Source organism: Capra hircus, chromosome 22 (genome assembly GCF_001704415.2).
Source record: "Capra hircus breed San Clemente chromosome 22, ASM170441v1, whole genome shotgun sequence".
Lineage (NCBI taxonomy): Eukaryota > Metazoa > Chordata > Mammalia > Artiodactyla > Bovidae > Capra > Capra hircus.
Window position 1 is genome coordinate 29,755,090 of NC_030829.1, and position 72,089 is coordinate 29,827,178.

The 72,089-nt window shown below is 42.0% G+C and overlaps 2 protein-coding genes across 3 annotated transcripts; one reads left to right on the top strand and one right to left on the bottom strand.

The window, feature by feature from the left end:
* Nucleotides 21,773-35,571, top strand: PROK2 (prokineticin 2). 2 transcript variants are annotated; one of them, XM_018066688.1, is made up of 4 exons: nucleotides 21,773-21,868; nucleotides 25,228-25,353; nucleotides 32,325-32,384; nucleotides 34,008-34,320. In XM_018066688.1, the coding sequence occupies exons 1-4, from the start codon at nucleotides 21,773-21,775 to the stop codon at nucleotides 34,110-34,112; spliced, it is 387 nt and encodes a 128-aa protein (XP_017922177.1). In that variant the 3' UTR covers nucleotides 34,113-34,320. The 2 variants fall into 2 exon arrangements, with proteins under 2 accessions (XP_017922177.1, XP_017922178.1); XM_018066689.1 differs by lacking the exon at nucleotides 32,325-32,384 and having other exon boundaries at nucleotides 34,008-35,571.
* GPR27 (G protein-coupled receptor 27) lies at nucleotides 47,719-50,531 on the bottom strand. The gene has a single exon (XM_013973698.2). The coding sequence runs from the start codon at nucleotides 50,177-50,179 to the stop codon at nucleotides 49,037-49,039; it is 1,143 nt and encodes a 380-aa protein (XP_013829152.2). The 5' UTR covers nucleotides 50,180-50,531; the 3' UTR covers nucleotides 47,719-49,036.

Genomic DNA, 72,089 nt, shown 5'->3' on the forward strand with positions numbered 1-72,089 from the left:
CACCTAAATAATTTTGTAGTCCATTAAATAGGATGCTTCTGGCTAAAAAAGATACAAAGAAGTCCATCCTAAGTGACTTAAACAGTAAGGAAATATGTTATATGACATAACAGGAAGGGGTGAAACTATCAGCTGTTCAAAGATGCTATCACTATCACACACCTGACTCTACGTCTCTCTGCTCTGTCGTCCTCATGCTGTGTTGTGCTTAGTCACTCAGTCGTGTCCAGCTCTTTTCAACCCTTTGGATTGTAGCCCACCAGGCTTTCCTATCCCTGGGATTTCTTTCAGGCAAGAATACTAGAGCGGGTTGCCATTTCCTCCTCCAGGGGATCTCTCCAACCCAGGGATGGAACCCGCATTTCCTGTGTCTCCTGCACTGCAGGCGGATTCTTCACACATGGAGCCATTAGGGGAAGATTTAACCTTGATTCTGGAGTACCTTGTGATTGCCACCAGGCTGTCAGTGGCGAATGGAGCTGCCTGCTGCTTTATTCTCAACCATCTGATGAGAGGGAGAAGCCACACCTCCAAGCATGAAATGTAAATCTTCCCTTCATTCAGATTGGATCAATCTTACTTGTGAGACCAATCAGAATCCTGGAGCATGGGGGCGTGGGGCATGGGGACAGATGACTTGTGATTGACTCGGATTCACCCCCAGAGCCTCATCTTGGATTGCATCCCCCTAAGTCAGGAGACATGTACAGTGGTGAATACTTGACCAGAGTGTGGCTTCTATTAGGAATAAAAATAAGAGGAATAGAGACTAACTGGACAACCAGCACGTTTATGACATGTACCATTGCTGTCAGAAAACGTGGAAGTGAAGTGAAGTGAAGTCGCTCAGTCGTGTCCGACTCTTTGCGACCCCGTGGACTGTAGCCCACCAGGCTCCTCCATCCATGGGATTCTCCAGGCAAGAATACTGGAGTGGGTTGCCATTTCCTTCTCCAGGGGATCTTCCCAACCCAGGGATCGAACCCAGGTCTCCCGCATTGCAGGCAGACGCTTTAACCTCTGAGCCACCAGGGAAGCCCTATTAATCACGAGGATGAGCTCTAACATGTTGCATTGTGCCTAGAAACTATGTTTCCAGATGTAAAAAGCAAACATATATATATATTCACTACTATTGATTGAGAGATTATTTTGTGCCTGACACTATGTTAAGTTCTTTACATTTGCAATTTACTTCAAACTTCACAACCACCCTCACTCATTTATTTAATCAAGCAAATATTATTGAACACCAACCATATTTCAGGCACTCTCTAGTCACTAGAAACATTAGTCAAAGAAAGACCAACCCCCAGCCCTCAAATGCCCCACATTCTATAAATGGGAGGCTGCAGCCAAAAAGGACTGAATTTCCCTGAATCACAAAGCGTTAATGTGACAGGTCTGGGGGCTGAATATGGGGAGTTCAGCTCCAAAGCCAAGAGTGGACTGTGGCAGGAAAATGTCTACATGGCCCTAAGGGGAATAATATAAATTTGAGAAAAGATATTAACTGAAATTCAGACATAGTACTGAGCCAATCCTGGGCAGCTGAATTTAGTCCTAAGAGACTTTCAAGACTTGGTGGAGAGTAGACCTTAGAAAGGAGAAGTTCATTTCAGAGGAAGGAAGAAACAGAGGATAAATACAAAAGGGGGTTAGAAGGCTTCTCAGATACAAGGTTCCTGTGACACTTGGACACAGTGCCAGCAAAATTAGCCAAAGAACAGGGTTTGTTATCTTTGTGGGAGTCGTTACCTGCAGTACTGGGCTCATTTCAACCCGGGTTTCTCAGCCTCGGCATTACTGGCGTTTGGAACTGGATCGTTCTTTGCTGCGGCGGCTGTCCCGTGTGTTGTAGGGTGCTACCAGCATCCCTGTCCTCTACCAACTGGAGGCCAATTGTACCTCCCCCAAGTTATGGCAATAAAAGTATCTCCAGAGATTGCTGAATATCTCCTGGAGGACAAAATTTCCCTCGGTTGCAAGGCACTGCTTTAAGCCGTTACCTTTTTCGTTCAAAAAGCCCTGGATTGGGAAGACGCCCTGAAGGAGGAAATGGCAACCCACTCCGGTTCTCTTGCCTACAGAATTCCATGGACAGAGGAGCCTGGAGGGCTATAAGCCATACGGTTGCAAAGAGTTGGACATGACTGAAGCAATTTAGCACACACACATACATATACATATACACACTCACGTATATGTGTACATGTATATGTACAAATCACAGAAGAAACTCACTCTAAGTGTACATTAGATAAGTTCTTTCTCACTATATATCTGAGTTTCCAGATCTACGCATGGAGAAAGTTAAGAAATAAGACATATAAGGTATCTTACATAAGATAACTCAGAAGTTTTTTTTTTCTTTTAAAATTAGAAATAATCCATGATTCACTGAAAACTTTTTTGAGTTACCCTCCCCCTTAACCAATGATTCAGTTTATAAAAGTGGGATTTGCAATCAAATTTTGGAAAAATAGGTCTATAGAATGAAGCATACTCTTTTTCTTTCCAAAAATCTCATTGAGTAACATAATTATTTTAAGGTAGAAAATTGTCATTGATCTGTGTATTTTAAAATTCTACAAGGTGATTGTGCCATCACTGATTCACAGTGACATCATTATCTTCTGAAAGCATTCATGATCAAGTCCTCTATGTTTATTCTACAGTTGACATGGCCACAGTCAAAGAGAATATGCCAAGAAAAGGTCAGTCAATGCTGAGGTGAATCCATTTGCATAGAAGAGAAAAAGGAGGAGGCTGTTTCCATGGCTTCTAAGAGAAGCAAAGAGAGAAATGTAAAAAATGAAAACTAGTTTGCAGTGGCAAACAAAATGAACTGGTCTATAAATATTTCATAATTTTAGCCTCATGAAGTCTCATTGTTTGGTGGTTAGCTTTATGATGAGTAATCATGGGTTGCTTTATGTTTGTTTCTAGCTTTTTCTGCTGATCTCTGTACCATCCATATCTGAAATAGCACCCACTAATTTCTTTTTCATTTACCTCATTCTGATATAGAGAGAATATATGTAGTCATCAAGTAGGGAGTTAGAGATGTAGATGTACTATCCAATTTAAACATATAAAGTACCTTTTTAGAGTCAAAGTCTGTAAAAATGAAAAGTGAAAGATAAACACTTTGGTGATGCTTTTCATTAGAAATAGAATAATTTTGAAGATAGCTTCCGATTTCCCAAGAGGTTGAGAAGGTTCTCCTAGGAGCAGTCATGTTTCAGTTATCTTCTGTCTTGGGAAGACTGTATCACTCATTGGTAGCTGAGGTATGTACAGAGTAATCCTCTTGGCTCAGAAATGAAGTAACGCCCTGGGCTCAGAAGTGGGACACCCATCTCTTGCTTTTGCCTGTGCACCTCCGTCCTCTCTTCCTTTGTTACCATCACCTTTATCTTCTTCAGAGAACCACCTGTTTCTCACCTTAAGTTCAGTTGGTCTGGTAGGACTGCCCTCACATGTTTATCATCATCGTCACTCCTCCATATCACAAGCCTGTCCAACAACACAGCCCGTTGCTGTGGCTACAATGATGGGTTCAGAGACGAACATATAACCTCAAAGGGTCCACTGAAACCCAGTCTTAGGATCTCTGATAAAATTATTAGAGAGAAGGACTTGCCCTTGGTCCTTCAAATTTCCAGAGTACATAAATTCTTTCCCTTTGCTTGAGCCAGCTTGAATTCAATTTCATTAGTCTATCGCTGTTGCTGTTCAGCCGCTCAGTCATGTCCAGCCCTTTGCGACCCCATGGACGGCAGCATGCCGGGCTTCCCTGGCCTTCACCATCTCCCAGAGCTTGTTCAGACTCATGTCCATCGAGCTGGTGATGCCATCCAACCATCTCATCCTCTGTTGTTCTTTTCTCCTCCTGCCTTTAATCTTTCCCAGCATTAGGATTTTTGTAATGAGTTGGCTCTTCCTATCAGGTGGCCAAAGTATTGGAGTTTCAGCTTCAGCATCTCTCCTTTCAGTGACTATTCAGGACTGATTTCCTTTAGGATTGACTGGTTTGATCTCCTTGCTGTCCAAGGGACTCTCAAGAGTCTTCTCAAGCACTGCAGTTCAATAGCATCAATTCTTCGGTGCTCAGCCTTCTTTATGGTCCAACTCTCACATCTATACATGACTCCTGGAAAAACCATAGCTTTGACTAGACAGATCTTTGTTGGCAAAGTAATGTCTTTGCTTTTTAGTATGCTGTCTAGGTTGGTCATAGCTGTACTTCCAGGGAGCAAATGTCTTTTACTTTCATGGCTGCAGTCGCCATCTGCAGTGATTTTGAAGCCCAAGAAAATAAAGGCTGTCACTGTTTCCACTGATTCCCTGTCTATATGCTGAGAGGTGATGGGACTAGATACCATGATCTTTGCTTGGTGAATGTTGAGCTTTAAGCCAACTTTTTCACTCTCCTCTTTCACTTTCATCAAGAGGCTCTCGCTTTCTGCCATAAGTGTGGTGTCATCTGCATATCTGAGGTTATTGATATTTTTCCTGGCAATCTGGATTCCAGCTTGTGCTTCTTCCAGCCCAGCATTTTGCATGGTGTACTCTGCATACAAATTAAATAAGCAGGGTGACGATATACAGCCTTCACATACTCCTTTCCCAATTTGGAATCAGTCTGTTGTTCCATGTCAAGTTCTAACTGTTGCTTCTTGACCTGCATACAGACTTCTCAGGAGGCAGATTAGGTGGTCTGGTATTTCCATCTCTTTAAGAATTTTCCACAGTTTGTTTCATTAGCACTTGCAGTTTAAAGGTTCCTGAGGGATTCAGAAGTCAAGTTCTATAGAACCTGGAACAGACTATGGGATCATAGATGCTTGTGGAATGAAGTGGAAGAAGAACTCATGTTTGTTTAAGGATCTGTATGTTGCTGGCATAACTACAAAACACAAGCTAGGAAGTGATTAACAAAAAAATCAGTGAGTATTTGGAGGGGGACACATAAGGGCTTCAGAAGCACAGTGCAGTGTTTAAATGATGAACCTGGCTGATAGCCACAGGGACTTGGGTTTATAGAATTTTTAAATGTACATATGTATTTTATACTTTCATCTTTAGATTATATGTGTCCATTTTTCTGAAATTAAGAAACTTGTGCAAAACCACAGAGCTTGTAAATGGAGTGATATTAGTCCCTAGTTCACTGGGTTGGGAGGATTAAATGAGACAAAGCAAGTAAGGCTTTATGATCCTGCCAGACACATAGAAAGTACTTGAGGGATGTTAGATGTTGGTCTAATAATAACTGGGGATGTCTGGAGACTTATAGAAGATAATGCATTTTAAACATGTAGCATAATTTCTGGCATCTAGTAAGTGCTACTTTTAATATTTGTTGTTATCATTTTCATCAGAACTAGTTCCTGTGTTTTCCCGACTGGCATGTCTTCTGTAGAAGTGGGTCATCCATGGTGTTTGTGGGCTCAGTGTTTTTGTCCTATCATTCAGGCTCTTGTAGCCTAATACATTTTGTTCAAAAAGGATAAGGGTAGGGATAAGGGTCCATGCGTGCATGCTCAGTCGCTCAGTCATGTCAACTCTTTGCACCCCAATGGACTGTAGCCTGCCAGGCTCCTTTGTCTGTGGGATTTCTCAGGCAAGAATACCGGAGTGGATAGCCATTTCCTCATCTTTTGAATTCTTTTCCAGCCTTATGTTTCAAAGATCTTTACAGCAGTGTAGAAAATTTTAAATTTGTGTCAGTACTGTTCCATAAAGTAATTGCTAGCCATGTGTGGCTATGTAAATTTTAGTTAAATTGAAAATTTCCTTCCTCAGTTGTACCAGTCACATTTCAAGCGCTCTGTAAGCGTATGTGACTAGTCATACTGTCCTGGACCACATGGGTATGGAATTCTTCCATCACTGTGGAAAGTTCTATTGAATTGCACTGTGCTATATGGGGAGTGATTGAAACCAAAACTGGAAAAGCCTAAAACCCTCCATTTATAGAACTGAGAGGGAATGCACTTTGGGAGGAAGGCTTCCTGGCTGTGTCCCAAAAGAGGTCACAAGTGGATGCCTCATCTTGAGTCAGTAATGATCATACGAAGTCTCCCTGAACCTTGCAGACTCAGAGCCTGACCTGTCTGCTTCTGAAGAGAAAGAGCAGGGCACTTACGATAACCAAGCCTCCTTGGTGTGAGTCCTGAGATTAGAATACCAGTCTGTTGATACTGGATATAAACCCTCACTGCCCAAGACCTTAGCACTCAGGCCCTCTGGCTCCCACACCTTCTCCTCCCCTGTTTAAGGAGAGAGCTCCAGCAATCCAGAGTGAGAGCAAGAACAGTGGCTTGTGTGACTGAATGTGCTTTTCACCAAGTTCAAGGGAGACCGGCCCATCACTGGAGACAGACTGCTACATTCTCAGGCTGGGCACCCTCAGGCCTCCTGATGATGGTCAGCATTGCTGAATTATACTTTGAGGCTGTTCCTTCTCTTTCTTTCTTTCCTTCTTTATATCTTTCTTCTCTTAACACCGTATTTTGAAATAATTTCAGAGTCACAAGACATTGCAAAAATAATACATAGAGTTCCTGAGTCCCCTTTACCCACTTCCCCCAACAATAGCATCTTACATATTCAGAGTCCATTGTCAAGACAAGGGCATTGATGCTGGCACATTATCCTTTTCCTTGAACAACAGCAAATGTTTTATTGGGTCCTCACAGTGTATCAGGCATATTGCCATTCATTTCCTGTAACAACCCTCTGCTGTAAGTATTCTTATTATTAGCTCCATTTTATTGATAAGAGAACTGAAGCTCTGAGAACTTCAGTATGTTTCCCAAGGCTGGTCAGGTCATAAATGGCAGAGCTGGGACTAGACTCCATCAAGTCTGACTCCAGAGTAACATTCTTTAATACAAATCAATGTTAAAAAATTTTAACAAGCAGGCCTCAAAGGTCAGACTGGAAGGCCTTTCAGCCTTTCACAGCCTACATCTCCGAGCTGATTCAGTATCTGTCCAGTCTGCACTGCCCCAGTAGGGGGAGAGGGAGCTGTTGACTAGAGCCTCCAATTTTTTTTTTCAGTTTTTTAGAGTGTCTTTTTATTGTGGTAAAAGTCACGTAATATTAGAACATCCTATTTTACCCATATTTAACTGTACATTTCAGTTAGAGACCCAAAGTTTTGACAACAAATTACTAAACCCAGAATTTGCTCAAACTTTTAATAAATGTATAATAATATTTAATAAAAGTAAATAATAGCATTCAAAATATGAAGTGTACTGCAGGGTAGCTGTCTTTTTCAGACTCTTTAACTTCAAGAGCTTGTCAGTTGATATATCATGACTGATTTTAATTGGGGCAAACATTCAAAGTTTAAAAAAGAACCTCACTAGGTCTGATTTTGAAAAAAAAAAAACAGAAAAATTACAAACACATTTAGGAAGTAGGTAGATAATAATACAAAAGAATATGCAATGGTAATAGCTGACATTTCCAAAGATTCTTATATATGCCCTGTCCTGCGCTAGGCACATAGATACTTAGATATGTTACTTCCTTTCTTTCTTACTGTATGATAGCAGCATCATTATCATCTTTGTAATATAATAGCTAACAAGGAGAAAGAAATGGCACCATTATTCTTGCCTGGAGAATCCCATGGACACAGGAGCCTGGTGGGCTGCTGTCCATGGGGTCGCACAGAGTCAGACACAACTGAAGCAACTTTGCATGGATGCATTGGGGAAGGAAAGGACAACCCACTCCGGTGCTCTTGCCTGGAAAATCCCAGGGACGGGGGAGCCTGGTGGGCTGCCATCTCTGGGGTCGCAGAGTCAGACAAGACTGAAGTGACGCAGCAGCAGCAGCTAACAAACCAAGATTGGGTGTATACTGTATGCCTTGCGATCTGCTAAGCACTTTACATAGTCTCACTTAATACTTTCAATTCTTGTTATTACTACCTACCAGTCATTTTCTGCCTTTTAGGTGGGTATAAGGATGCCGATAGCTGACATTTATTTTGCTCTTGCAATGATGCAGTCAGTGGATCACATGTGTTCCTCGTTCCATTTACTTCTCATTGCAGCCCTCAGGTGGGAGGCATCATTATTCCCATTTTACAGATGAAGAGGCTGAGACTCAGAGCCACGAAGTAACCAAGAGCAGGTGAAGGAGCCCTGATTCATATGCAGATGTGTCTCTCAAGTGGCTGGGGTCTACACCCCACATGCCTTCAGGTTTTAGAAGAGAAAATTTAATGTGGACTGCAGCCCTTTGGAGGGGAGACCATGCACAGCTTTGACTTTGAAGAGTGAATAAGCAGTGAACCAGGTGAGCAACAACCCTGCCGAAGCAAATGCAGAAGGGATGCTGGTGGGTGCTGCTACTTGCGTAACCTCAGGAAAGAAACCTGCCTGGTTAGAATTCCAAGGTGAGACTGCTGGCCAGGAAGGCTGGGTTCAAGTCACAGGGAATCTTCCACACTTTTCAGAGGAGTGTGGACTTAATGAGATGAGCTCTTCATTTCAGAAATCAATTTAGGGCTTTGAACATGTTAATGGTAAAACTGTGGCTCTCCACAGAACCATCTGGAAGCAACATGCAGTGTTGGCTGATTCTCATTGCACTCTTCTCCCTACAGGGATACAACAGGGTTTCTGGCAAAGACAGTTGCCTTCTCTTTCCCATCACAGCTGCCACTGCCCTCTCTGCATGTAAAAGTAAGAAAATCAGGAAGAATTTTATATGGCAGGGTTCTGATCAAAAGTTGGCTATTCCGCTAGAAAAAAAAGTTTGAAATCTACTGTTTTACACCAACAGTGTATCTGAGTTCAGTTCAGTTCACTCACTCAGCCCTGTCTGACTCTCTGCAACCCCATGGACTACAGCATGCCACGCTTTTCTGTCCACCAACTCCTGGAGCTTGCTCAAACTCATGTCCATCAAGTCGGTGATGCCATCCAACCATCTCATCCTCTGTCGTCCCCTTCTCTTCCCGCCTTCAATCTTTCCCAGCATGAGGGTCTTTTCCAATGAGTCAGTTCTTTGCATCAGGTGGCCAAAGTATTGGAGTTTCAACTTTAGCATCAGTCCTTCCAGTGAATATTCCGGACTGATTTCTTTTAGGATTGACTGGTTTGATCTCCTTGCAGTCCAAGGGACTCTCAAGAGTCTTATCCAACCCCGCAGTTCAAAAGCATCAAACCTTTGGTGCTTGCTGCTGCTGCTGCTAAGTCACTTCAGTCATGTCCGACTCTGTGTGACCACATAGACGGCAGCCCACCAAGCTCCACCGTCCCTGGGATTCTCCAGGCAACAACACTGGAGTGGGTTGCCATTTCCTTCTCCAATGCATGAAAGTGAAAAGTCAAAGTGAAGTCTCTCAGTCGTGTCCGACTCTTAGAGACCTCATGGACTGCAGCCTACCAGGCTCCTCCATCCGTGGGATTTTCCAGGCAAGAGTACTGGAGTGGGGTGCCACTGCCTTCTCCATCTTTGGTGCTTAGCTTTCTTTATGGTCCAACTCTCACATCCATACATGACTACTGGAAAAACCATAGCTTTGACTAGACGGAGCTTTGTTGGCAAAGTAATGTCTCTGCTTTTTAATATGCTGTCTAGGTTTGTCATAGCTTTTCTTCCATGGAATAAGCATCTTTTTTAATTTAATGATTGTAGTCACCATCTGCAGTGATTTTAGAGTCCCCCAAAATAAAGTCTCTCACTGTTTCCATTGTTTCCCCATCTATTTGCTGTGAAGTGATGGGACCAGATGCCATGATCTTCGTTTTTTGAATGTTGAGTTTTAAGCCAGCTTTTTCACTCTCCTCTTTTGCTTTCAAGAGGCTCTTCGGTTCCTCTTCACTTTCTGCCGTAAGTGTGGTGCCATCTGCTTATCTGAGGCTATTGATATTTCTCCCGGCAGTCTTCATTCCAGCTTGTGCTCCATCCAGCCCGGCGTTTCTCATGATGAACTCTGCATATAGGGCTTCCCTGGTGGCTCAGATGGTAAAGCGTCTGCCTGCAACGCGGGAGACCTGGGTTCGATTCCTGGGTTGGGAAGATCCCCTGGAGAAGGAAATGGCAATCCACTCCAGCACTCTTGCCTGGAAAATCCCATGGACGGAGGAGCCTGATAGGCTATAGTCCCTGGGGTTGTGAAGAGTCGGACACGACTGAGCGACTTCACTTTCACTCTGAGTATAAGTTAAGTAAGCAGGGTGATAATACACAGCTTTGACATACTCCTTTCCCAATTTGGAACCAGTCTGTTATTCCATGTCTGGTTTTAACTGTTTCTTCTTAATCTGCATGCAGATTTCTCAAGAGACAGGTAAGGTTGTCTAGTATTCCCATCTCTTTAAGAATTTCCCACAGTTTATTGTGATCTACACAGTCAAAGGCTTTGGCATAATCAATAAAGCAGAAGTAGATGTTTTTCTGGATCTCTCTTGCTTTTTGATGATCCAGTAGATGTTGGCAATTTGATCTCTGGTTCCTCTGCCTTTTCTAAATCCAAGTTGAATATTTGGAATTTCACAGTTCACATATTGTTGAAGCCTGGCTTAGAGAATTTTGAGCATTACTTTACTAGTGTGTGAGATGAGTGCATTTGTGCAGTAGTTTGAACATTCTTTGGCATTGCCCTTCTTTGGGGCTGGAATTAAAACTGACCTTTTCCAGTCCTGTGGCCACTGTTGAGTTTTCCAAACTTGCTGGCATATTGCGGGCAGCACTTTCTCAGCATCATCTTTTAGAATTTGAAATAGCTCAACTGGAATTCCATCACCTCCACTAACTTTGTTTGTAGTGATGCTTCCTAAGGCCCACTTGACTTCACATTCCAGGATGTCTGGCTCTAGGTGAGTGATCATACCATCATGATTATCTCGGTCATGAAGATATTTTTTGTATAGTTCTTCTATGCATTCTTGCCACCTCTTCTTAATCTCTTCTGCTTCTGTTAGATCCATACCATTTCTGTCCTTTATTGTGCCCATCTTTGAATGAAATGTTCTCTTGGTATCTTTAATTTTCTTGAAGAGATCTCTAGTCTTTCCCCTTCTATTGTTTTCCTCTATTTCCTGTGTCTGAGATCAGTATACAAATCAGACTGGCTACTGATTAAAATAATATAACATCAAATCCGTGTACAAATCTCTGTATTCAAGATCAGTGTACAAATCAGACTGGCGATTGATTAATTTAAAAATAATGTGACAGCTGGAATCCCTGGGTGCTGGGATTAGATTTGGAAGTTTTCATCAGCTTTGAGGACTGTTGGACCCTCAGGAGAGGTGGGGTTCTAAAGCCCATCCCCTCTGCAATGCTTGGATGAACCATCCAAAACTCATCTGATCACACTCCCTTTCTGCTCCTGTATCTGCACCTATTAGAATGAGGGTCTGTTAAACAGCTGCCCAAGAGAAAATGGGAGAAAGATTGCTGTAGTAAGATCATAAAAGTGTCATTGCTGTGGATCATTGGCTAGGGCTCAGAAATACTTTCATTATGGTGAATTTCATCTATCAGCTCAAAACATTTTACAAGTAAACAAATGAGTTACCAGTTTACCTCCTAGGATTCTTCAAGTGAGAGTTTATCCCACCAAAAGTAGTTTTTCAACAACCACCCCCGCCCACCAGCCTATGCTATCCTTTTTGCTAATTCACAAGCCAAATGTTGATCATACTTTTATATACATTTAGCAAACCCCAATTCTGCCAAACTGTGTGAACAGCAATTGACCCCAGTAGACAGAGATCCAGGGTGCTTTAACATGATGCACAATTTCCTGATCCTCTCTCTTACTGTGGGAATGTAAGAACCAGCAACTGTCATGACTCAACATACATGGCATGAATATACATAACATAGTAACATAGTCTTCTATTTTTTGGAAATGTGTTTATAACTGTTTTGTGGATGGGTTCCCATACCTCAAACAGGTGTAAGTTTGATAAAAGAAACAAAGAAAAAACATCAACCAAAAAACCTGAACTAGGAGGCAGGAGAAGCATGACCTACTCCCAGCTCAGTCTCTCTCTTCCTATGAGATGGCATCTTTTTATTTCATCCATTTCCTCATCCATAAAGCAAGTTAGATGAATTAGAGTATCTGAGCATTTCTTTTATTTTTTAATGAGCTCATCTAAGACTGGCTACATGTTCAAAACACTTACTGTAAAGTTAGTGGATTTTTGGTTAAGGCTGTCTTGTGCTCAAGACAGGAGTTTAAATTTGCCTAAAACTTTACATCTAATATGTGCAAAAACTTGTTGTTCGGTCACTAAGTCATATCTAACTCTCTGTGACACCATGAACTATAGCACACCAGGCTCCCCTGGCCTCCACAATCTCCAGAGTTTTCTCAAATTCATGTTCATTGAGTCTGTGATGCTATCTAACCATCTTCTCCTCTGCTGTCCCCTTCTCCTATTGCCTTCAGTCTTTCCCAGCATCAGGGTCTTTTCCAATATGTCGGCTGTTCACATCAAGGGCCAAAATATTGGAGCTTCAGTTTTAGCATCAGTCCTCCCAATGAATACTCATGGTTGTACTCTACCCTAAATATTTTGTAAATGCTCTGTTGAACCAAGTTGGGCTGGTGTCTTCTTACAGGACTTCTCAGGGCTTTTAATGAGTCCTTACAAAGTCTTCAAAATAATTTGATTATAAAACTCAATATTTTTCTAGGAAAGAACATTCACTGGTTAATGCTGTGTTAGAGCCCTCAGCCTCCAACCTTCTCACTCTGCTGAACTTTCTGCTTAAAACTGCAAGCAGGATGCCTTTGACAGACTACTTATGAGATCAGAGGTACGAGTCTTACCTTAGACTTCTCATAGATAAAACTATAAAGCAGAAATGTTGACTGCCTCTTTCCTTTTTAAAAAAATTATTTATTTGTATTTATTCGTTTATTTGGCTGCACCAGGTCTGAGTTGCAGAAATGAGGTCTTTGGTCTTCGTTGCATCATGCAAGATGTTTTGGCTGCAGCATGAAAACTCTTAGTTGTGGCATGATGGATCTAGTTCCCTAACCAGGGATTGAACCCAGGCCCCCTGCATTGGGAGTGTGGAGTCTTAACCACTGGACCACCAGGGAGGTCCCTGATCACCTCTTTCCTTTACAAAAAAAAAAAAATATATATATATATATATATATATATATTAATCTGTTCTTTAGGGAACCCTCAAACAGAATGTCTAGAATTATACCTGTTTTCTGCCACTTTGTTTTTTAAGTCTTGATCTCCCAGTTGAGAGAGAGAAAAGGTTTTAAGATGAGTTTGAGAAAAATTCACAGCATAGTGACTAATTCTTCTGGTTGCTGGTACCTAAACTACTTATGCCAATATTTAATTAAAGCATATAATAAGGAAGAATAACATTGAAGTTTTGGGCATAAAACCAACTTGGGTTGAAACTCAGCTCTACTGCGTAGAAGTGATTGTAATTCTGTGTAACATGGTTAATCTCTCTGAATCTCACTTTTCTTATCTGTAAAACAGGGATTGTAAAATCTGCCCCATAGGGTAACTGAGGGTATGATAGAAGATGTGTTGAGATTTATTGAGCTCCAACCATAGGCAAAACATAAGAAAGCTAGCTTTGCATTTAGGAATGTAGACTGTTAACTGGTTTGTGCCTAAAATTCCTCTACCTGGATGCCTTATTGTTTCACATCATTTCCCTCAATAGAAAAATAAATACGATTCAAATTTAGAGGAGAAAAACAAATTGCTAAATAAAATTTAGCATAGGATAGCAAATAAATGTTGATCTAGAATAATAGGAAAGTAATTACCTAGCCCTGTTTTCTATCTTAAAAAAAAGTCTTTACTGTGTGAGACTTGCTCTTTCTCTCTGGAAAGTACCAGATATGCTACAGATTTGCATAACAATCCCTCCCTTTTAATGAAATATGTGATATATAAGCTTTAGCCTTAAGGCCCTTCTTCAATGCTAAAAATGAATATTAAAGACTTTCAGCATTATAATGAATAAAACTTAAATCTTTGAGAACCCAATGTTCATCCTGACCCCTCATATTATTTCAAATGTATTTTGTATTAATTGTTTTGGGAAAACTCTTTCTCCTAGATTAATATTTCAACTGTTTTAAAATAGGTAAACTTTATTGTACATTATCACTTGAATAGAACAAATAATTTTAGTGCCTCCATAGACAATTGGCTTTCAAGTTGAGGCATGGTGATTTATTTTTAAAAATAAAGAGAAATCATCAGCATTGAAATAGATTAAAATAGATGTCTTACTTAGAATTATAAAAGCAATTCCATTTTCATATGTCACATTTAAAGCACAGTTATTATTTTAAAAAGATATTTCAGACTGATATTATGGGTTTATTAACAAGAAAAGCCACTGTGTAATAATAGTACAGTGATAAAGGATAAGGGATAAAAAAACAAGCAGAATATCATCTATTTTACTTTTTTGAACCTGTCTCAATGAAAATCATTTACACAAAGACAAATGGGACCCAGTTATTAAGTTACCAGGCTCACCTATTATTCTGTAATACTTGGAAGTCTTAAGAATATGACACACAAAAAGTAAGTCATCAAGCAAGCTGTAATCACTTTTAAAACTGGAACTTCATATACAAGGGTCATGAAAGAGCTCTTCATGTATACATATATATATGAAAAGGTTTTAGACCCCCAGCTCAAGACAGCAGATTAAGCATGCATTTATTGCCCTGTGCCTCAAATTCTACTGACAAATATTTATTGAGCACCTACGATGTAATGGGCAATTGAACTGAAAATACGTCTAACAGGGTGAACACGGCAGTGGTCTATCAGGAAGCTAGCACCTGGGGCAAATTCCCAAACTCAGGAAGCAGAGAATTAAACTGAGAAACCAGAGAGAGTGTCAAAAGTACAGCCTGTAACAAGCTCAAGAAAATTTGGTGGTAATGAATTTGCCCTAAAATGAAAGAAAGCAATAGAGAAACTCCACACTCCTCCTTATTCCCTAAAGCAGGAATCAGCAAAATCTATAAAGGGCCAGATAATAAATGTTTTTAGCTTTGTGGGCCATACAATCTTTCTCTTGAAAGCACTCCAGTCTTCTCTTGCAGGGTAAAGCAATCATAGGCAACATTTAAGTGTGTTGTGTAGCTGTGTTCTAATAAAACTTTATTTATAAAAATAAGTAGTAGATCAGAGTTTGCCAAGCCCTGATCTAAATTTTTACCATAGTGTCTATATTATATACAAACGGACAAATAAAAAATAATTTAAAGGGGATATATATGGCCAGAATTTTATCTCTAGTCCAGCCTCTTCTCTGCATCCCAGGTCAGTCTGGCTGCCCTTTTCCACATCCAGGTAATTCCTGCACCCCAGCATATCCAGTGTTAATGAGTTATATGTAATGAATCCTTGTGATGAATCTTGCCCTTTCCTTTTCTGCTCTTTATCTCAATTAATAGTAGGCTCTGCCTGTTTCACTGCTTGAATGAATCAGTTCATTTCTCTCCTTCTTTCCTGTCAGCAACAGTAGCAGAAGTCCCCTAGACCACTACACTATCCTCCCATCAGGTCCGTGCTCATCCACCCATTTGTCTATCCTCTATCCATCTACCCATCCACCTATCCATTCATTCATCTATCCAATCTCTTCTCCATATTTTCAGTAATTTGTTCACCAAAAGTTTATTGATTGCCTTCTACATACCAGCCGCACTTCCAAATACTGGACTTAAACTGGTGAACAAAAGATTTTTTTTTTTAAATCCCATTTTGTGGAGCTTCTATTCTGGTCTATGTGTGAAGACGGTGGAGCAAGACAATAAATATAAGATACAAGCAAATAATGTAGTTCTAGAAGGTGTTAAGTGCTAGAGGAGAAGGCAAAATATGAAAAGGAGTAGAGTGAGGGCCATCTGGAGTGCTGGGGCAGTTCAGTTCCGTTTAGTTGCTCAGTCATGTCTGACTCTTTGCAACCCCATGGACTGCAGCCCGCCAGGCTTCCCTGTCCATCACCAACTCCTGGAGCTTGCTCAAACATATGTCCATTGAGTCAGTGATGTCATCCAACCTTCTCATCCTCTGTCGTCCCCTTCTCCTCCTGTCTTCCATCTTTCTCAGCATCAGGGTCTTTTTCAATGAGTCAGTTCTTCACATCAGGTGGCCAAAGTATTAGAGCTTCAGCTTCATCATCAGTCTTTCCAAGGAATATTCAGGACTGATTTCCTTTAGGATGGACTGGTTGGATCTCCTTGTAGTCCAAGGGACTCTCAAGAGTCTTCTTCAACACCACAGTTCAAAAGCATCAATTCTTCAGTGCTCAACTTTATGGTCCAACTCTCACATCCACACATGACTCCTGGAAAAACCATAGCTCTGACTAGACAGACCTTTGCCAGCAAAGTGAGGTCTCTGCTTTACTGTGCCAGGGCAGCTGTGCACTTATCAAGGTGGTTGGAAGAAGCCTCTTTGAGGTGAGGATTGAGCCAACGCTTGAAGGACTGAGTCAGTTGTGTTCCTGTCTGCCACGAGGAAGGGCAGCCCTGACAAAGAGAAGTTTCAGACAAAGTTCCCAGAGTGGGAACCTACCTGTTGTTCTTGGAACCTCCAGGAGGCCAGTGTGGCTGGAGCAAAGGTGGCAGGAAGACACTCAGTCATCGTATCATTGTAGTAGATGAGGCAAAGACCTAAACTCTGTGAAGGGGCCCAGAAAACACTATCGGTTTTGATCAAAAGGTCTGTCTTAAAAGAAGAGTTGAGGCAGCTGGCAGGATGATGGGATGTAGAGGGCAAGAGTGAGACCAGGAGGCTAGTCAGAAGGCAATGCCAGTCATCCAGGCTGGAGATGATGATGGCTGCAAACAAGAAGGGTGGTCATGACAGAGGGCAAAGGGGTCAGATTCCAGATGGAATGGACATGGTGTGTGGGAGAAAGAGAAGCTCAAGTATGCACCAAGGTCATCCTCGGGAGGGCAGAGTTGCCATCGATAAAAGAGGTTCGGGGTGGGGACCACAAGGAGATTGGTCCTAGACAAGTGTCTTCTTTTCAAAAGCAACTTTTCACGCCTGGTCACCCTTATATTTTCCCTCTTCCCTGGTCTTATTCCCTTCCCTTCCTTATATGAAGAGTAAGATCCTCAGTGTTCCCTACATAAGGCTCTGTACTGGGGCCCTACTCCCTCTCTGGCTTCACGTTTATACTAGATTTCCCATTAGGCTTGTTCTTTAGGCCACACTGGCTTCTCTTCTGCTCCTTGAACATGGATACTCTTTCCAGTCTCTGAATAAGCAATTCTTCTGTCTGGAATGCCCAGTCATTCTCCTACCACCAACCTCCTGCTGCCCTCATTAATCTCAGTTAAATCCTGTTCAAGCTTCAGATCTCAGCTTTGACACCATTATTTTAAGAAAACCTCAAGGTCTCCCCATATGCTCTCTCCCAGTGCGCTCTCCTCTATTTCCTGTAATTATATAATTGTATAGTTATTCGATTCATGTCCTCTTCCCACTAGACTATACATTCCCAGGGGGCTGGATTCGCATGTTTTGCTCACCGCTGTACCTCCAGTACCTTGCACAATATTTACATTTAGTAAGTACTTAGCAAATGTCTATTGAATGAATGAATTGCAGTTTTCCTTCCACCTTAAAGAAAATATCAGCTTATATGTTTACTTTTTTCCAGAGTGTTTTAGGGATATTGTAGCTTAGGGATATTGAACTTGAAAAAACACAAAGGAAATAATACATTATCATTTTAAATAATTATTAATATAATTTAAAGTTCATTATGTTTATTACCAAGCTCAAGCTCATACTGCTTCGTGCATGACGGGACAATAAATTGAGAGACCAGTTGTTGGGGTAAGGAATAGTGACTTTATTTGGAAAGTCAGCAAACAGAAAAGATGGTGGACTTTGTCGCAAAGAACCCTCTTGCCTGAGTTAGAATTTAGGCTTCTTTTATACTAAAAGGGGAGGAAGTAATTTCAAACATTTCCTGATTCCGATCAGCCTCCAGAGGAGATAAGTTAATTTCTCCCTGCAGTCATTCATGGGTGGGCCTGGTCAGGATGTTTCCTGTGAGCTAAAGAAAAGTATTTCAGCTGATACTCATTACCCGGGAAGCAAGGTTCCCAGAGATGGACCATCATGTATGTGTGTGTGAGTATTAGTCATTCAGTCGTGTTTGACTCTGTGACCCCATGAACTGTAGCCCACCAGGCTCCTCAGTCCATGGGATTCTCCAGGTAAGAATACTGGAGTGGGTTGCCATTTCTTTCTCCAGGGGATCTACCCAACCCAGGGATCGAACCTAGGTTTCCTACATTGCAGGCAGACTCCTTACCATCTGAGGCACCAGGGAAGCCTTTTATGTATAGTTTAAACTTATTGATGCCATCCCTTTAGTGGTTAACTTGTAATAGAATGCAAAGGTTTTCCCCTATTACATGCTCATTAGAGAGAACAAACCACAAATGATCCCTTTCCTGTAAAATATGGTGCTGTTCACCATATTTTATGGTTCTGGTTCTCCTCAGAAAACAGAGGGTATTACAGACTCACATTCATTGTCTGTCCCTTGAAGATGGACTAAGTAATTTTTTTTTTTTTTTTGGCCATTAAAACATGAGCAGAAATAATATATGCCAATTTCAGAGGTTTGTTTTTTTTTTTTTTTCCAGATAGAGGCATTTGAGAGTCGGTGTGCCCCCCTCCCAGGTGGCTCAGTGGTAAAGAATCAGCCTGCCAATGCAGAAGGAGCAGTTTCGATCCCTGGGTTGGGAAGATCTCCTACAGTAGGAAATGGCACTCTACTCCAGTACTCTTGCCTGGAAAATTCTGTGGACAGAGGAGCCTGGTGGGCTGCAGTCCATGGGGTCACAAACAGCTGGACACGACTGAGTACATGTGCACTGTGCGCCCCTCTGGCCTCCCTCACCTGGAATAGTAGCTTATTCTCTCACAGTTTTGGAGGCTAAAGGTCCAAAATGAAGATGTCAGTAAGACTATGCTTCTTCTGAAGGCTCTAGGGAATAATCTTTTGTTGACCCTTCCAGGTTCTGCTGGCAGTTGGTAATCCCTGGTATTTCTTGACTTGCACACGCATTGCTCCAGTCTCTGCCTCCATCTTTACTTGGCCTTCTCCTTGTGTCGCTTTGCGTCCAGGTATCCCTCTTCTTTCTCTTATAAGGGCACCCGTTGTTGGATTTAGGATTTAATCTAATCTGGTGGGCAAGACAGAAAAAACTGTGTTGGCTGAAGTTGTCAGAGAACACCAAGCTTAACAGGGCTCCTAGTATTTTCTAAAGACTGTGCTAAACATGTTTTAAGTATTATCCTCTTTAAACCCCAGGAGATTGGTATTTTTATCCATTTTACAAGTGAGAAACCAGAAGTTTAGTGAAGTTTTTAAGCAGCTTGCCCACTGGTCACTGAGAATTCCAATCCAGCTCAGTCTAATTCACCATCCTGAGGTCTATGGACTTTCCTGTACTGCTCCTTCAATTCACCTGTCCCCTTGATGGTCTACTAGAAAACAGGAATCTAGATCTTGAACTACACAAAGTTTGGTTTTCTTTCTATAGCTATCCCAAGGCTGCATTGATCATGCGGCAAAATTAACAGAAAGAGAATGGAATAGTCAAACTAGTCTTCAGTTTCTATTTCAACAATGGCTTCCCTAGCTGATTTTTATGAACTAGTTAAACTCAGCTTTCCATCCTTCCCTTTACAAGATGCACAACCAACTTTCAGACCAGTTTTTTAACTTGGCCCTGGATATAAAGATCTGTCATATCAGAGGCCTTCATTTCTCCTCTAAGCATTAAAACAATTAGAAGAAACAGCAGGATCAAAAGAATCAACACGAAACCAAACCAACCCTAATTTTAAGTGTTTCCAACTTTGTTTCAAAACATCTTTATGAGGATTATTTTCCAAACAGCAGTGTGTGAAGCCTTCTACTTTTGAAAACTGACTTTACTATGGAGACATAGCCTGTTTTGTATGCCTGGAGAAGCAGGGAATACCCAAGCTGGCATTCAGCAGTAACAAATATAAATTAGACCATTAAAAAAATTTGTAGGAACGTTAAAATCCGTGTTGACTGGTTTTTACATTTACCCGGCAGCATTCCCATGCTACAGTTGGCATGGAGATTGGAAAATGAAAGTTTCCACCGATCTGTCACTTGCTACTGTTTCCACTTACTTTAACCGTGAATCCAATTTTTACAATTTTTTAATGTAAAATAAAAAAGTTTGATGCTTTTTTGTTTTCTCTTTCAAGACATTTCTCAAACATAAAAACATGCATGAAAAGGGTTTTTAAAAATCAGTCAAAAATTTGGTTTTCCAAATACTCAGCTGTTTAACATTCGGATAATTGCCTTAAAAAAAATTTTTTTTTCCACATTTAGTCTGAATGCTTTGGCATGGGGGGAGCCCCACAGTCTGAAAGTAACTTTGTCTCGACTCTCCCCACTGCATTTATTATAGAAACTGGAAGACACATCTGCTTTTCAACAGGGCCAGGGAAAGCTGAGGTTTCAAGGAATAAAGTCGAGCTTCCCAGAACTTTGGTGGAAACAAGTTTGGCGTGGTCACACCTAGGTATTCTCGAAAGAATTTCCTTGAGGATAAACATGCTGAGATTCTTGAAGCTAGACTCGAGGTCACAGTGGAAGGGGAAGCTCACACTGGTCCTCTCACAGGGGTCCTAGAACCCAGTAGGCACTCAAGTCATATTTACACTAGTGAACGAATCCCAGTAACGTCGTATCGCGTCTTATAAAGACTGAAAGATGATTATCTTGGACTGGAGAGAGAGAGCTGCCTACCTAGAGCGTAAGGCTCCCCAGGCTGGCATCCGGAGCTTGGCGATCTCATTTCGCTTTGGCATCATCCTGAACTGCTTTGCCTGAAGCTGGCGCGACGTTAAAGGGAAGAAATGAATGCGAAGAAAATCAGAGAGCAGAGGGTAGGGAACAGATGTGAGCAGAAAGGGAGGACAGTCCTTGAAAGAAATAAATTGGACTCCCGCAGCTGGAAGGACAAACCCCTCAGTGTCGTCAGGGATGTGGGATGAGGGGTAATTTTGCCCTCCCTTTGTTCTTTCCCCCTCTTTTTCCACGTTTCCAGGTTGTTTGTTTGATGTCTGTCATTTCTGTTCAGTTACTGGACCCTAAGGACAAACCAAGTGGCTGTAGGTGGCACACAGAAATTAATACATTGAGCGGCTTTTGGGACCTCCCTTGCTCCCTCGGTGTGTCCACAGCGCCCAGCACCTTAGTAGGCACTCCCTAGACATCTGGAGAGCAAATGAGCTGCAAGTTTGCAGCGCTGAGTACGTGGAGCTGGGGAAACCAGGACAGCAGAGCGGGTGTCTCCGACCGCAAAAGACGTGCGGGCGCGTGCGGAAGGCAGCAGCGGCGCGAGGCAAGGGGCTAGCCGCGAGCGGGGCGCCGCGCGGGGGTCGCTGCCTGCGTAGCGCCCCGAGTGGGGGCGCCCGGGACTACGGCGACACGTGCGCGGCAGGGACGCCAGCAGTCCCTGCCGCGAGCCGAGCCCGGGCAGGCGGGTGGGCGCGGGGGTGTGCCCGCGCCATGCCCCCCGCGCGTGCGGCCGGCCGGGCGGCTGCGTGAGTCACGGCGGGGCTCGCCTTTATAACCGCCGGCAGCGTCGCGCGAGTGGCCCGCCCGGCGCTCTGCGTTCCTCGCTCCAGCCCGTGCGTCCCCAACGGCCCCCCAACAGCCGCCCAGGCCCGAGGGCGCCATGAGAAGCCCGCGCTGCGCCCGCCTGCTGCTCCTGCTGCTGCTGCCGCCGCTGCTGCTCACACCTCCCGCCGGCGACGCCGCGGTCATCACCGGGGTAAGCGGCCGGGGCGCACCTGTCCACCCGGGATGCGCGCCCTCCTCGTGCCGCGGGGTCGTGGGGGCGGGAGACGGAGTGGGGACCGCGACCGGGAGGTGGGGCCACGGGAGGGTTATCCCGGCCCGGGACACCTGCCCCACTCTCCCCTTGGAGCACCTGGAAAAGCGCCCTGATCCCTAGGCAGCGGGCGGCCAGGACATCGGGCGCTCCCTGGAAGAAGTGACCACAGTCGCTCCCCACCACCTTCTCACGCTTGCCTGCCCCTCTGTCCTCGTGTTTGGTCTTTTTTTCTCGTAAGTTGAAAGAAGTTTCCTTTGGCAGTTTTCTCGAGCACTTTCCCCCGGCTTTTCCAGCCTCTGTCCTTAAAATTTAAGTGCTTTAAAATGCTAAGGGGCAAGACCAGTACCCCCAGATCCTGGGAGACTTAATTCTGCGGTTGAGGAGTTTGCTCCCCAAAGCATCCTCTACAAAATCCCTTTGAAATAACTTGGTTCAAGGTCATGAGTGCACTTTTGAAAAGCAACGTGGGTCCTTTCTTCTGAGTTCCAGCGTTTTTCATTTCCCTCCGCCAACGTCCTGAGCTTCTCCTTGTAAAAGTTTTCCGTCTCCTGTTCCTGATAAAGCACCTACAGTGCTTTGGCTTAGTTATGGAGGAGGTGATCCTGTAGATATTTCAGTTTAGAGAGATGTCATCATTTGTGGAAGCAGGAACTAGTTCAGTTCTCTCCTAGGTCCACCAACAATTTTCTTTGTGTGGATCCGAAGGATAACTTTACAGCACAAAATGAAAATGTCTACTTTGTGCCAACAATGCAGAATCGCTACCATTTCCTGACTGTTCAACTCTTCTAAGTCTGAAAGTATTTTACACCCCCATTAAATTATTTCAAATATCCAAGTTCACATAATAGGGTTTAAAGAAAAAACTTTTATGTTTGAAATGATAGTACACAGATAATGAAATACCATTTAAATTTAAGGAAAGTGTCATTGTTTTGAGAAAATTAAGCACTATTGTCCCCATGTGCTTATAGCACATTGAAAGTCCTTGTATTATAACAGTATTTGGTTACAACCAATAGATATTTGGGTTATGGCCAAGAGACACTTAATTAATAAGTATTGTGATATTTATCAGTATGGTTTGTAGAGGTATTTACAGATATAGATGTATTTGAATAGCTTTGTCAGTCCATGTGGTTGAAAAAAAGTTTCTACAGGTCTTTCTAATACATGAGAATTGAAATCTGATTGGTTTTTCCCCATCTTCCCCTGCTGGCTCTTTAAATTTCTCCTAATCCTCTGAGCCCCAAATTCCTTTGTAATATAAGTATCTTTTTGTTCCATTCACAAGACAACACCAGTTGAATAGATTTGCAGTGGGTTAAAGATGAAGGGCATTAAGAAACAGCTGTCTAATTAAAAATATATAAACCTATGCAAGTCTTTGTAAGTATTTTCAAAAACTGAATCTTTCTTGTTACAAAGTGAAATCTTATCACATTGAATGTTTATCTGTTAAAGTTTAAACTGGCCTTATACGATTATATGTGTTGTTTTTCTTGTTGCAAAACAGTGCTAGAAAATAAAAGAATCTTTAAAATTTCTCTAAAACAGCATGGCAAGAAAGAAATACAGTTATGTTTCCATGACAGGAACCATCTGGAGTCAAATGAAAAACCTAGTAACTTATCTAGATATGTCATCTCTAGGATGTTTAAAATCCAAGTGATTGATTGAAATTTCAGAGATTTTGGCTGGATTTTGATTGTCTTATTAAAAAAGCTAGTGGGACTTCAGAATTCCTGGTCTTGAGCATCTGTTGAAATAAAATATTACCTAAAACCTCCACCTTAAATATTTACTTTTGGGGGAGTAGTAATGTGGTTATTTTTGAATTGATTTATATGTCCACATAGATTTGTTAAAACTGTATTGAAAAAGATCGTATAGTGAATATCTCATTTATGGAATGTAATGGGTACCTATGTGTGATTTCTGATGTTCAGATAAAAACTGGAAAAATGGAACTGTTTTTATATTTTCCTATAAATGTCCAAACATCCCAAGATGAAAATTGCAGTTTTTATCCAGTACTTGTTTTAAATAGCCCAAGAAAAAATTCTAATGGGGGAAATAAATAACTCTAAAACAATATAGCTGATTACTTTAATAAAAAAAATAATGAATAAGATCTTGTATCCCCATATATTTGTGTTTTGAGAAGTTATAGCTGTCCAAAACTAAGAACTCTGAAGAAGTATCTTAGTTGTTTGCATTAAATCTGTGCTTAAATTTGTCTAAATTATAGATTTCTTAGCTTCTATGTAAGAAGTACATATAGTATAGGATGTTCTCACCTTAACACTAACAACAGATTACTGAACACCATTCAAACAAAGCATCCTATTTATGGATGGTTCTAGGAAAGAACAATAGTTCTTTGGATCTATTTTCATGCAAATAAGTTTATACTTCATTATTTACTTCTGTTTAGTCAAGTGAGGAAATTCCTCCATAGTTGATTCTTTGATTATATGTGTTTACACTTTTTATATTAGGAACAAGTGTTTTGAGTATTCACTGATGATAACTGCATCTGTCACTTGCATTTCTAAATCTGATGGATCTCAGAATAGTTTCATTAATCTTATATTGTACACATATGTATACCCTAAGCCAATAATTTCCTTTTTTGCAAGTTACTCACCTGAAAAAAAAAAAAAAGGGTAACATAAGGCAAAAGTCTTGGTCTGTCCATTCTCAGCCTATGAAATTTCTTTCTTTCAAAAGGAAATGGTGAAAATCAAGTCAGAGGTGTGAGAAACGTCAAATCTCATGAACCAAAATGCAAATATTTGAAAGAGAAAATGAGTTATACTTTTAAATTTACATCAGTATTTTAATGGATCTGGAGCATTTCATGATAGATTTAGAGACCATTTAAATCTCTTTTTTAAATTGGGCCCACTTTATTCTATAGTTAATAGTTATAAAATCTTGTGATTCGGTTTATGTATTTCCTAATGGCCAGTATAAACTTCAAGTTCAAAGCTGTTTCATCCATAAAGCACTAGAAAAAGAGAGCTGATTTTTTTTTTTAAGTGTTGGGGTTTATAATTTTCATATTGTATGGGCCATTATTTAGGCTTTTTTTTTTTTTTCACCAAGTGGGAAAATCTCTGATCAGATTTTATTGTAAATATGTTCAAATAAATGATTACAGTTTTTTTTAACATGTAAGATTATTAAAATCATAGCTGTGAGATATTATAAGAGCTTCTTTTTTTTACTGCTAATTTTAGCCTGAGTCGTTCTGATTATCTTTATTTATCTGTTTGCTTATTACATTTCAGGCCTGCGACAGGGACCCCCAGTGTGGTGGAGGCATGTGCTGTGCTGTTAGTATCTGGGTTAAGAGCATACGGATTTGCACACCGATGGGCAAAGTGGGAGACAGTTGCCATCCGATGACTCGTAAAGTTAGTATATATGTTTTCTTGTTTGTTCTCTTACATTTCAGTTACTCAGCTTCAAGCAAGGCCTCTATGACATGAAATGTGCTAGAAATTGGAAATCAGAGAAGATGAAGTGGAAAACCTCTTCCATTCTCCTCTCCATCTGAGAGAAGTGTATTCTTACCATCCTTATTTAACTGACCATTCACATATCTTTGTTCTCATGGCATTAGAAACATTTCATAAAAATAATTTGAAACACTGAATTTTGCTTAACAGTTTAAGGATATAAATATATATTACTTTTGGATGTATGAATATATTTTATATCCTAAAAGACCATTTATTTATATATATTACCATTTATATTATATACATATGTGTGTGTATATATATAAAATACTATGTATACTTCTTTGCTGAAATCAGAATAGGAAAGCTCTTGAAAACAGTTTTAATGTCAGACCTACTGAAAAGGCAGAAGCACATAAGTTTGTGCTTTGGGTTTGCAGAAAATGATCCATGATGCAATCACTCTTGTATTTTAACTTGAAAGTCCTACATTTTGACTCTCTCCACAGGATGCAATGTTCACAACCCTGGAGATTCATGATGTTTACCTTCCCAATTTATTTTACTATCTAACAGCTCAATATCACAATGACCTAAACACCATTTTTGGAAAGTTGTTGACAAGAAGTGGCAGGAGTGAGGCAGGATCAGATGGGGCTGCAGAGGTTGTGTCCTCCGGCGTTGCAGACTCCCCTGTCTGCAGGGGCCAGGGAGCTGTGTGGGACTCGCTGAAGTGGGTGGGTGGCAGGTAGGAGGGAACAGAGAAGTCTGTGGAGCCTGGAGAATCCGTGTCCTTCAGATACAAAACATTTGAAACCCAGAATGGGCCCAGCCAAATCCCCCAGGGGTGCCAGGCTGCAGATGCTCTTCTTGTGCCGTCAGTACATCCTCACTTACCAGCAGCTACATGGGGTCCAGGGTGCAGGGGTGGGTAGGGAGCGATGTGTGTGTGCGGGAGGGCATGTCCCAGGCCTGGGGGCTTGTTAGAGGGGAGTTCAGTCCTCTGCAGTGTTCTCTCTCTACCCATCACATCCTCTAAAAAAGGTTAATATTCTCAAAGCAAATTGAATTCTGCCTTCTGCCTTCTTCTTTTCCCCACGTGTGGCTTAGGGTTTAAAACTGAAATGGAGCCAAGTATCTTTCCCATACTTCACAGTCACAGATAACAGCTAAGGTTTTGACTCTATCGGAATGAAATAAGGAAATAAGTTGGGGTTTCACTCAATGTGCTGCAGTGGGGACCCTGGTTGTTTCAACGCATCTGAAGATGGCCTTGGGCTCTCCTGTGGTTTCCTTGAGAAACACTTCCTGTTGCATTGGTACTATTCCTCACCGTTGTTTGACCGCTTGAGCCGGTGCTGTCGTTTGTAAGCATGATATGCACCTTTTATTCCTGGCCATTTTGAGACAGGAAAGGTTTCAAAACTGTTAGTTGTCTGGTTCTGTGCCAAACCACTAACCCCATTCCCCTTGTGGGGGTTGGGGTAGGGAGGTGAAGCCTGCCCAGCCGCCTTTGGCACTGGTCTCAGTTTTTTTCATCAGCCTTATCCAACACGAGTCGCCTTTTGTCCGTGGGAGTCGCTGTCCCTTCAAAGTTGACTCTTAATTCACTGTTCTTTCAGAATTAGTTGTCTTTGTACGTTATTAGTATAACCTCGGGCACCCCAGCTGGTTTGCTAAAACGAGTCAAGAATGACACATTCTGGGTAACTATTTTTGTACAAACAGCAGTTGCTACTTGCTGTATGCCCTGGTGCACCAGATCCTCAATAGATGCTAAATGTTGTGGATGTGTTTCTCATTTAATACAAGTCTGTGAAGTAAGGTTTGGTTTTCTCCCATCCTCTGTACAGCATTCAGACTCACAGGGGCTCAGTATGTGGCTGAGGTCCCAGGTGATAGGTCAGAGAACAGGCTCTGAGTTTTGCTCTGTCCGTCACTCCACTGGGATCTACTTCAGTGAAAGCTGTGGTCGTGTTTAATTTGAACTTTTTTTCAGTGCAGCTAACCCAGGTGGATTTGTGTAGGGAAGATGCTCCCTGAGATAGCGTATAATAGTCCAGAGTTGAAATCTGCCTCATCCTGTAGTTCTGATGAGGTTTCCAAATACTGAGATATTTTGACAAGAGAACAAGATTCTATTTTCCTGGTTCCTATAGTTTCTAGTTCAGGTTTAGCGCAAAGTCAGTTTTGAAAGAAAACAAAATCATTCTCCTGCCATAAACCCAGGAGCATCTCTGTGCTGTGTTTTTAATCACACTTTTGATAATAAAGTCTAAGATAACAGATTATGGTTTTCATAGTAAAATTAAGTGATAAAAGAACTGAAAGTACTGAAAAAGTAAGATGTTAATGTCAGATCTGAACTTACCCCCATTCAGATAACCACTTGAACCATGTTTTTAGACCTCAATATTACAGCTGTTCATATTGGTTATTTTACTGTCTGGAAAATACTTTTTCATAAGTGATTTCAATAACCTAGTTCTTGTCCCAGAGTTGTTACTTGTTCTGAGTGAAATTAACTTATCCTGATGAAAACCTAGTTCTTCCAGAGTACCTTTCAGCTATATTCTATTCAAAGCAACTTAAGAAAAAACAAACCCATTTTAAAATAAATATGTCCTGATGAGACTCTACTGTAAAGTTTTATAGTTCATTAGTAGATGGTAAAAATATAGATGGATGCTGTATAAAAGTTCTTTTAAATAGAATGTGTTCATTACCTTCCCCCCTCCATTTTCTTTTTGCCTTCTAAAAAAAAAAAAAATAGATTAACTCTGATTGTGGTCACAGGGACTGGTGTATTAGAAGCACAAGACTATGAATAGGTGAGGACTATACCTGCTCTAATTTTAAACTTTCTATTATGGTTTGGCTTAGACATTAGCCGCTGATATTTATTTTGATAAAGTGAACAGTATTTGATGAATGAAATTAAGACCTATAGGTAGAAACTATTGAATTCATTTTACTATTTTGTTTCTGATGTATCAATTAGACAGTTTAGACACTGCTAGGCTACAATTTTGTAATTGTAAAGTTTTTAACTTCGCATTTGATCATTCAAAAATAGAATAAAATATAAGTCTACTTGAAAGGAATAGGATGCATGCTTTCTAAACACATTTTTAGGTAGATAGTAGTTATAACGTGTATTGATTTTTTTAACAACTCATTTTTAATAATTAAGAGTGCATTATTAAATCACATATCTACTGGGAATACTTTGCTGTTTATTGCCTTCTCCAGTTTAAGAAACACTAGTTTCTATTAGTACCCACACTTTTATTAACAGAGCTTACAAAGATTAGTCGTGTCCATCCTATACTGTTTACTCACGGGCTTTAGAAGTTTATGTGATGAGTACTTTAATTCCTTATTATTTTATTAAAATATTAAATTTAATCTATATTTCCTTCAAAAAATTAATCTTATTTTTAAATTTTGCTCCATTTTTTATGTTAACATTTTTTTAGCACTTGCTTTGGTTTTTTATTTTTGTTTTTGAGCTGCACTTTAAAACTTGATTAATCCAGTTTCCTTTTCTGAAGAAAATAATTTCCAGTTGACAACAGGACTTCTGAGCCTGGGCTTTTCTGACATTTTAGACGGGATGGATCTTTGTTGCGGGGGTGGCCCTGGGCATTGTAGGATGTTTACTAGCGTCCCTAGTCTCTACCCGCTAGATACCGTTGCACCTCATCCAAGTTGTGACCTCCAGAATGTCCTCTAAATGTCCCAGCGGGCGTTGCAGGGGGCTGGAATCACGCCAGGTGAGCACCACTGTCTAATGCTTCATTTACTTAGCCTTACAACACACAGCATAGGAGGTGCCGCATCTTCACCTCTAGGGAACTCATCAGCCACCCAAGCACACAACTTCTTTTGCCTTCATCCACACAGGTGCTGGTGGCTGCCACACGATTGCCAGGATGTGTGTGTGTCGGGGGGCCCTTTGACCCATTGAAACTACCACTCTATTTCTTGCATATCTTTTATGCTCCTCTAGTCCCAGAGACTCAAGGTTCCCCAACTCAAGTCCAGTTCCATACAACCAAGGAAGCTGGCCCATCATTCCCTGGTTTTCTTTATTTTTTCTGGGGACACTGTGCAGTGGGAGACCCAGGTCTGTGTCGGGTCCACTTCTGTCAGCACAGGCCCCAGGTTAACGTGATGCTCACAGGAGGGGGACAGATCAATAATTGTACATTTAGGGTTCTGAGAATATATGTACTGTGTCAAGTTGCTTCAGTCGTGTCCAACTCTTGGCGACATTGTGACTGTGGCCTGCCAGCTTCCTCATCCATGGGATTCTCCAGGCAAGAGTACTGGAGTGGGTTGCCACTTCCTTCTCCAGGGGCTCTTCCCGACCCAGGGGTTGAACCCACATCCCTTACGTCTTCTGCACTGGGCAGGCAGATTCTTTACCAGTAGTGCCACCTGGGAAACCGTGAGCATATGTGCCTATTCCCAAAAGACAAAAAAAAATGACAAGAAACCACACAGTGGCACTCATCAGAACTATTAAAACCAGAAACTGTGGCAGTGTGGGATTTGTCATTTTTATTTTATGCACTCATACCATTTGACTTTTTTGAACTATGTACTTCTATTGATAAAGTGGTATGAAAACTGGTTTTAATAAGGAAAAAAATTATTGGGCCAGTGCTTTTTATGTCACGTGACTCAGCTTTTCTTCAAGTATCCCATTGTGTTTCCTTCTTTAACGCAATTGACTCTGTTTTGAGAGATAGCACAAATACTATTTTGGTTTCATATCAGCACTGTTTCTCTTTAAAAATGCTGCAAATGTGTTGGACATCATGCCTTCTCACGAGTGCTGAAGCTTCTGCCTTGGTAACTCCTAGAATTTGCTGATTGGAAATCTATAGTATTAGAAACATTGGCTTGAGTACATAGTTGATCCTAAAGTAAGCCGTCATGTTGGTACTGAATGATTAGCTCCTTGGCTGTATTTATACGTCTAAAGATGCATCTTCTGTGAACACCTTCTTGTGCATGTGTGACTGTCAAATTGCTACTAGGTTTGCCATACATGAATGTAGAAATAGCAGTGAATGGGCCAGTCAAGAAATGGGCAGGTATCTACAGCGTGTTCACCATGTCAGAAATTGTAGTGTGTGCGATTGAGAGGATATAGATGGAGGAGAAAACTGCTACAGGCTTATCCAGTGTAGAAAAGCTCGGATGAAGGAGGGAGAAACACAGGCTGAATCTTGAAAAAGGATAAAAATAAGAAAAGGGCACCCAGGTATAAAGGGACCTGCCAGTCTAATCACTGTGTTAAATTGAGTTGCAGCAAATCTAGGTTGATGTTTACACAATCATGATGCCCTGGGTAAGGAAAAGAATAATAGACATTTTTGAAGGTTTCACAAAAACACTTGACCTTGAGAATACATTGCCAGGGCCCTTCCTAGACCCTAGAGGGACCCTACATAGGCAAGAGCCTTTGGTTTCTGAGTTTGGTGACATTGATCAGTGCCAGGCAGAGAGATTTAGGATGAAGGTGGAGCCCCATGACCTGAGAGGATCACCTCTTTACCCCTCAGGGAGGTCACAGACAATGGTGGCATTGGGGTAGAAGACAAGCATTTGACACATATATTTTTGAGTGTGTCTTTTGTACCAGGCTGAATGTTAATGCACTCAAAACTAAAAGATTCTCTTTTGTTCCCAGGGCCTGGAGTCTGGGCCTGGTGGTAATTTGAAGAGGATGGAGATGGGTTTGACTGTGATATGTTTCTTCTGTGGCTTGATGACCTCGGTCAGGTGTGCTGCTTCACCTCAAGAGGAAGCCACTTAGCTTGTGTCACAGGGAGGCAGAAATCTGGCACCCGGCTTTAACATGGCACTCAGACATCACGCCTTTCTGTGGCTTGGCCTGTGGCAGGCTGCCAGCGCGAGTTATTTCTCTTTCCTGCTGCTTTGGCTGCTGAGAACCCACATGGCAGGCCCAAGAGTGACCACAGTGTCGAGGTGCACAGAGCATCAGACTGAAGCCTTGAGTGCGTAGTAGCTGAAACTGTCTTACTGAGTGTCTGTCACTGATATGACACTCCATCTTGGGTAGAGGCCTTTCTTGTTTGACTCCTTGCTGTATCCTCAGTCCCTAAAAGAGGGCCTGACGCGCTGGTGACACGCAGTCAGTGTCTGTTGAACGAATGAACAGGAGACACCTGGTTGGTGTCCTCCGTGTGTAACAGTTGGACATGCTTGTTATAGTTAGCACTCACTTTTTCCAGGCTCTTGTTCCTTGCCGCCTGTGCTTGTTCCTCTCAACCTCAGCACTGTGGACATTTGAGAACAGGTAACTCTTTGCCATAGGAGGGGTCCCCTGAGTTGTAGGATGTTTAGCAACACCCTTGGCCTCTATCCACCAGATGCCCCCTTCCTGCACTGTGACACACAAGAACGGCTCTGGACATTGCCAGCCGTCTCCTGGGGCAGCATCACCCCAAACTGAGACCCACTGGTTCATGCAGTAGTTTGGGGCTCAGCGAAAGGAATCTCTCAAAATCTCTAGGTCAAGGTCATGAGTTATTATGTCTCATGTAATTGAGACATAATAACTTGTAATTGAGACATAATAACTTGTAATTGTCCAAGCCGTTCCTGCTGCCCCCATCTCCTCTGATATATTCTCAGGGGCAACAAATGAGCCGGCCTTCCGTGGACCCTTTGATGCACACAGTGACAGAACCATTCTAGCCCATGTCTGCATGGGACCGATGGCCATGTGCCCCCATGTAGACACTGCCTTTAGAGCCTCGAAAGTAATGCTCTCGCAAAAGGACAGAGGAACTGGGATGGTCCCGCCTGTTCACCACGTGCCACCCCCACCTGCCTACTCTTCCCTTTGTATTTATTGATCTCAACCATCTCCCTGGCCCTTCCAGAACCATTTGGGAAATGGAAGGCAGGAAAGAAGAAAGAGGAAGAGAAGAAGAAAGAAAAAGGTAAGGAGAACATGAGCATGGTAGCATCCAAAGATAATGCCCAGAATAATTAGCCTTGACCATTGCTGAACACCCATAGAATTGGACCCATCCAATCAGTTCAACCTGAAAATAAGGTTAGAATGGTTCTGCCACTGTCTGCAGACAGCCTTTTGTTCAGCCTTTTGTTTGATGCAGAAAGAAATGATTTCGAAAGCATCTGGAAGATGCATCTCAAGATTTTCTTGTAAGGATAGATCACTCGTGTGGGGCAGCCTCTTTTGGTGGAATAGAATAGCAAATGCGCTAGAATGATACCAAAGGAAGCATTTGAGCTGGGAGGCAGGAAGGATGCATTTCTGTGCCGTGTGTCAACTGTGGAAGGACCCCCTGAAGGCATGAGATTGCAGTAGCTGTCCTCTCTCATATTACCCTCAATCGGGTAATTTGCCATCTCATTTCATTAATAGCAACCACTTGCAGGCCTACAGTTTCTCCCTATCCCTTGCAAAGCAGGCAGATTCTCGAGGGGGCACCATTCCTATGGGAAGAAGAGTGGGTTTTGCTCTTTGCCTCTAGAAAGCATACATGTTTTGTGAGTCCTTCACTTGCCCCTGGCACAGAGAATGACCACACCAGTTGCTAGTTGACCCTCCTCAACCTAGCTTCACCCAGGTTCGAGCAGGTTCTTAGAAACAGCAACCAAACTGTGCTTGGTTTGGTTCAGTTGAACTGTGCTTGGTTCAAGCTTCACCAAACTGTGCTTGGTTCAAGCTTCACTCAAGTTCAGGTGAAGTCACCGAAGCACCAAACTTCACCCAAGTTCAGGTGAAGTCATCCAAGCACCAAACTTCAGGAAGTCACCCAAGCACCAAACTGTGCTTGGTTCAGTTCGGTTGAACTGTGCTTGGTTCAAGCTTCACTCAGGTTCAAGCAGGTTCTTAGAAACAGCAACTGAACTGTGCTTGGGGTGAGAGCAACCTTTTGCTGCTGGCTCTCCTGCCTGGGGTTTGCTCTGCTGCATTTCTGCAAATTGGGCTGCCTCCTTCCCTGATTTTGTTGGCTTACAGGATCTCAGTTCCCTGACCAGGGATTGAACCCGGACCACAGCAATGAAAGCACCAAATCTTAACCACTAGACTGCCAGGGAACTCCCTCACATCTTTGCACAAATCTATGAATTTATACATTTCTCATCATCAGTGAATTTTTATTTGCTTATTGTATGCATGTGGTCATGCCCATAAAGTTATGTTCTCTTCAAGGAGCTTCAGTAGCAGGACACTCTAAAAAAGAATTACATGAGAAAAAGTAAAAGACAGTGTAGCTTGCTGATTCAATGCTTGGTCCTTCAGGTCCACTTGCCAGCCAAGCTTCAAGTTCTGGATATGTGACCTCAGGCAAGTTCCTAACCTCTCTGTGCCTCCGTCTCTCATCTATCAGATGGATGTGATTAAAGTGTTTGCCATCTTCACAGAATGGTTGGAAGGCTGCGAAAGGATAATACATGAAAATAGATGCTGTTGTTTGAAGAATAGTTAATATTTAATAAACACTAACTTGTTATTCAAAGAAATTCCTTAAGAATAGTTTTTTTTCTTTTTAACGTTTCCTGCTCTAACTCAGTTTCCTTTTTTATTTTAGGTTCCATTTTTTGGGCGGAGAATGCATCACACGTGTCCATGCCTGCCCGGCTTGGCCTGTTCACGGACTTCGTTTAACCGATATACTTGTTTAGCCCGGAAGTAATCACTTTAGAGGAGATGCTTTGAGTGTGAACAACCACACAATGTCTAAAGCCTGTTCACCTGTGATTGTGTCAAACAGATAATATGCCAGAAAGAAATGCTATTGCTTCCTCAGTTCTCTAAGTCACATTTCCCTCTTTGATTTTTAAATGATGTTGTACTTTTTTTTTTTTTTGATTGAAAGGGGATTTATATTTTGAATAGAAACATAAAGTGCAGGACATTATGGAACAGTTCTCATTTCCCTGTTTGTGTTTTCATTTGGCTTTTTTTTAAAAATGCCAATAACTCACCCATTTTCACAAAAGTGCAGAGAATACAAATCTGTAATTTTGTTACAGAAATTTTTTTTCCCTAAACATACCCTGCCCCCAGCCCTGCCCCACCACTCACACACACACACACACACACACACACACACACACACACACACCGGGTCTCTTTCCTTCATTCCCCAATGAGTTTTAAGACTCTTATTTTATTGTTTGGCATTTCCCTCCCTGACCCTCTAGCATTTTAAAGTGAGAATCCATATCCTTGAGCTTGCTGGCAGAATTACTGATGAGAATCAAGCTTTTTTGCCTGATACTTAAACAGTGGAAAGAATGTGTAGTTGAACCAGATACCCTAAACTTCTCTTATAGGAAGTAGAGATGGGGCTGCTTCTGAACTTTGACTGAACCTGCTTGTGTAAGTGGGTGCCAGGTCTGCGGTTGACCAGTGTAAGGACAGAGAGAATGGGAAGTCAAATTAATTTAGTCCAGATTTATAGATTTGGGATTTTTTCTTAAAAGACATTTCCAGTACAATACTACATTTATTTCTTTTTCTTTTTATAAAGATTTTGTTTTAACAAAAGTCTCCTAGTTAGAGATGTTCCAGAAAATGTCACTTGAAGAAGATGTGTTGATTTTAATCTGGCATAACACGAGTTACCATGTTAAAATCAGTATTAAGTTGTCATTCAAATTTTATCTGTAACCCGAAGGTCTGTTGTGATGGATTGCCTGATCCTGTCATTTGTACATACCACTATTGCTGTGTAAAAATTCTGTATCAGAATGACAGTACTGTATATCATTTGATTTATTTTTAATATTATATCCTTATTTTTGTCACAGTTGTCAGTTTTTATTACAAGCGGATTTCTATATAGTCCATATTAAAAAAATGGGTAAAGACTCCAGAGTTGGTAATATAGCCCTAACCGTGTGCAGATTTTCCTTTTACATGCAGGAAAGTTCTGTTTGCATGAGTTTTATGATAGTACAGAAATAATGTATAAATCGGTGAGGTTTGGGGGAATGAAGGAAAATTATGACATGCATAACTGTAATCAAAATGGACTCATGACATTTCACTGTCTTGATTCAGCAAATAGTAATGGGTGTTGATCATCAGTGGTTAGGCAGGGTGCTAGGTCCTGGCGATGCCAGTGAAGCCTGGCCTTGAAAAAAACCCAGCAAGTATTGTAAATGGATTCAAATTTGCAAATAAACAGCTTCTGAAATGTGTTTAACTGACTAAACTGGCCATGCCAACCCGCTAACCCACAAAAAGTAATTGTTCATTTTGTAGTCATTTATTCAGCCGGGACTTACAGTTGCATATTACATATAACTTTTCCCCTGGGGTAAGTTGTGCTATAAGTGTATTCAATTTTGCTGTACTTAGTACCATACTTGGTCGTAGAAGGATTATTTTTGGTTCAGTTTAGTTTGCGTTCAAGAAACATTCCTCGGTGAGTTTGTTGGGGAAAAAAAAAAAATAGTCTTCAAGTGGAATTATGGGTAATTTTGCTCAATTTTGCTCAGTGCTGTTTTCACATAATTGTCCACACATCCTTTTTCATAAGTGGTGAAAACTTGATTGGGTCAATCATCTGTTTTCCCCCAGGTTAAAAGACATGTAGCTTTTATAAAAGTTTACTTTTATATATCAACTTAATATTTTAAATCAATACCTAAAAACTGCGTATACACAGCCAAGAGAATATTATGTGAATCGCGTGTAGAAAACTTAGAACTGAACCTACTGATGCACCACCATTCAAAGAAAAACAGAGCTTTGTCATTTGTTACCTCTCTCGTTGGTTATTGTTTTTACTGAGGAGTGTGCTGTTCTATTTGGTTATTACTTTTTAACTTGTTACCAGCACTTATCAAACAGTTGTTGCAAAAAGCTTGTGGTCATGTTTCATGGACAGTTTTTTAAAATAATTCTGTGCAAAGCACTCAAAGCCTTGTGCTATAATATAAAGATGGTATGGTGGTGCTGCTTCTTCCAGTCCCTAGGACAAGCTCCCATGGAAGTTGGAACTTCATAGGCCAGAATTTCTAAAAGTAAGGCAAGGTGAGAATTTATGCAAGAAAACCTAAGTCAACAATCTAGTCTGATATAAATGTTGTGAGTGGATTCCATTCTTTCTAAGGTAGAAATAGATCTTATGGCAGAAGCTACTGACCAAACTCAAATGGATCTTTGGATTTCTTGGCAAAGAAATCCATCGACTTTCATGAAAACTGTTCAGCCTTTTTCTTAACAGCAGCACTTTTAAAAAATTTTATTTTAATTGGAGGCTAATTACTTTGCAATATTGTAGCGGGTTTTGCCACACACTGAGATGAATCAGCCATGGGTGTACATGTGTTCCCCATCCTGAACCCCCTCCCTCCTCCCTCCCCATCCCATCCCTCAGGGTCATCCCAGTGCACCAGCTCTGAGCACCTTGTCTCATGGATCGAACCTGGATTGGCGCTCTGTTTCACATATGATAATATACATGTTTCAATGCTATTCTCTCAGATCATCCCACCCTCGCCTTCTCCCACAGAGTCCAAAGACTGTTCTATACATCTGTGTCTCTTGCTGTCTCGCATATAGGGTCATCGTTACCATCTTTCTAAATTCCATATATATGTGTTAATATACTGTATTTGGTGTTTTTTGTTCTGATTTACTTCACTCTGTATAATAGGCTCTGGCTTCATCCACCTTGTTAGAACTGATTCAAATGTATTCTTTTTAATGGCTGAGTAATATTCCATTGTGTATACGTACCACAGCTTTCTTATCCATTCATCCGCTGATGGACATCCAGGTTGCTTCCATGTCCTGGCTATTTTAAACAGTGCTGCAGTCAACGTTGGGGTACATGTGTCTAACTGTAGAAATGTTTGTGCCAGAAGTGTTCCCCTGCACATCCTCTCATTTAACTGAAGACACCTTCCTTTCCAGCATTCAGTGTAGTGTTTTGTTGGAACTTTAGCAAACCAGACCAGTGATAGATGAAACATACAAACTTTATTCTTCCTTGGTTCTAACATCAGAAATCTCACCCTGGCTCTCTTCTTACTTCATTTTTTAGAAGATTATAAAGTCGGGGGCCATTTCCATGTTAAAAGCAGGATGGTTTTGCTATGCAATGAAGGTTACTGTCTAGAACTGACTAGCAGCCTTTTACGATCTTTCTGTTTCAACCTATTGCGAGTATCTCAGGTAATATCCTCCGAATTAATCTTTCTTTCATTCTTTGGTCCCCTCTGATTTGTTAATCCTCAGCACTCCCTTCTGCATTAAAAAGAATTGCTTTTGTTCTAGTATTTTTTTTAACATGTCCCCAAGATGATAATCTTTAACAGTGTAATCCTTAAAGTGTATTTTCCCCTCTGTCCCCCCGACCACTTTCAGAGTATACATTTCCCCAGGTGAGAGGCACTAATTAGGGTGCTGTTCTTAAGGCACCATTCTCATTTCCATCATCCACCATCTTTGGAGAGTCCGACTTGACGTGTCTTAGATGAGGTCGGGATGTTAGGATTATGTTTTTAAAGGTACTCATTTCCTTCTAAGGCGCACGCATGGCTGAGGGCCACTGACAAAGCGTAAAGGAGTATGTTTCTGTAGAAAAGCTGCTGCGTCACTAATGCTGCTTTATGAGATGCCTGTCGAATTAGAAGTCGCACATGTAGTGAAATGTCTTTGTCTTTTCTTGCAGCCCTCAGAGTAGTTATGATCTCCAGACACAAACGAATGCATTTTCTTTCTCCTGTCCACCCCTCCCATATACTGCTTCTAGAGGGAAGTTTGCAGAAGGGTCCCCCTGGAGCAGTTTAGTGTCAGTTACATGGATCATTGGAGGAGTCAATTCAAAGTTCCTTAGAGTAAGATTAGGGAAGCAGGCCTGGGTCCAGCCTAGCTGGTCCCTTGGCTTTCCTGCAGACTCTGTGGTGGGGCGTGAGGCCCAAGCTTCTTTCTCTTACTCTTTAAATGCACCCTCCCAGGTGACTCAGCTGTTGAACCCCTAAGCAGACACTCCCCTCTACCTGTCCCACTTCCCCATATATCCCAGGATTCTATTTTACTGGGCCCCTAAATCATCACAATGCTTTAGAAAGTCCAATATTGCAGCAAACTGTAATAGCTCACTCTAGTAAGCGTATCAATCAAACAGATATATCACAAAAGATTGAAAGCAAGAAAGTGAAAAATCGTGGTACGAGCATGATTTCTGATGATAGAATGCACTGGTTTACCGTAACGTATACATAAAGAGCATGCCTCTTTTTGTCCACAGGGGATTTTCATCCTTAACGTAGCGTGAATTGCGCCAGCCAGGCAAAACCATGCCCTGATCCTTGGAGTTGCGACTGAGGAGAATATTTCCAGGCATTTTCTTACTGTAACCCAGAGTTTCTCAGCCTTGACGCTTCTAACTTTCTGGGTCAGTTGAGTTTTTGTTGTGGAGCTGTCCAGTGCATTAGGGAGTGTTTAGAAGCACCCCTGGTTCCTATCCTACTGGATGATGGTAGTTCCCCTGAGTTGTGACACCCAAAAGTGTCTGGATATCAGCAAATGTCCCCAGGGGTTAGGGGCTGGGGTAAATTGTCTGTGAGAACCATTGGTTTATCCTGAAGATATTTTGTATCTGCTTGTATAAGGTTTTGTTTCAGTATTGTGCAAAGTTTGAAATGACAGTATTAAAAAAAAAAAGTTAAGCCCCCCAGTGGGGTTTTACAAAATTGGTATTCTAAAAATTAAAAAGAGAAAGCCTATCATCTTGCATTCAAAGTCACGGAGAGGTAAACATTTTGTATACTTAAACAGTGTGTGTACTGTTTAAAGAAATACCAGTTTTAGGTCAGCTCTTCACTTTACTGTGTTTCAAGGAAGACATTTTTATATGAAGTCACTCTTTAAAGCTTGAGGGGAAGGGCTCCGGTAAGATAATTTGAGATGTAACATTTCCCATCTTCAGAGTGCACTAACTTCCACATTGTTGGGATCCAATTTTTTTCTCACCTCTTTGAGAGAAGTAATTTATGAAAAATATTTTTGTAGCAGAAACTCAGAGCTTCCCAGGTAGCACTACTGGTAAAGAACCCACCTGGATCAGGAAGAACCCCTGGGGCGGGGCATGGCAACCCACTCCAGTATTCTTGCCTGGAGAATCCCATGGACAGAGGAGCCGGGTGGAGCTATAGTCCATAGGATCGCAAAGAGTCGGACATAACTGAAGTGACTTAGCAAGCAGAAACTCTCAAAAATTTTATAGGGAGTATTGGAGAAAATTGCGTTTTATTAAAGGTAGGTCTGAATAGCCTTTGAGAAGTTTCACAAGTGGAGTTTTTCTCGGCGCAACTTGGAACAGGTCTGTCACAGGTCTGTCCCTATGGACAAGGCTGAAGTTGACATGAGTGTATGTGGTTCATTCTTCAAAGCAAACAAGCAAAACAATCACTTGTTATTGTGGAATTTCTTAAACATTAACAAAATTAAACACAATTGTTTAAGGAAGCCCCACAGCTCCATCATCTAGGGTGTTAGCAACAGCAGCAACTCAATGCCAGTATCGCTACAGCTCTACCCACAGCCTACCGCACCCTCAAACTGTCACCTCTCCTGTCTTGTCTTAAAGCAAATCAGTTTGGTCCCTTCTCCAGAGGGTCCATGGTGGGATAAGATGGCCATGGCCTGGTGTGTCAGCAGTAACATCAATCCTTTTTCTTTAAGGTGGCTCTCTGCTTAGATATTGCCACGGTCCTTTCACTGATCAACCTTTCCTCCTAAACATTTCCACTTAAGATATATTTTTGAAATCCCAAGTTGGAGTTCGAAATGGAAGAATAAAACATTTTCAGACCCAGGACATGGATATATGAATAAATATTTATTCTTGTATAAATTTTAAAAGAAAATATTTGCTGCTCAAAGTAAAAAAAATTTCAGAAAAATATTTGCTAACTGTGTCATGCTTGGGTTCTGGGAAGTTAAATGTTGCCTATAGACATTAGTCTTTCAGACAACAGATGCTAATACTCTCATTAATTTTCCTGGATTTAGTTAGGGGAATGGAAGTTGTGGCTGGTAGACTTCAATTGTCTCCCACAATTCATTCATTTTCAAATTCTCTTTTTCTTTTCTCTCTTCCCTCTCTCTTCGCGCCTCCCTCCTTTTCCCCTCTACCCTTGCTTCTCTCCCGAGAGGTTTTAGCTGGGCACCTGGGCCGCTCAATATGACATCTCGAGATCAGCAGCCCTTGCCGGATATGACCATATGACCAAGTTCTTAGCAATGGAATGTGGGCAGAAATGATCTGCCTCACTGGCTTAAAAGTAAGTTGCACTCCATCAGGGAGATGCAGCATTGAATCTGTCTACTTTGGAACCAGAGAGGGAAGGCAGGGCTAACCCGCCAGCAGGTTGCAGAGCAACTCCTGAGTCACCCAGCAGCCCAGAGAAGCAGTTCAGCCATTCTGATTCAGGGACTCTGCTAAAACACTTCCACTTCTACCCTAATCAATACAAATGGAGTCATCCTTTTCAAAAGAGCATCATTTGGTTACAGTTAAAACTTCGTTCTGTGATCTTAAACACTTGGTTTCTGCGTTCTTGTTCAGTGGTTGCCCTGCCCCACAAATTGGTTTGGATCTTGGAGCCGATGCTGCCGCACACACTGGGAGGATGTGACAAGACTGAGGACCCACATCACGGGATTGCCTGGTGAGAACAGAGCAGACGTGAGACAGGCCAGAGTGGCACCAGCAAGGCAGTTTGGTTGGTTTAAGTTTTTACTGAGACCAAGAGAGGCAGGGCTGGGTGAAACTTCCTCCCCACTGGGGCTGGCTAGCCCAGGTGTGGGAAAAAGTAGAATGTGGAGTGTGAGGCATGGAGAGTGGTCAGAGTTCAAACATCCAAAGTGGAGTTTTCATCTTTATCTCAGTCCTGAAAAAAATATCATAATGAGAAACTGAAAACCAAATGGAACAAGAATCTTCAGATCAGAAATGGATAAACTTACATTCTTTGGTCACAAGAGCATTCACATTCCACATGCTACGAGAATGTGTGAAAGTATTTCTTGTTGCCTCTGTTTCAAACTCAAATATGCCATCTACCCATAAGAAATTTGGGAGACAGGGAGAGTCCCTGAGGCTCATTACAACAGTACATTCTCTTATGACATTTAAATGAATTTAAATCTCACCAAGAGGTGCTAGGAAAAAAAACAAACAAACTTAAAATGACGAACTTTCAGTGAACAAAGCTGCTCCTCCTACAGTAAAGTCAAGTCATATGCCACTAGCAGAAGATTAGCCTTTGTATAATTGTGTTCCTTTCAATAGAGGCAGGTATTAAATGTATATCTAAAAGTGTTTCATGTCTTTATAAAATTAAAATTAAAAAAATTAAAAATTAAAATTAAAAATTAAAAAAAATCTTTTGTTAGACCACATGTCACCCTGCTCATAAAGGATTAGAACAGTTATGCAAATCAGGTTCTAGAAATAGCTCTGGTATCCCATAATTCCTCAAGCTAGATATGCAAATGAAACAGATTGTGACTGTGGGTTAAAAGAACTACACACTGTACAGTTAGACTCTTGAGTATACCGCTCTTTGGAATGAATGCCTGTGACAAGGGTTCTCTCCTATTTGTTCTTCCTTTTTTCCCTTCTACTAAAAACATTGCAAATTGGTCAGGATTCAGGAAGTATAGGGGGAAAATATATGGGGGGATAAAAGGAAAAAATAAACTTGTTAAATGAAAACGGCAAGGAAAATTTCATCTCCTCGTGTATTTTAAATTTTATGATCTCTAGAAAATATTTTAATAAGGCATGTATTAAGTCAGTGTTGCCACTTTAGCAATTTTTCAAAGCCTTTCAAGATTACAGCACATCTGTGCATCTTCAAGAAAATGAAACCATTTATTGCACCCTCCAGGTTCCAACACAGGTTCCAACAGTGTGTACTTCTCAGATAGCACATCCTGGCAGAAAGTTAAGATTTCTACCCTAGAGAGCGACACAGACTGGCATAACTCGGCTAATGTATTGGGTGATGTTTTAAAATATATTTTCTCCTCTCAGTTTACATGTTTTCCACCTAGAGTAGGTTAGCCACTTAAAACTTAACTTATGAATGACTAAATTATTCCTCCTAGAAGCCAAGTGGTAATAGCTTTAATTTACCTATCTCCTTAACGTTACTGAGAAATAAGAGAATTGCATTTATGCCTTGACATTGCAACTTCAAACATTTATGTATGTTTTCTCTGTATAATTTGAAGTGACTTGGAGTCTTCAGGCTTTCAGATATAAATTGAAAACTGTTTATTTATCTTAAATGCGTGCAACCAATATAACAGGGTGAACTGAATATACTAAGACTTTTCTTCTCCTTTTCTCTTGAGCGAAAGCACAAAAATACCCCTTTGTGTAGTGGGAGCTGCTACTTCCTTTGGGAGGGGAGAGGAGTGGTCTTCTTGAGAGCTACCTGTTTGGTTTCTATTCAGGTCTGATATTTTTAATCTAATCTGCTGACTCTCCCTGCAAAAAAATTTTATGTAACAAACTTGCTCCATTGTAACAACTACATCCCATGTGAGCATTCACATAGAATTGGAACAGAAAACTATGAAGAGAGAATTCATGTGGTTTTATTTCCCTTAGAGAAATTTATTTTGAAAATGGACCCCAGAGTGAGGAGAATGTGGGATTTAGAAAGTTGGAGAAGATGCAAACTGGACAAATTTTTTTCCATCTTCTGATTTTTTTTTTCCTACTTCCCTCATTGAGCAACCAGAGATAGACTGCCTACGGCCCTTTCTGGGCAATTGGCTATGAGGTCTTGTTATCCCAAGCTTTTTAACTAGATCTCTCTTCTGGTATAAATTATGTTCTGCCTTGATTTATGGTTTGAGGCACATGTTCCAGGTTTCTCCAGTTAGCTTGCTACCTCATCAGCAAGCAAATTGGACCTTTCTTATCTCCATGTTTCCCTGCATTGCCCAAAACAGAAACCAGCTTCTTAGTGGCTTGTAGTACCTATGGATTATATGGATTCATTCAGGTGGTTTTCCAGATTGCTATAACTAAATTTATCATATCAAAAGCTTAAAAATATACTGATCATGGTAACAGTTTTTATAAAATGCAATTAAATAGAACCAGTCTTGTAATAGGTATTTAAAAAAATCTTCCAGATGTATTTCAACCTAAGAGATAGTCTAATCTAGTTTATTATTTTTTCCAGAGCCAGGCTGAATGATCTGATAATCGGAAATGTGAATAAATGAGTCTAATTTTTAAAAATTTGTGAATAGAATTCCAGGATATCAGGCATATCTGTCAAGGGAGGTATCTCTAAAATCTAGAGATATGAGGTTCCTTCTTTGGGTAAGCAGCTCAACAATGTTAAATTAGATACCTGCTCTTTTTATCTTTCTGGTCCGCTATTTTCACCATGTTGACAGTATCTCTTCTCATGGTTGCAAGAACGCTGCTATGGCTCCAAGCATCACATCCTCAGCAAAAATATCCCGAAAGGAAGGAAAAGGAAAGGCAAGAGAGCTCTGTTCTTGGGATGAATTAGACGCCAAAAGTCTTGTCCAAGTTGAAGAAAAAGCGTAAAGAACTCCTTGGACTTAGATCAAATTTGCTTTTAATTCTTTTTACTCCAGAAACAGCTATTGAGAATAAACGATGCAAAAAATATTGTTGTGGGCCTAGAATATGAATGGGTAGAGACAGCTTCTCATTACCTCTTTTGCCCCTCCCAGAGGAAGTCTTGCAGTTCAGTGGTCTTGGAAGGTCACACAGAGTGGCACATCTGCCAAGGGCATGAAAAATGGTATATTGGGTCTGCCACGTTTTATAATTTCACCCACTGGAACTCACAGACAGCTTGAAATGCCAGGAAGCCAGTAAACCTGCTACTCATTCCACTGTGGCACTCAGATCTAATGACTGTGTTTGGAAACTTAAAAATCTTTTAGGGCCTGCATGGGGACAACATCTCTCTCTCTGTAGAGGTTGTTGTTGTTCAGTCATGAAGTCATGTCCAACTCTGTGACCCCATGAACTGCAGCATGCCAGGTTCTCTGTTCTTTACTATCTCATGGATCTTGCTCACACTCACGTCCATCGAGTCAGTGATGCCATCCAACCATCTTTTCCTCTGTCGTCCCTTTCTCCTCCTGCCTTCCATTTTTCCCACTATCGGGGTCTTTTCCAATGAATTGGCTCTTTGCATCAGGTGGCCAAAGTATTGGAGTTTCAGCTTCAGCATCAGTCCTTCCAATGAATATTCAAGATTGATTGCCTTTAGGATTGACGGGTTTGATCGCCTTGCAATCCAAGGGACTCTCAAGAGTCTTCTCCAACACCACAGTTCGAAGGCATCAATTCTTCATCCCTCAGCCTTTTTCATTGTTCAGCTCTCACATCCATACATAACTACTAGAAAAACCATAGCTTTGGCTATATGGAGGTTAGTTCACCTTTATGTCTAAAAGCTCACCCTATGTGTTTGAAAACATAACAGCAGTTGAGTTGGGAAAAGAGGGAGTAAAAACTTTGGACACAAGAAACAATGCACGCAAAACAAGTTGGTGTGACCCAGTGTGATCTGTTCAGGGCACTGCCAACGACTTGGAGTGGCCGGATCTCAGGCCTGAGCAGGGAGTGGGAGGAGGTGAGACCAGCAGGGGAGTCAGGAGCCTAGGGACGCACCAGGATGCAGGGAGTATACACCGTGTACCCCGAGAGCCCAGCAGAGTGGTGAATGGGCTAAGAAGGCCTTCCAGAAATCTTGGATCTGAGTCCAGCACAACCCTGACGTTTACCCAAGACCAAGGGTACAGCTGTACAGGTCAGTTATGCCTGCACCATCCCAGTTAACAAATATTGTGAATATTGCCTCTGGCCTAGAGGAGGTGGTGAGGGATTCCCCACACAGAGAACGGGGACGGGCTTCCTAGTTAGAGCTTGTACAAAGACAACCAGAGAAGGGAGAAATGGAAATACAAGGGGAGGATAAGGCCAGGTTGGGGGATGGGCCAGACCACGGTAGGCTGCCTGGGGCAGACCAGAAATTTGCACTTGAGCCTATGGGTCATGGAAAGACAGTGAAGAGCAAAACCAATCCTGCCAACCCAATGATCCCTTCCTGAGCCTGGGACCCTGAGCCTCTTACAGGCAGGGGACTTGAGGATGTAGCTGGCTGATGATGAAACCAAAGACTTGGCCGAAGTGTTGGTGTCATTTTTTCTTTCTTTCAAAAGGAGGGAGAGAGGAAGGAAAAAAGAAAGGGAAGGAAAGGAAGAAAATAAAGAGATGGGAGGAAGAGGAGGAATAAGAGAGGGAGGAAGGAAAGCAAGAAGAGGAAAAAGGGAAGAAAGGAAAGGGAAAGAAAAAAGGTAGAAACCAGTGCAGCAAGACTGACAAGATTTGGGAAACATGGCTGAATAGTGGAAGTGGACATTACTATTTATTCCGATGATTATTAATGTTATTTTCATCTGCATTTTACTTGAGATACTTCATTTAAAAAAAAAAAAGAATGGTCAGGTGGAAATCTAAGTAGATAGAAGTCTTTCTGCAAAGTGATCTGGCCATATGGTATCAAAAGACCTAAAAATGCTCACTTTTGACCGAAGAATTCCATGCCAGGATATGCAGAGAAAGATTTATAGACAAGCCATCTATTTTCTTTTGCTTCAAGTATAGACATAACTCATTTGTTTCACTCAGGGAGGAGCGGGAGTGTTTATGCTAAATAAAATTTTCAATTAAAGAAATGAACTATATTAATGGAAAGTGAAGTGAAATCGCTCAGTTATGTCCAACTCTTTGTGGATCCCATGGACGGAGGAGCGTGCCTAGGCAAGCTCCTCTAGGAAAGAATACTAGAGTGGGTTGCCATTTCTTTCTCCAGGGGATCTTCCCGACACAGGAATCGAACTCAGGTCTCCTGCACTGCAGACAGACTCTACCATCTGGGCCACCAGGGGCTCCTATTTTAATGGAAGTCTTCCCCAAATACATTGTACCTATCCTGGTACAATGATTATTCTGAAACACAACTAAGCTTTTCCTGATGGTTTCTTTATTAATGTGAATTAATAATCAAAGTACAGGCTTAATAAATTCAATGTTGAAAATAGCTTTTGAGGTGCGAGGGGATTTTTGCTCCTGCACAGTATTCCCCTGGACAGCTAATTTCTCTGCCTCTCTTGGTTCTTTCTTCTTCCTTTACAGTTGGCTGTCATTTCTCACTACCTGTCACCTGATTCCTCATTAGAAATCTGTCATCCAGTCAGAACAAAGCAAAACAAAAGCAGATCAAGTTTGTACACATGGTAAATCCATGTTCGAGCAGAGGCCTGCAATTCTGCCCCCAACTTCTGAGAATCTTGTTAAAAATGCTTTTTTCTGGGCTGCATCTCAACTCCTTCTAATAAGCATCTCTGGACCCTGCAAGTACTTAAGGTAGTTATTATTATGAATGTTGACATTTGAGAATCCCTGACTTATAGTTCCTCCTATGAAACAATATCCATGAACTCAAGGCCATAGAGAGCCCACGGGATGTCTCTGTGCCCTTGAGCTGCTTGCCTGTGGGGCTGCACGGGAGTTAGCACTGACGGACCGGCTCCTGTGCCATGGCACGTGCTGAAAGTTCTGAATATCACATGGGCTTAGTGACTTCTGGTTTCTAAACTTGGATCACTTAGGTGGGTGGAGGGTTGGATGAGGAGATAGGTACTTCCCGGACCTGACTTTAGGTAAGCCGAGATATCTGATGAGTAGCCCCTGGGTAATTAATGTCTACCTGGTCTATGATCTGGGGATAGATAGGCTAATAATTACTCATGTCTTCCAAATATGAGACTCTCTGCATAGACTGATTGATATTTACAGAAAAAATAAAATAATGCTGACCATTCACCTGGATAAGCTGGCCACACCCACTTATGACTTAATCCCTCTTGGACTGAATATTTAATAGTTTATATTATGCCCGATTGAAATGTCAATATATTTACTGCACCTATGTTAATTATTATTTTATCAAAGTGATTACTCTGCTCATACTCATGTTTTATAGATTCATTAAAAAGTTCTAAAACTATATATACTGTTTCTTTAAGAGAAGATCTGAAGATTTTTATGTTTCATTTTAAGTAAACAAGCCTCTAAATGTCTTTGAAATTATGGTGAACTAAATAGTATGCACTAAAAGGATAATAGAACATGAGTACCTTACTTAGAGATCTATTACCACCTGTCACAGCCTCAAACAACAACAGTAACAAAAACCCACTCCAGAATGAAAATACTGGTATATTTATATAATGCAAAGAGAAATACAGATATAAACCCTCAAAACGGAAGATACATTGATAAAAATGTAGCATTGTAAGCGAAAAAATATTGTACAGTACTTGCAGAATTTATCTTTCAATTTAGGGTTACAATGTGCCTAACAAATAAATAGTACTTAAAATTACAGTTCTCATTATTAATTTAAAATAACCATTAGGAGAACAGCACAGCTTAACCTAGCAAACATTTTAAGGAAATGCTTTGTCTCACAGAAGTAGAGTATCATTATAGTCCATTCATTTATGCCATGAACGAAAGAAGAACAATTTTCAAAGTGGAAATCAGTTTCATAAGACAGAATAAAACTGGGCTCCTCAATGCAAAAACTGTTTCCATAAAGTTTTTTAATTTTTATTGGCCAAAAATACCTGAACAGTTTTCATGTAGTACTCTGCTTGTCTCCGAGAGCCCTCCCAATCCATCAACCACAATCAGTACATACGAAAACATGCAATACTGTTATTTTCTCCACACCATTACTAACCAAAACACTTTTTACTCTTTTGAAAGGTACAATTTTACAGAAATGTTGCCACTCAAGAATTGGTATAATACAAAGAGCAGTTTGTCACTGACAGGCATTTCCTAGTGTATAAAGCAAGGTAGGAAACAAATCTTACTTGTGTTGTTACTTATTAAAAATGACTTCCTTGCTACTCTCTCCCATCTCTGCTCTTTAAATTCACTATCAATACTGAACAAAGTTCTCAACGCCTTCCAAGAACCAGAGCAGTCCAGCTGACCCCAGGCCGGCAATTCAGAGGGAACTCGAGACAACTTTCCCTCTGTCTCCTGCTTCCAACAGAAGACCCTCAAGAAATCGAACTGGTGAAGCCCCTCTGGGTTCCTCTACTTCACTGCAAAATGTAATGCCACTTGAGGTTGTCAAAAATAGCTTCTGTAGAAAACTGGCCATGGTCTTTAGGAAAGGTTGCATGAAGAAAATTAGCCTTTATTAAGAAAAAAAAAAGAGTAACACATGGAAGAAAAGACATCAGTACAAGTACAAAGACTCCAGGATCTACTGTCAGGATGAAAATATATTTAGGAGGACAATCGCAGGGGCTGGGGTGGGGCTGGGACTTCGAAACCCTACCCCTGCACAATTGGAGTCTGTACAATCCAAGTGATGCACTTCGAGAGTCGTTTTGAAGGCAGCGTAGAAAATTAAAAAGGGGGCCGAAGGGGCAGAAAAGACGTCACTGTCCAAGCCAAAGAGAGAGGCCGGGCTGGGGTGCAGGTGGCGGTAGTGCCACTTATAAACCGATGCCTTTCAAGTCGCAGGGGAGCGTGGCCTGGGTGGCCTGGGGGCTCTGGCAGCAGGGGAACTGGGCGCGGAAGCAGTCCCTGAGCTCCCTGTTGAAGAGGAAGCACACGACGGGGTTGATGCCGGCCTGCGCGAAGGTCAGCCACACGGAGGCCGTCAGGTAGGCCTGGGGGACGGCGCCGGGCCGCACCAGGACCCGCAGGTAGCTGGCCACGACGTAGGGCCCCCAGAGGAGCAGGAAGAGCAGCGTGACGGCGTAGAACATCTTGCACAGCCTCTTCTCCGTCTTGAACTCCTCGAGCACGAGGAGGCGGCGCGCGCCACGCCCGGGCCCGGCCGGCCGGATGCCCACGAGGGCCGGCGGCGTGGGCCCGCGGCCGAAGCCGGCCGTCCAGTTGGCGGCCGCCTGGCCGGTGGCGCCGGGGCCGTGGAAGGTCCAGTCGTGGCTGACGGCTGGCACGAGGCGCGCGGGCCGCATCTTGCGGCGGTCGTGGATGAAGAAGAGCAGGCGGAGGTAGACGAGGTGCGTGGCGCCCACCACCACGGCCAGCAGCAGCAGGAAGCCCAGCGCGCCCGGGGCGCCGTCGGGCCGCTGCTCCAGGGCGCACGGCGCGTCCTCGTCGTCGCCGCCGCCGCCGCCGTCCAGCACGGGCGGGAAGGCCGCGGCCAGCGCCAGCGCCCAGGCGGCGCACACCAGCATGGCGGCGCACGGCCAGCCGGCCAGGCGTTCGGCGTAGAAGCGGTGGTGCGCGATGGCCAGGTAGCGGGTGACGCCCACGCCGAGCAGCAGGAAGGCGGCGTGGAAGCAGAAGAGCGCGGCCAGGAAGGCGAGCAGCTTGCAGCCCAGCGCGCCCGGCGGCGCCCCCGCGGCGGCCGCGGCCCGCCGCGCCGCCAGCATGACGGCCGGGAGGCAGGCGAGCGCGCGCAGCCCGTCGGCCAGGCACAGGTCGAGCAGCAGGTAGTACGGGGCGCGGTGCAGGCTGCGCTCCCGAACGATGAGCAGCGCGAACAGCACGTTGCCCGCCAGGCTCACGCACAGCAGCAGGCTGAGCGTGGCCAGCTTGAGGCCCAGGGCGGCCGCCTCCCCGCCGCCGCCGCCGCCGCCGCTGCCCGGTTCGCTTGCGTTCGCCATCGCGGCCTCCCCGGGCCGGGCGCCGCGCTCCGCTCCGGGGCCGCCCCCGGCCTCTCCGCTCTGCAGGCCTGCCTGCCGACCGGGGCTCGGCCACCTGCGAGGGGTCCCCGGCGAGCTCCCGGGCCGGCGGGGCTCAGCCCCCGCCCGGCTGACCCCTCCTCGGCTCCCCGAGCTGCCGCCGCGCCGCCGCCATCTCAGGAATGGTGCGCGCAGAAGGCGACGGCCACTCCCTGCGCCTCGGGCGCCGCGGGCTTCACTGCGGGCCGGGCCGCGCCGCCGCCCGCAGCCCCCTGCATCCTCCTCCTCCTCCTCCTCTTCCTCCGCCGCCGCCGCCGCCGCCGCCGCGCCTCTGGGTTCTGCCCCCCGCCGCCGCCGCCGCCGCCGCCGCCGCCGCCGCCGCCGAGCCCCCTCCCCTCCGCCGGAGCGCGCCGCGTGGCCGCCGCCGCCAGCCCCGCCGAGGCATCCCGCGCCGCCCGGGCAGGGCTGGGCTGGGGGCGCCGCCGGCGCAGCTGCGGGGCCGGGAGGCGGCCGGGAGGGAGGCAGGGCCCAGGACGCGAGGTGGCGACAGGTCGCGTTTGGCCCCAGGTAACGGGGTCCTGCGGCGGCGCCCGGCGCCCGCCCTGGGGTCACGGTGGTCGTGCGCGGGGTGGTCGGGGGAGCTTGCCTGGGATGCTAAGGTCGGGAGGCCTCTAGGATTGGGGCGGGGGCGGTGGACAGGAGGATCTGGACTGAACTCTTCACCCGCAAGCTGATAGTGATTAAGAGTCATCACCATCATCATCACCGCAGCCCTGAAACCTCTAGTATTCAGGTCAGCACTGGCGTGGGTGCCAGTGTTCTGGGGAGCTTTACCAGCATTATCTCCCTCCGTGTTCACAGTAACGACAAAGTTGGTTCTATTCTTAAACCCACTTTCTGTCTGAGGAAGCAGGGGCTTGGAGGTCAAGGGAGTTGAGAGCTGGAAAGTGGTAGAGCTGAGATTCAGATTTCACTCAACCTGATGTCCAGGGCTGGACTGAGCGACTCTGAAGGCTACCCTGCTCTCTGCCTCATTCGTGGTCCCAGCGAAGACTTTTGCTAGGAATAAGAAATTCAGCGTTTTCCCTTAAGTGATTTGGAAGGTTAATCTCCCGCTGCCTTCCTCCCAGGATACGAGTTTTCTGGGTTAGCCTGAAAGGCAGCCTGTTCCTGTCCTCAGCCGCTCCAGATTCACTCCCGTCTTCGCAGGGGCTCTTCCCTCTGCCCGGGCCAGCCCCTCAACAGGTTCCCCATCGTCTGGGCCATTCTTCTGCCCAGGCTAGCCTACCCTGTACCACTGCCCATTCATTTCCTTCTTGGCGCTTAATAGTTATCATTAATGTTTCAGCTAATTACTAAGCTTCCGGAGGACGAGGGACTGTGTCCGAGATTTTCTAACTCTGTATCCCCAATGGCTGGGATAGAGGAGCCAGAATTAAGACAGGTTCGTTCTTAGGTACACTCATGGGTTGTTTTTTGTTTTGTTTTTTGCTTTTATGCAGAATATTATTTATTGGCATGGCTGGCACCTTGACATTTCCAGGATGATACAAGATCATAGAAAGCCTTGTCAGGCTAAAGAGTCTAAACTTTAGTCTGTAGGCAGTCAGGAACCCTTGGAGGTTTTTGAGGAAAGTGGCATGATAAGAAAACTACTGATGTGCATCAGGAGGATGATTTTGGCAGTAGTTTTTAAGAGGAATGACTGAGCAGAGTCAGTAAGTCTAGTCCAGAGCCTTAGACTCAGTGAGCACAGAAATCACTAGGGATACTGTGTGATTCAGGAGGTCTGGATGGGGCGGAAGAGGCTGCCTTTCTAATAATTTCCTGGGCAACACTAATGCTTCTCATCTACAGACCACACTTGGAATAGCAAGCACCTAGGGACTTTGACCTTTTGTAAAAATCTAAGTGATGGCCAATGAGGGCATGACTTAGGGTCCCTAAGTGGCCAGGGACGAGTGGCTGACCAGGCAGGTCTACAAATATTTGATTTGTTTATAGATAATAGGAGTAGATTTTGATGGTATTTTGGTTAAGAATTACATTTTGATAATAGTAGCCAAAAAATGTACAGGAGTTTATTTTCCTCATGAAACAAGAAGTCTGGAGGTCAATGGCTGCCAACATTGAATTACTTGCTGAAGGACTAAGTCTCTGAAAACCTTTTAGCCCTTTCCTCGTGATCAATAGGCTGTTGACACCCCAGCCATTCCCCCAGCATTCCAGGCAGAAGGAAGGAAAAGTAAAGAAGACCAAAAGTGTTCCTGCCCATCTAAGTGGGTGCCCTCTGAAGAGTTTTCTAGAAGGCTTACATGATGACAAGTCAGTGGTTACCACTATCAGCATAGGATACTGGGAAACGATTTCGCTTTTTAATTTTTTGAGCCAGACACATAGCTGCTGAGAATGAGATCCAGCCTTGATGTGGACATTTGCACTCGGGCTGCATCTGCCCAGAGGAAGGGATGCCTTCTTTTAATACACACACAGTCACCAGCTCCAGTTCCTTTATGAATGGCAGCCTGTGTTTACTGAACACATGCTATGTGCTGTGCAGTATGCTGAATATGTGATGTGTGTTATCTCTTATAATGGCCATTTGTGGTAGATACTACTGTGGTTACCATATTGTAGATGAGACGGAGTGGGTAAGTAACTTGTTCAGGCTTTCACCTAAAGTAAGCGTAAGACCTGGGATTGGAAGAGAGAATGTTTGACTCTAAAGCCCGTGCTCATGACCAGCATATGTACTGCCCCTTTATTGTAATGGCAAAGAAAGTTATTAACTTTCTAAAAACAAGCAACCTACTGATATTCATGTGCAGGTGTGCGTGCATGCTTAGTCGCTTTAGTATTGTCTGACTCTTTGTGACTCTGTGGACTTTAGCCCGCCAGGCTCTTCTGTCCATGGAATGCTCCAGGCAAGAATACTGGAGTGGGTTGCCATTTCCTTCTCCAGCGGATCTTCCCAACCCCAGGGGTTCAAACCTGGGTCTCCTGCATTGCAGGCAGATTCTTTACTGCTGAGCCACCAGGGAAGCCCAGTGTTCACAGACACAGAACTAAAGCCCCTTCAAAGACGGGAGAGATTTCAAAACCGTCTAATACAGCATTTGGATTGTGTAAACTCATACATGACTTAGTGGGCAGTATAATCCAGGTATTCTTGCTCCTCAGTACCCTTCCCACGCTGATGAAATCTTCACATCTAATGAACACATGACATTTCACTAAACCTCTTGGGATCTCAAATGTTCCCATTTATAAAAAGAGAAATTGGACCGAATGATTTCTGAGGGTCCTCACCTCTGAGGTGTAGTGTGTATATGAGAAAATGAAAATTAAGTGTTTGTATAATCCTGAGTGCTAAGAGATTTGTTTTTCAGAAATGGACCAAAAAAAAGAGACATTAGTTCTCTCTAATTTAGTTCTCTGGTGTTTCATACTTCTGTCTGTGACTTAATGTACTTCTCTTTGGGCTTTGGTTTAGTCATCTACCCAGCTTCAAATAGCCGAAGCAGCAGTAGAAAATATAAAAATCGTGACTCTCAAAGCACTTATATGCCTGCTTCTTGCATTGTTACCATTTGTTCGGGAGATTAATACTTAAGGAAGAACTTAACATTTCATTGCTGGAATCAACTGCTTTCCTTTTATTGTTTCTAGGAAGCTTCACACAAGAATTTAAAATAGTTTCTTAGGTACCAAGTTGAGTTGAATGCCAGCGTCTCAAAGCATAATAGCTATGTGGGATTTTTCACTATAAGAAAAATTTTGCTTATAACATTATTTTTCCTTTGTCCATAGATAGAAAAGGTGAGATTTCCACCCCAAAGTAGCTCTGTTACTTCTTTGCTGCACGGGTAGATGTTGTGTGTGGTAATGGAAGTCTGCTGTTGGGAAGACTGATTGACAGGCCTCGACAGATTCAGTCAAGGCCACAGTTCCCATAATCATGGGAGACTGGTGGACATCTCCTGTCCAGCCTCAGGCTTCTGGCTTCTAGTCATCTGCCAGGGCACGCTGAACATCAAGTTAGAGAAAGTTGGTTTGACTTAATTGCGTCCCAACTCTTAGAAAACATGAGCCGAAGTCTGTGCCCAGTTGGTATTATCAGAGGATAGCCATCAGTTTGGCCTCTTCATGGGAGTCAGTTCTGACTTCAAGACTGAAAATGAGCTTGGAGTTAAGTATACCTTAGTTCATAGCCAAGTCCCACTAGTTATCAGCATGTATCCTTAGGAGCTTCCCTGGTGTCTTAGACGGTAAAGAATCTGCCTGCAGTGGCTTCCGTGGTGGTTCAGTGGTGAAGAATCCACTTGCCATTCAGGAGATGCAGGTTCTTTCCTTGGATTGGAAAGACCCCCTGGAGGAGGAAATGGCAATCCACTCCAGTATTCTTACCTGGGAAATCCCACAGACAGAGGAGCCTGGTGGGCTGTAGTCCATGGGGTCACAAAAGAGTTGGACACAGCTTACACACTAAACAACAACAACATCCTTAGCCACGTCCTTTACCTCCTTTGAACCTCAAAGGCCTTTTTTCAGGGAAGGCTCCATTACATTCAATCCATTTGCAAAAAGAGTGTAACACAAGGTGTTCACCCAGGTGGTGTGTAATAAGTGGTGAATACTTTTTTTGCTCCTGTGTGCGTGCGTACTCAGTCATGTCTGACTCTCTGCAACCCGCCAGGCTCCTCTGTCCATGGAATTTTCCAGGCAAGAATACTGGGGTGGGTTGCCATTTCCTCCTCTAGAGGATATTCCCGACTAGGATAGAACCCATGTCTGCTACATCTCCTGAAGGAGCAGGTGGATTCTTTACCACTGCACTGCCTGGGAGACCTTTATAACTCTTACCAGACTATAAATGCCTTGGCTAACCATGGCTTGACTGACTTTCCTATTCTCCACTTCAACCTAGCTTAGGAGGATGCTGTATATATATCTTGATATTGGTGTGGCAGATGTGAATGTCAGTCCATAAAATCAGGGGTGCCAGAAATGCATCTGGTTCATAGAATTTAATATCTGACTGAGTTACCGTTTGGCCTTGATGGTGAAGAAAAAGAATGGAACCTTGCTGCTTCTGGGGTTTCATCAAGGACCTTTTCTTCTTCAGGATGTGCTATAATTCCAGGCTAGCACCCAGATTGCCCAGCACACAGTCGTTCAGGGCAGTGTGTGTGGGAGGAAAGTGATGTTTCATCACTTTCTTTCTGTCCTTATAAGCCGTTTTGGTTTGGTGGTTCTTAGCTGCCTCATGTCAGATTTGGGGTATGAGAATCTGGAATAGTACTGTGTTAGTTGCCTCTCAACACTACATGTGGGAAACCTCATACAAATGCGCCCTCTGCCAGTGCTCTCTCTCCTCCCTTCTGCCTTCATCTCTGGGGACTGCCTGCCTACTCCAGCACAGGAGAGTACTGTTCCTTCTTGTTTTTATGGAGAGTATAATTGATCGGTTCTCCTGGGAATTGGTGGTCCCAGAAAAGTCAGGAAGCTACCTTCTGTAAACCTCTCCTTGGCAAGGAAGCCCTGGACCCTGGTGTATGCTTCAGTGAGGGGAAGGATAGGGAAAAAGAGAGGAAGAAAAATTATCAAATCCTATCTCAAAATACTGTCCTTGCTGCGTGTGTTTTTTAAATGAATGACTGAAGATATCATTTATGTGTATATGCGTGGCATATTGTCACACTTCTAATAAGCAAAATATATTTTAGTGAAAGCTCTTTTAACATTTTTCGTCACATGCAAAGAATGATGTTGGACCCTTCTGTGTGTGTGTGTTAGTCCCTCGGTCCTGTCTGACTCTTTGTGATCCCTTGGACTGTAGCCTTACCAGGCCGCTCTGTCCATGGAATTCTCTAGGCAAGGATACTGAAGAGGGTTGCCATTCCTTTCTCCAGGACATCTTCCCCATGCAGGGATCAAATCCTGGTTTCCTGCATTATGGGCAGATTCTTTATTGTCTGAGCCTTCAGGGAAGCCCCCGGATAAGGCTGGACCCTTACCTCTCACCATATACAAAAGTTAACTCAAAAGGGGTCATAGACAGAAATGTAAGAGCTGTAAAACTTAAAAGAAAACCTGAGAGTAAATTTTCACAACTTTAGGCAATAGGATAAGCAAAAAGAAAGAATAGATAATCTGGATTTTATTACATTTTTAAAGTTCGTATTTCAAGTAACTCCTTCAAGAAAGTGAAAAGACAGAATGGGGGAAGATATTGTCAAGCTATATGTCTGATGAGGGAATTGTATCTAGAATATGTAAAGATGCCCATAAATCAACGATAAAAAGGCAAACAGTTCAGGTTAAAATTGGGCAAAGGATTTGAATAGGCATTTCTTTAAAAAGATATGTAAATGACCAATAAATACATTTAAAGGTGCTTACCATCATTAATCATTAGAAAAATGCTGATCAAAACCATAGTAAAATACCACTTCACACCTAGTGGGATGGCTGTTATCAAAAAGACAGGGAATAACAAGTGTTGATGGTGATGTGGAGAAACTGGAACCCTCATGCAGTGCTGGTGTAGAAATGTAGAATGATGCAGCTGTTTTGGAAAATAGTTTGCAAGTTTCTCATAAGTTAAACATAGAGTTACACATGACTGAGTAATTCCACTCCTGGGTATATACCCAAGAGAAGTAGAAATGTGTTTGCTGAAAAACTGTACACAAATGTTTATAGCAGCGTTTGTCATGCTAGCCAAGGTGGGGAAGCAATCCAGTTGTCCATCAGTGAATGGATGGACAAGATGTGAATTCTCCTATATTGGAGTGCTCGTCACTCTAAAAAAGGGACAAAGTACTGACATATACTGCAGCATGATGAACCTTGAAAACATTGGGCTGCGTGGAAGAAGTCACACAGAAAAGGTCACATATTGTCCAATTCCACTTACATAAAGTGACTGGCGTAGGCAAACCTATAGAGACAGAAAGCAGATTCGTGGTTGTCATGGACTTGAGGTAGAGGGGTTTCAAGAGTACCTGCTAATGAGTATCAGAGCATTTGTTTTGGGGTTGAAGAAATTGTTCTAAACTTAGGTTGTAGTGATGGTTATATAACTGAGTATCCTAAGAAAAAGAAACAGTTCATGTTAAAGTCAGGTCACTTTTGTATCCTTGTTAAAGGGATGCTGCAGGTCTAGACTCTGCATTGCTTTCTAAGTGAATGCAGGCCTTTAAGGTGTGAATTCTTGGGCCCTTCCCTGGGTTTGGCCTCAGAAATCAGTGTGTCTTGCCATATGGTTATGTGTACAAGGGTCGTGTCTTGGTTTGCTTCAGCATTACATATTTTGATGCTGAAATGAGAAGAGGGATTAAGAGATGCTCATTTAGTCAGTAGCTTTACAGTGTAGTGTCTCCCCGTTGGAAAAGCTGCTACTGTCTTTAGATTCAGTGGTGCACCAAAGTGAAAGTGAAAGTCGCTCGGTCGTGTCTGGCTGTTGCAGCCCCATGGACAGTCCACGGACTGCTAATGGCCAGAATACTGGAGTGCGTAGAGGTATTTTGCATATACTGTCCCATTTACTTCTATAAAACTCTGTACCCCTGTTTTACAGATGAGGAACCTTGAGTCTGATGTTAATTAGCGAAGTTAATTATAAAGTCTGTAGTGGTAAAGAATGGTTAAAATCTGATCTGCCTGACCTGAAAGCCTGAATTGTTAGTAAGTACCCATACAGGGCTGCACTGACTAAAATATGAGGGAAAAACCTATCAATTCCTTGTAAATAAATACTAAACTGAAGGTTGTGTTATTTGGTACAGAATTGAGAAACCATTCTGCTATGAATTTGAACAAACTCTGGGAGATAGTGAAGGATGGGGAAGTCTGGCGTGCTGCTGTCCATGGGGTCTCAAAGAGTCAGACATTACTGGAGCCACTGAACAACACCATTATGCTATAGGCAATTTTTAATCGCTTGAAAATGAACACTTCTAACATTTAGAAGAAGCAAAAATCTATTCTTGTCACCACTTAAAATTTAATTTTTGATATTTATGTAATATTAGAAAAATTTTTTCAAAGAGTTACAATAAGGACTTGAAGTGAGAGAAAAGCTTTTTTATGTGGCTCTTCTCTTTTCCATTATTTAATAGCCACTTCAGCTCCCTCTAGTGGTTAAATCGTGTTGTGATCTAAAGTTTGCTTTTCAGAAGGTGGACTCCATCATCAGGACAAAGATGACAGAATAAAACCCATTCCTTACATGTCCTCTTCCTGTGTATGGAATCATGATATGAATAGTACATATCAGAGTTACTACTTCTGTAATCCCCCCCCCCATTTGCTCAAAAATCAAATTGTTGTTGTTCAGTAGCTAAGTCATGTCCCAACTCTTTGTGATCCCACGGACTGCAGCATGTCAGGCTTTCCTGTCCTTCACCATTTCCTGGAGCTTGCTCAAACTCATGTCCGTTGAGCCAGTGATGCCATCCAGCCATCTCGTTCTCTGTTGCCTGCTTCTCCTCCTGCTCTCAATTTTTCCCAGCATCAGGGTCTTTTTCAATGAGGCAGCTCTTCCATCAGATGGCCCAAGTATTGGAGTTTCAGCTTCAGCATCAGTCCTTCCAGTGAATATTCAGGATTGACTGATTTGATCTCCTTGCAGTCCAAAGGACTCTCAAGAGTCCTCTTCTCAGCACCAGAGATCAAAGGCATCAATTCTTCGGTACTCAGCCTTCTTTATGGTCCAGCTCTCACATCTGTACACAACTACTGGAAAAACCATAGCTTTGACTATACAGGCCCTTGTCCACAAAGCAGTGTCTCTGCCTTTTAATATGCAGTCTAGGTTTGTCATAGCTTTTCTTCCAAAGAGCAAGTGTCTTTTAATTTCATGGCTGCAATAATGCATCTGCAGTGATTTTGGAGCCCAAAATCTGCCACTGTTTCCATTTTTCCCCCATCTATTTGCTGTGAAGTTATGGGACTGGATACCATGATCTTAGTTTTTTGAATGTTGAGTTTTAAGCCTGCTTTTTCAATCTCCTCTTTCATGTTCATCAAGAGGCTCTTTAGTTCCTCTTCTGCCATTAGGATGTGTCATTTGCATATCTGAGTTGGTTGATATTTCTTCCAGCAATCTTGGTTCCATCTTGCGAGTCATCCACCCTGGCATTTCACATGATATACTCTGCATATAAGCTAAATAAGCAGGGTGACAATACACAGCCTTGACGTACTCCTTTCCCAATTTGGAACCAGTCTGTTGTTCCATGTCTGGTTCTAACTGTTGTTCTTGACCTGCATACAGATTTCTAAGGAGGCAGGTAAAGTCATCTAGTATTCCCATCTCTTCAAGAATTTTCCAGTTTGTTGTGATCCACATAGTCAGAGACTTTAGCATAGTCAATGAAGCAGAAGATGTTTTACGGGAATTCCCTTGCTTTCTCTGTGATCCAACAGATGTTGGCAATTTGATCTGTGATTCATCTGCCTTTTCTAAACCCAGCTTGCACATCTGGAAGTTCTTGATTCATGTACTGTTGAAGCCTAGCTTGAAGAATTTTGAGCATTACCTTGCTAGCGTGTGAAATGAGCACAGTTGTACGATAGTTTGAATATTCTTTTCCATTGCCCTTCTTTGGGATTATCTTCCCTGGTGGCTCAGATGATAAAGAATCTGCCTGCCATACAGGAGACCTGGATTCAGTCCCTGGATCCGGAAGGTCCTCTAGAGGAGGAAATGGCAACCCCCTCCAGTATTCTTGCCTGGAGAATTCCACATACGGGACAGTTCATGGTGTTGCAAAGAGTCAGACACGACGGAGCAACTGACAGTTTCTTTGGGATTGGAATGAAAAGTGATAGTGTATTCATTATTGTTATTTTTTTAGAGAATTATAGAGACTATGATTTTTAAGATACAGATTTTTAGAGTACATTCTTATAAAATTCTCTAAGCAGTGGGACAGAAGCCCATAAACACACCTTTAGGGATGTACCTACTCTTTCTTGATTTTCTGTTTTACTAGTTGTCAATAACTTTCTTATAATGAAAAATGAAAGTTTAACTCACCCTCTATACACACACGCATTTACACATGTATAAATTCTTCCTCCCCCAGCCCCAAGCTTTGCACTGTGTTTCGATTTAGATGAAGTGTAGACTCTTTTACTGGCCAGAATTATTACCACTGTTAAGGAGAATATCTACCAAAATAAAAGGTGGGCTTACCTTAGAGACAAGGCAGACAGATTTTGATGGTGAAACAAGCCATATAAAAAGTATTAACTTTGGCCCATTTCTCCTTAGACTTCCATATGATTTTAAGAAGATCTGATTTCAGTGTCACAGACATTGTGATTTACCAGCTACATTTCTGACCCTCTTGCTGCCACCTTTCTGGCACTCTCCTAACAGGCATAGAACTCTAATGAATACAAGTTAGTTAGAGTCAGCCTGGCATCAGTGAGGTGTGGAGTTGTTCCACCCCATGTAGTGTATTTCACAGCTGAATCATACATCGTAACTACATTATGTGAATTGTACTTCCCCCCCCCCCCGCCCTTTAGAGCTAACAATTGTAGGTTTTCCCCCCTACAGTAACATGTGCTGTAACCCATTTGACCTCAAACTTTTTGACAGAACCATCCAGTTTCATTCACTGCAGCCAAACTCATTATCTAACCAGGTGGTTGTATTTTTGTCTTCAGAGGCGTTCTCTTCGATCTGATCTGAACAGCTGTCTGCACAGCTGTCTGCACAGCTGTTGCCCTGGCATTCCCCTACAACATCATCTTTGTCTCATCCCTACCTTCCTACCTTCCCTACTTACTTATGTCAGAGCAGCTGTTACCCTTAACCCATATCTTTTTCTTCTTTCTTTTTTCATTTCTTCTTAGGAGATTTATATATCTCAGTAAGATTTTATGTATCTGAAAATGCACTTCTTTAACCTTCATACTCGATTGATAATTTGGCTGGAAATAGAATCTTCCTTGGTTGAAAATAATGACTCATGATGTTGAGCATCTTCTCATATGCTCATCATTTTGAATTGTTCTATGAATTTGATTTTGATGTCGTATCTAAGAAATCCTTATCTACACCATGATCACAAAGATTTTCTTTTGTATTTTCTCTTTAAATGTTTATGCTTTATGTTTCATACTAAGCTAATTCTTATAAATGGTGTGAGGTATAGGAGGTATGGATTGAAGTTCTTTTTGTGTATGTATGTGTGTATGGATAGCCAATTGTTCCATTACTCTCTGTTGGAAACCTACTGTTGTTCACCCAGTTGCCTTTGCATTTTTGTCAAAAATCAATTGTTCGTATATATGTGTGTGTGTCTCTTTCTAGTCCCACCATTCTGTTCAGTTTGTCTATACCTTTCTTGATGCCAGTACCTCACTGTATTGATTATTGTGGCTGTTTAATAAACTTTTAAAGTCAGGGAGTGTTATTTCTTCACATTCATTCTTCTTTTTCAGAATGTTTTGGCTGTTCTCAGTCATTAGCATGTATATGTAGGTCTTAGAATCAGTTTGTCAAATTTTATAAAAAAGGCTACAGTTGAGATTGTGTAGAGAGAAATTTGGGGAGAATTAAGATCGTAACAATACACCAGCTTCTTGACATACATGATCAAGGTATGTTTACCCATTTATTTAGGTCTTAAATTTTTTTCAGCAGTCTTTTGTTGTTATCAGCGTACAGTTCTTGTACATCTTCATCAGATTTATCCGTAAGTATATTTCTGATACTATTATAAATGGCATTTTAAAAAAAAAACTTCCATTTCTCATTGTTCAATCCTAGTATGTAAATGTGTCGTTGATATTTGTGTTGATCTTGTAGCCTGAAGATTTGCTAAACCCACTTATTAATTCTAGCAGCTTTCTAGGGTAAATTCCATCAGGTTTTTTATGTAGGTGATTGTGTTATCTATGAATAAGGACAGTTTTACTTTTTCCCTTCCAGTCTAGACTCTTTTTATTTTTCTTACCTTACTGTACTGGGTAGAGTCTCAGTACAATGTTAAAAAAGAAGTAATAAGAATCGACCTCATTAGTCTTTTCCTCTATATTAAAAAAAAAGTTTCGTGTTTTTTACTGTTAACTGTGATATTACCTGTAGGTTTTTGTAGATGCCTGTAAATGAGGAAGTTCCCTTCTAGTTCTACTTCACTGAGAAGTTTAGAAAAAATCAGGAATGAATGTTGGATTAGCAAAATGCTTTTCTGCATCTATTGAGATGGCTTACTATTTTAATTTGTTAAATGATGAATTATGTTAATTGACTTGCAAATATTAAACCAACCTACATTCCTGAAAGAAATACTAGTTGGTCATCATGTGTTATCCTTGTATTCTACTTACTAAAATTTTGTTTGAAATTTTTATATCTATATTCACGATGGTTATTAATCTCTAGTCTTCCTCTAGTACCAGTTTTGTCTGTTTTTTACCTCAGAGTGAATCTGGCCTAATAGAACACATTGGAAAGTATTCTCACCTTCTCAAGTTTTTTGTGTAGTTTGTTTAGAAAAGGAATTTGTAGTTGGTATTATTTTTTCCTTAAATGTTTGGTAGAATTTACCAGCAAAACCGTTTGATCCTTGGATATTCTTTGTGGAAAGGTATTTAACTACATATACCATTTCTTTTACAGATACATGGCTTTTTAGGTTATTATCTATTTCTTGATTAAGCTTTGGTAGTTTGTGCTTTTCAAGGAATTTTTCGATCTCATCAACATTATTAACTCATTTTCAGAGAGTGATAAATCATTCCTTTGTTTTCTTTAGAAATCCGTTGCTGTCTGTAGAGTCTGTCTTGATATTGTCTATGTCATCCTGATTTTGATAACTTGTTTCTTCTCAATTTTTTCCTGAATAGTCTGGCTACAGGTTAAGAAGTATATTTTTGTTTCATTAATTTTGTTCTGTAGTTTTTCTCTTTGCTGCTTCATTGGTTTTGCTCTGATCTTTCTTTTACTTAATTTGAGTCCAATTTTCTCTTCCCAGTTTCTTAAAATGAAGCTGAATTCACTGATTTGAGACCACTATTCAAGCATCCTGATTATAAAATTCCCCTCAGTACTACTTCAGCAGCCTTCCACAAATTTGATGTGGTTTCATGTTTATTCATTTCAAAATACTTTCTAATTTCCCTTTTGATTGCTCTTTTGAAGCATGGTTTATATAGAAGTGTGTTATTTAGCTTATATGTTTATTTGGAGATTCCCAGGTATATTACTGTTATTAATTTTTAATGTAATTCCATTGTATCAGTGAACATGCTCATATGACTTGAGTTCTATTAAATTTATTACAAATTGTTTTATGACCCAGAATATGGTCTGTCTTGCTTACATGCTCCATGTATGCTTGAAAAGAATGTGTATTATGTGGTTGTTAAATAGAATGTTCTATAAATTTCAGTCAGGTCAAGTCAGTCGATAATGTTGTTGAAATATTTTATACTCTTACTGATTTTCTGTCTGCTTGTTCTATCAATTATTGAGAGCAAGGTGTTGAAATCTCAGACTGTGATTATGGATTTGTATATTTCTCTTTGCACGTTTGACAGTTTTTTCTTCATGTATTTCGGAGTTCTGTTATTATCAGGAGCAACATGTTTAGAATTACTGTGTCCTCTTGATGCAGGAACTCCTTCATATTATTATTTGACCTTTACCATCCCTAGTAATACTCTGTGCTTTGAAATTTAGTGTGGGAATGATATGGCCACTATAGTTTTCTTGTTATTAGAAGTAGTATAATATATCTTTTATCTACTCTTGTTTTTTAATTTTAAAAATGATTTTTTGATAGGATATGCTCATAAAATCAAGCTAAGGAACAATGTAATGTCTAATTTTGCTTACAGTTTATGCCTGGAATTTCAAGGTTTCTGCTTGTGCGTGTGTTTGGCTGTGTACAGAGGTGTGTGGTTTTGAATGAATTCTTAAAATTGTTTTGTTCTCTTAACAGATTTTTTAAATATTCCTGGTTCGTAGGAGATGTTCAGTAAATATTTGTTAAAGTGAAAGATTTTGTGTATTACCTGCAGAAAGGAAAATAGAGTTTCCATCCTTTTACTTTTAACCTGCTTCTGTCTCTATATTTAAAGCACATTTCTTTTTGGCAGTATTTTTGTTGGGTCTTTTTTTTCTAATCTGACAGTCCCTACTTTCAATGAGGGTATTTACACTGTCCACATTTAATGTGAATATTAATATAATAAGATTTAAGTCTATCACCTGCCTCTTGAGAAGTGTGTTTGCAGGTCAGGAAGCAACAGTTAGAACCGGACATGGAACAACAGACTGGTTCCAAATGGGAAAAGGAGTACGTCAAGGCTGTGTATTGTCACCCTGCTTATTTAACTTCTATGCAGAGTACATCATGAGAAATGCTGGACTGGAAGAAGCACAAGCTGGAATCAAGATTGCCGGGAGAAATATCAATAACCTCAGATATGCAGATGACACAACCCTTATGGCAGAAAGCGAGGAGGAACTAAAAAACCTCTTGATGAAAGTGAAAGTGGAGAGTGAAAAAATTGGCTTAAAGCTCAACATTCAGAAAACGAAGATCGTGGCATCTGGTCCCATCACTTCATGGCAAATAGATGGGGAAACAGTGGAAACAGTGTCAGACTTTATTTTTGGGGGCTCCAAAATCACTGCAGATGGTGACTGCAGCCATGAAATTAAAAGATGCTTACTCCTTGGAAGGAAAGTTATGACTAACCTAGATAGCATATTCAAAAGCAGAGACATCACTTTGCTGACTAAGGTCCGTCTAGTCAAGGCTATGGTTTTTCCTGTGGTCATGTATGGATGTGAGAGTTGGACTGTGAAGAAGGCTGAGCGCCAAAGAATTGATGCTTTTGAACTGTGGTGTTGGAGAAGACTCTTGAGAGTCCCTTGGGCTGCAAGGAGATCCAACCAGTCCATTCTAAAGGAGATCAGCCCTGGGATTTCTTTAGAAGGAATGATGCTAAAGCTGAAACTCCAGTACTTTGGCCACCTCATGCGAAGAGTTGACTCATTGGAAAAGACTCTGATGCTGGGTGGGATTGGGGGCAGGAGGAGAAGGGGACGACCGAGGATGAGATGGCTGGATGGCATCACGGACTCGATGGACGTGAGTCTGAGTGAACTCCGGGAGATGGTGATGGACAGGGAGGCCTGGTGTGCTGCGATTCATGGGGTCGCAAAGAGTCGGACACGACTGAGCAACTGAACTGAACTGAACTGAACTGAAGTCTATCATCTTGCTATTTGTTTTGTTTTCTACTTGACCTACCTGCTCTTTTTTCTCCTTTCCCTATCTTTAAGCTTATTTTGGATTAATTGAATGTTCCTTATGATTTCTTATCTCTTTAGTTACATTATTTGCTATAAATTTTTGCTTTATTTCAGTGGTTTGTTTAAGCGGGGTGTGTGTGTGCGCAAACGCGCCCTCACGTTTATCCAACTCTTTGCAACCCCATGGCCTGTAGCCCCGCCAGACTCCTCTCCATGAGGTTTCCCGGGCAAGAATATTGGCATGGGTCGCCATTTCCTTCTCCAGGGGATCTTCCCTACCCAGGGATCAAACCCGCGTCTCCTGTGTCTCCTGCATTGGCAGTAGGGTTCTTTGCACTAGTGCCACTTGGGAAGCCCATTTAAGGAGGACAGCAAGCATAAGCTCTGACTTACAAGTGACATCATGCCGCTTCATGTACAGTATAAAAATTGGAAGTAGTATGCTTTCATTTCTTCCTCTCTATTGTGCTATTCTTGTCACATTTTTATTTTGTTATTAATCCCACACTACATTGTTTTTATTTAAACATGTCATTTAAATATAATATGATATATTCATATATTTATTCATGTGATTGCCATTTCCAGTTCTCTTCACCCCTATCTGTGTATCTAAATTTCCTTCTGATATAAATTGCCTTCTTCTTGAAGGACTTCATGTGACATTTCCTGTAGCATGAGTCTGATGGTGGTGAATACTTTCAGCTTTTTCACGTGGAAAGTGTCTCTTTCTCCTGTGTTTTACTTATTTTTCTTTTTTTTTCTACTTTCAATTTTATTGATTTCTGCTTTTATCTTCTTTTTTCACTTCTTATTGTTTTGAGTACTTTGCTCTTTCTAGTTTATTAATGTAGAAGTTTATGTTATTTATTTGAGACCTTTCTCCTTCTCTAATGTAAGCATTTAGTACTGTAAATTTCCTTCTCAGCAGTGCATTAGCTGCATCTGGTATATTTTAATGAGTTGTGTTTTTTGTTTTCATTCAGTTTTATGTATATTTAAATTTTTCTTTGAGACCCCTCTTCAGTTTAGTTCAGTCACTCAGTTGTGTCCCGTTCTTTGCAACCCCATGGACTGCAGCATGCCAGGCTTCCCTGACCATCACCAACTCCCGGAGTTTACTCAAACTCATGTCCATTGAGTCAGTGATGCCATCCAACCATCTCATCCTCTGTCATCCCCTTCTCCTCCCACCTTCCATCTTTTCCAGCATCAGGGTCTTTTCCAATGAGTCACTTCTTCGCATCTAGTGGCCAAAGTATTGGAGTTTCAGCTTCAGCATCAGTGTTTCCAGTGAATATTCAGGACTGATCTCCTTTAGGATGGACTGGTTGGATTTCCTTGCAGTCCAAGGGACTCTCAAGAGGCTTCTCCAGCACCACAGTTCAAAAGCATCAATTCTTCGGCACTCAGCTTCCTTTATAGTCCAACTCTCACATCCATACATGACTACTGGAAAAACCGTTATCTTTGACTAGACAGACCTTTGTTGGCAAAGTAATGTCTCTGCTTTTGAATATGCTATCTAAGTTGGTCATAACTTTTCTTCGAAGGAGTAAGCGTCTTTTAATTTCATGACTGCAGTCACCATCTGCAGTGATTTTGGAGCCCCCCAAAATGAAGTCTGTCACTGTGTCCATTGTTTCCCCATCTATTTGCCATGAAGTGATGGGACCAGATGCCATGATCTTAATTTTCTGACTGTTGAGTTTTAAGCCAACCTTTTCTCTTTCTTCTTTCACTTTCATCAAGAGCTTCTTTAATTCTTCTTCACTTTCTGCCATAAGTGTGGTGGCATCTGCATATCTGAGGTTACTGATATTTCTCCCAGCAATCTTGATTCCAGCTTGTGCTTCATCCAGTTTAGCATTTCTCATGATGTACTCTGCATAGAAGTTAAATAAGCAGGGTGACAATATACAACGCTGATATACTCCTTTTCCTATTTGGAACCAGTCTGTTGTTCCATGTCCAGTTCTAACGGTTGCTTCTTGACCTGCATATAGATTTCTCAGGAGGCAAGTCAGGTGGTCTGATATTCCCATCTCTTTCAGAATTTTCCACCGTTGGTTGTGATCCACACAGTCAAAGGCTTTGGCATAATTAAGAAAGAAGAAGTAAATGTTTTTCTGGAACTCTCTTGCTTTTTTGATGATCCAGCGGATGTTGGCAATTTGATCTGTGATTCCTCTGCCTTTTCTAAATCCAGCTTCAACCTCTGGAAATTCATGGTTCATGTACTGTTGAAGCCTGGCTTGGAGAATTTTGAGCATTACTTTGCTAGCATGTGAGATGAGTACAATTGTGTGGTAGTTTGAGCATTCTTTGGCATTGCCTTTCTTTGGGACTGGAATGAAAACTGACCTTTTCCAGTCCTGTGGCCATTGTTGAGTTTTCCAAATTTGCTGGCATATTGGGTGCAAAACTTTCACAACATCATCTTTTAGGGTTTGAAAGAGCTCAACTGGAATTCCGTCGCCTCCACTAGCTTTGTTTGTAGTGATGCTTCCTAAGGCCCACTTGACTTCGCATTCCAGGATGTCTGACTCTAGGTGAGTGATCACACCATTGTGATTATCTGGATTGTTAAGATCTTTTTTGTATAGTTCTTCTGTGTATTCTTGGCACCTCTTCTTAATATCTTCTACTTCTGTTCGATCCATATCATTTCTGTCCTTAATTGTGCCCATCTTTGCATGAAGTCTTCCCTTGGTATCTCTAATTTTCTTGAAGATGTCTCTAGTCTTACCCATTCTGTTGTTTTCCTCTATTTCTTTGCATTGATCACTGAAGAAGGCTTTCTTATCTCTCCTTGCTGTTCTTTGAAACCCTGCATTTAAATGGGTATATCTTTCCTTTTCTTTGCCTTTAGCTTCTCTTTTCTCAGCTATTTGCAAGGCCTCCTCAGACAACCATTTTGCCTTTTTGCATTTTTTCTTGGTGATGGTCATGATCACTATCCTGTACAGTGTGATGAACCTCCGTCCATAGTTCTTCAGGCTCTCTGTTTATCAGATCTAATCCCTTGAATCTGTTTGTCACTTCCACTGTATAATCGTAAGGGATTTGATTTAGGTCATACCTGAGTGGTCTAGTGGTTTTCGTACTTTCTTCAATTTAAGTCTGAATTTTGCAATAAGGAGTTCATGATCTGAGCCTCAGTCAGCTCATGGTCTTGTTTTTGCTGACTGTATAGAGCTTCTCCATCTTTGGCTGCCAAGAATATAATCAGTCTGATTTGTTGTTGACCATCTGGTGATGTCCCTGTGTAGGGTCTTCATGTGTTGTTGGAAGAGGATGTTGGCTGTGACCAGTGCTTTCTCTTGGCAAAACTCTGTTAGCCTTTGCCCTCCTTCATTCTGTACTCCAAGGCCAAAGTTGCCCATTAATCCAGATATTTCTTGACTTCTATGTTTGCATTCCAGTCCCCTATTAAAAAAAGGGACATCTTTTTTGGATGTTAGTTCTAGAAGGTCTAGTATGTCTTCAGAGAACCGTTCAACTTCAGCTTCTTCAGCGTTACTGGTTGGGGCATAGACTTGGATTACTGTGATATTGAATGGTTTGCTTTGGAAATGAACAGAGATCATTCTGTCGTTTTTGAGATTGCATCCAAGTACTGCATTTCAGACTCTTTTGTTGACTATGATGGCTACTCTATTTCTTTTAAGGGATTCTTGCCCACAGTAGTTGAGATAGTGGTCATCTGAGTTAAATTGACCCATTCCTTTTTAGTTCACTGCTTCCTAAAATGTCGACATTCACTCTTGCCGTCTCCTCTTTGACCGCTTCCAATTTGCTTTGATTCATGAACCTAACATTCCAGGTTCCTATGCAATATTGCTGTTTACAGCATCAGACTTTGCTTTCGTCACTAGTCACGTCCACAGCTAGGTGGTGTTGAGACCCCTCTTAGCCTGTGGATTATTGTATGTGTACTGTTTACTTTTCAAGTGTTTAGGAATTTTCCTGTTGCTTTTTTTTTTTTTAAATTTGTTAAGGTGTATGTTCAGAATATAATCTGTACTGGTGAACATTCTAGAGCATTTGACAAATATGTATATTCTGCTGAAGTGCAGTATATTTTAGTTAGATGTTATTGATTGATTCTGTTTGTTTCTTCTTTACCTTTGCTAATGTTCTGTCTCACTGTTATTGTCAGTTGCTGAGAGTGGAGCGTTGATTCTCTTCGGGTGGAATTGTGGATCAGCTTCCTCCTCTCTGCTATTTCAGGATTTGCTTTGTATGTTTTGAGACTCTTTTGTTCGGTGCACACCTGTTTGGAGTCATTCTGTCTTCCTGGTGGGTTGATCCGTTCTTCATTATGTACTGTCTTTTGTCTCTAGTAAACTTTGCTCTGAAGTCGATTTTTCTGATATTAATAGAGCTGCTCTTATGTTTTTAGGTTAATATTTACATGGCATATCTTTTCCCATCCTTTTCCTTTCAATTTAGTCGTTGCTGTATTTGAAGCGAGTGTTTTTGTAGATGGGCTATTTTGTAGGATCATGGGTTTTTTTGCTTGTGGCATTGTTTACTTGTTTACTCTGCATGGTGAAGGCAGAAGCTTCAGCTCCCCTCTTGGCCTTTCCAGCTGGAGGAGAGGTGGGGTGACAGTCTTTCCCGTGATTTTTGGCTGGAGTAGAGTGTGCGTGCTCAGTCGTGTCTGACTCTTCGTGACCCCGTGGACTGTAGCCCGCCAAGCTCCTGTGTCCATGGCATTATCCCAGCAGCAGTACTGGGGTGGGTTGCTGTTTCTTCTTCCAGGACATCTTCGCAACCCAGGGGTCGAAGCTGTGTCTCTTGCATTGGCAGGCGGATTCTTTACCACTGGGCCACCGGGGAACCAGTGTAGAGTAGTAATTGTATAAAAGTTTTTATCTTGCCCTGCTGCTCCTTTTCATATCCTTTAGCTAGGGAGAAGGGCTTTTGTTGGGGCTTTTCTTTCCTGTACCCATTGTCATTTCCAGGTTGCCAGCTTTTCCAGCACTAAATCTGGGAAACATATATGGCAAAAAAAAAAAAAAAAAAAAAAAATCCCAGAGACCTCACCATTGTGTTGTTCCTTGGGTCCCTATCTTTATACCTTCTGTTTATTTCATATATAATGTTCAGGATTTTCCAGTGCACTTAGAGAGAGAAATTGAGAAAAGCTTTTCTACTCCGTCTTTCTAGAAGCACATTTCTTCTCCACTTTCTCTGAAAAGATGTGCCAGTTCAGTTCAGTTCAGTCGCTCAGTCATGTCTGACTCTTTGCGACCCCATGAATCGCAGCACGCCAGGCCTCCCTGTCCATCACCAGCTCCCAGAGTTCACTCAGACTCACGTCCATCGAGTCCGTGATGCCATCCAGCCATCTCATCCTCGGTCGTCCTCTTCTCCTCCTGCCCCCAATCCCTCCCAGCATCAGAGTCTTTTCCAGTGAGTCAACTCTTTACCATCAGGTGGCCAAAGTACTGGAGTTTCAGCTTCAGCATCATTCCTTCCAAAGAAATCCCAGGGTTGATCTTCAGAATGGACTGGTTGGATCTCCTTGCAGTCCAAGGGACTCTCAAGAGTCTTCTCCAACACCACAGTTCAAAAGCATCAATTCTTTGGCGCTCAGCCTTCTTCACAGTCCAACTCTCACATCCATACATGACCACAGGAAAAACCATAGCCTTGACTAGACGGACCTTAGTCGGCAAAGTAATGTCCCTGCTTTTGAATGTGCTATCTAGGTTGGTCATAACTTTCCTTCCAAGGATTAAGCGTCTTTTAATTTCATGGCTGCAGTCAGCATCTGCAGTGAGTTTGGAGCCCCCCCTCCAAAATAAAGTCTGACACTGTTTCCACTGTTTCCCCATCCATTTCCCATGAAGTGATGGGACCGGATGCCATGATCTTCGTTTTCTGAATGTTGAGCTTTAAGCCAACTTTTTCACTCTCCTCTTTCACTTTCATCAAGAGGCGTTTTAGTTCCTCTTCGCTTTCTGCCGTAAGGGTGGTGTCATCTGCATGTCTGAGGTTACTGACATTTCTCCCGGCAATCCTGACTCCAGCCTGTGCTTCTTCCAGTCCAAAGATGTGTCACTAGATACAGAATTCTAGGCTGACATTTGTTTTTAATTTCAGCACTTTATAGAGATTGCTTCACTATCTTCTTTCTTGTATTATTTCCCATGAAATATTTTCTCTAATCCTTACTTTTGTTTCTCTTTTCTTGTATTGAGCAATTTGCTTGTTCTCTGCTTTCGTGTGATTTTCTTCATGTTTCAGGTGTTTGGAGTTCTCGGATCTATTAGTTTATATCTCTTAAACAGTCCCCCTCTACAGGGAGATGGTTCAGCCAGTCTTATGGCAAATGCTAAATGGCTGTTAATTTGTAGTTGAACCTCTTGCTGTTTTACTAGTTCCATGTTGTTTATTTAATAAGCGTATATATTCTTTGTACACTTTTCCCACAGTGTTCTGTTTTTAGCAGTTTGGAGCATAATTCTAATCCTTTCCTAAGTCAAATGCCAAACTCATTTTTCATATGACACAGAGGTGTCTCCAGGGAGGTGAAACATGTCCTTCAGAGGAGAGTTTGCAGATGTTAGCAGCGCAGGCTTGGAACCAGGC

Coding starts and splice junctions, on each gene's coding strand:
- PROK2 (XM_018066688.1), top strand. CDS start 21,773: ATGAGAAGCCCGCGCTGCGCCCGCCTGCTGCTCCTGCTGCTGCTGCCG. Junction 21,869..25,227: donor ACGCCGCGGTCATCACCGGG/GTAAGCGGCCGG, acceptor ATTACATTTCAG/GCCTGCGACAGGGACCCCCA. Junction 32,385..34,007: donor AGAGAAGAAGAAAGAAAAAG/GTAAGGAGAACA, acceptor TTTTTATTTTAG/GTTCCATTTTTTGGGCGGAG.
- GPR27 (XM_013973698.2), bottom strand. CDS start 50,179: ATGGCGAACGCAAGCGAACCGGGCAGCGGCGGCGGCGGCGGCGGCGGG.